The following is a 71,137-nucleotide window of genomic DNA, read 5'->3' as shown; positions in this document are numbered from 1 at the left end:
TCTCTCTAAATTAACTAACAAAATACCTAATTCGGACGTTGATTTGAGCCTAATTTTCAACTAATCTTTGACGTGAGATGTTATGTCATGTATCACACATCCTATGATATGCACTATTGTGATATGACATGACCAATGTTTGAATTAATTTATTTTATTTCATCATTTTCAGTTCTTAACAGCCTCATCTAACTTTTAACATATTCTTATGACAAATCAAAATCAAAAGATTGCGAGTGTTATCATTACCAATCTTTTATTTATTTTTCCTTTTTGTTTTGGCCAACCAATAGCGACATTCATATCGTCTTTATATAAATTTTATAAGATCCATGCTTTTCGACCCCAAATAAATACCTAATAATCACACAACATTTCATTTGAAAAACGCAAACCTTCAAATCTTAAGGTTCAAATTAATGCAACTGGATGCCATCAGCTTAAGTCTAATGTTCTCTTTGTGCTTTCTTCTTCCTTTTATGTATGAATTTTCTAATTGTTTTTTTTAAACTTACTCCCAAACTGGGAGGATCCTTCCCCTTCAGCGTGACTCGAACCTAGGACCTAACGGTCGTGGATGAATGTGTTTTTACCAATTGAGCAAATAAAATCTAATTGTTGATAACTGCAAATAATACCAACACCTCTCTAGGTTTCGAAAAATCATTTAGTATTTACCGGAAAAATCGGATAACGTTAGATTTTGTGTGTTGTTCTAAGGATATGCGATACAATTCGATATAAATCGTGTAGAGAAATAGAGATACGTATATTCTTGACTATGAGAAGGCAAATAGTGGGCAATAAGAATGAATGAGATAAAATAAAGCAAACACAAAGGGATATCTTTCAATCTGAGAAGTGATTTTTTTTTGTCTCTACCCTTTAGCTTACAAGGATTCCCCATTTTATAGAAAAGGGTCATTAAAAAAATAATAAAATAAAACATATAGTGGAAGGCCCATGATGACTTGTCTCCTCCTTGATTCCCGCCAAGATTCTCTCTCTTGGTGCGGTCGCAACGGCTCTTGTCTGTGAGCTCGATAATGGCTCGAGCTCGTTACTGGGTCGGGCCTTTCGGTCTTGGCTCGAGTCCGACCTTCGAGATGGGAGACACACATTTCCGACCTCGAAGCAGTGCCTTGCGAATCGATTTGGCCACGGGCTCGATAGGGTTATCGAGCTAACTCCTCGATCGACCTTCAGGCTCGAGGCTCGTTAGTACCGACTTCGGAGCTCAATCCCAAAAATCTCATTCCGACTTTTTAACACTCGAACTTGATCGAACGTAGGAAGGCCGAAATCTATTTCGACCGTATACATTTAGCAACCTCATTTTCAAGTTGAGGGCCTGGTGTAGGGTCGAAGGTACATCTCTCATGTTGTGGATCCATGGCCTTCCGAAAAGGGCGTTGTATCTCATATCGCCTTCGATTACGTGAAACTTTGTTTCCTGGATGGTTCCGGCCACGTTTATTGATTGGATTATCTCGCCTTTATTATGGGTACGATCTAATCCTGTAGGCCGAGCTGCTCTACTACCTTCAATCGGATGATGTTGGCCGAGCTACCTGGATCGCTTAACACACGCTTAATTTTAGTTTTATTCATGAGTACGGATATTACCAGTGCGTCGTTATGAGGTTGGATGACCCCTGCTGCATCTTCATCATCGAAGGACAAAGTTCCCATGGGTGCGTAATCTTGAATCCGATATCACTTTTCCCTCACAATCGATGTTTTAGTGCATTTAAGCACTGGTCCCTGAGGGGTATCGATGCCTCTAATGATCATGTGAATGACGTGTTGCGGTTCTTCTTGCTCGTTTTGCTTGCTGAAATCCCTGTTTTTAAAATGGTTCTTCGCCCTATCACTCAGAAAATCCCGAAGGTGCCTTTTGTTAAATGAGTGGGCTACTTCCTCTCTTAGTTGCTTGCAATGTTCCGTTCTGTGGCCATGGGTACCATGATATTTGTACGTTTGATTAGGATTTCTCTGGGCAGGATCGATATGCATGGGTTGAGGCCATTTAGTGTCTTTGATGTGTCCGATGGCCGACATGATAGCGGATGCACCAACGCTGAAGTTATATTATGATAATCGAGGTGCTTCTATAGGATTGGCATATTTGTCGAAGCCGCTCTTACTCATAAGTCCCCGAGAATTTTGCCCTCGAGCCTTCGATTGTTTCGAATTGTATTGTGTGCTGAACCGTTGTTCACCGGATCTGCGACGTACGGTCGATATCAGTCTCTGTTTGACCTTTGTTCTCTGTCGATCTGCTTTTGGTTTTTAGTAGCTGTCCTATTCTGATGCACGGGTCCCTACGGAGCTCCCAACTTATCATCCTCGAACCTAATTTTCGATTGGTATCGGTTATGTACATCTGCCCAAGTTATCGCAGGATACTCAATCAAATTTTGTTTCAGCCAATGTGATGTTGTTGAACTTATCTCGTTCAACCCTTGGGTGAAAGCTTGTACGACCCAATCGTCTGTGACCGGTGGTAATTCCATGCGTTCCATTTGAAATCGGGATACGAATTCCCTCATTATTTCATTCTCCCTTTGCTTTACTCTGAATAGGTCTGATTTCCTTGTTGCAACCTTTATGGCACCAGCATGTGCCTTTACGAACGAATCTGCTAACATGGCAAAAGAATCGATGGAATATGGTGGTAAATTGTGATACCAGATTATCGCTCCCTTCGAGAGGGTCTCCCCGAACTTTTTCAACAATACGGATTCGATCTCATCGTCCTCCAAATCGCTACCTTTGATTGCACATGTGTAAGAGGTGACATGTTCGTAAGGATCAGTCGTACCATTATATTTGGGAATTTCGGGCATACAGAATTTTTTAGGGATTGGTTTTGGTGCCGCACGAAAGGCTTTTTGTATGAATTTTTTCGAATCAAGCCCTTTTATCATTACTGGAGCCCCCGAAATTTGATCGACCCTGGCATTGTATGTTTTCACTCTCTTGTCGTTGGCTTTGACTCATTTTGTGAGTTCCTCGAGCAATTTAGTAATTTCGAGAGTAGTCCCCGATTCTTGCTCGTTTGATTTCACTATGTCGGGCTCTATTCTGGGGGGTGACTTCTCGAAGTGGATTGGAATTCGTCCTGCTTTGTGCGCGAGTTTGGCTCTGTAACTGAGCTATCGCTACTTGTTGGGCTTGTAGCATCTCAAAGATCATACGTAAGCTGGCCCCGATTTCCCCCGCGTTTTGGGTGTCTCGGGCTACGGTTCGAGTACCGCCCTGAATGCTTCTTTCCGGTTCGGAACGCTGATTCGTCTCCAAAGCTATTTATGAATTGACATCCAATGGTATTTCGACTCGAATTTCGGGTACTTCGATTCCAACCTCAGTGCCATCGTTAATTGGCCTTTCGGCCCCGGGTGCCAAGTTGTTGGTTTCATCTTGAAGGTCGGTTTCGTGGTTGATAAATAAAGCCATTACTTATTTGAAGTTGTAAGTTGGCGTGTAATTTAGATTTGTATCAAACGATCACTGTTACCCTTAGCCCCACGGTGGGCGCCAAACTATTTATCAAAAAAATTGGATAACGTTAGATTTTGTATGTGGTTATAAGGATATGCGATACAATTCGATATAAATCGTGTAGAGAAATAGAGATACGTATATTCTTGACTATGAGAATGCAAATAGTGGGCAATAAGAATGAATGAGATAAAGTAAAGCAAACACAAAGGGATATCTTTCAATATGAGAAGTGATTTTTTTTTTTGTCTCTACCCTTTAGCTTACAAGGATTCTCCCTTTTATAGAAGAGGGTCATTACAAAAAATAATAAAATAAAATATATAGTGGAAGGCCCATGGTGACTTGTCTCTTTCTTGATTCCCACCAAGATTATCTCTCTTGGTACGGTCGCAACGGCTCTTGTCTGTGAGCTCGATACTGGCTCGAGCTCGTTACTGGGTCAGGCATTTCGATCTTGGCTCGAGTATGACCTTCGAGATGGGCGTCGCGCATTTCCGACCTCGAAGCAATGCCTTGCGAATCGATTCGGCCACGAGCTCGATAGGGTTATCGAGCCGACTCCTCGATTGACCTTCGGGCTCGAGGCTCGTTAGTACCGACTTCGAAGCTCACTCCCAAAAATCTCATTCCGACTTTTTAACACTCGAACTCGATCGAACATAGGAAGGCCGAAATCTATTTCGACCGTATAAAGATAGTCCCCTCATTTCTCACGAATGATGCGATGAGAATCAATGTGATTTTTGGTGGTTCGATCGGGTCATAACCCAACGTTTTCACAGGGGTTGATTATGACGTATGTGATAGCTGTCCTATCATTTCAACCCTTCAAGGTATTTAATGCTTGTCAGATGACGGTCGGTCACCTGTGATATTGAACCGTCACGATGCGAGCATATAAATAGCTCTTCTTCCTATCATTTACTTCTTTCATGCGTTCACTCTCCCAAATTTTCTCATCTTTTCTTCTTTTCTTGTTGCTACCAGAGTTTTGGTGTCGTCAATTTTTCACTTTCCTTTGTCTTTCTTCCTCCCATATAAATGGCCAAGACTTCAAAAACTGTGCCTCGGAAGGAGAAAGCTTCTTCTTCACGGCCGTCCGGCGACAAGGCGCTGGTGGAGTCGTCCACCTATGACTATATTCTCGGCTCGTGTACTCTAAAGATTGATTTTAAGGTTGAGAATCCTTCATCCATCGCGGGTTGATGCGAGCACGTGTCGATGTATTTGTGCTCTATAATGGAGGGTCAACTCGAGGCCATTAGAAAAGACTGTAACTGGGGTTCCGAGGTTGTGTTGCAAATTTCATCCCCCGAAGAGAGTGTCGTCACCCATGTGGAGGGTTTTCTAAGTGTTTACACTTATCGCTTCACATTGGGTCCGGTCGACCCGGTGATCATCGATTTTTGCAAGAGATATCAGGTCACCCTTGGTCATATTCATGCCTCTGTGTGGCGTATAGTAATCCTACTAAGCTTCTTCTCCACCAAAGCCGGAGGGCTAGATTTTACCCTAAATCACCTCATACGGTTGTATCGGCCTCAAATCTTTCGAGGATTAATCAGACTTTATCGTCGGGCATCGAAGGCTTTGATGTCGAGCATCGACGAAGATAAGGATCGGGGTTGGATGGGGCGTTATATTCGGGTGAGGACCCGTGACCTTATTCCGGAAGAGAATATGTCATTCCCCGAGGAATGGAATTTCGATTGTAAGTTGTTCTCATATTTTTTTATTTTTTTTATGTTTCTTCCCGATATACAGCTGTCCCTTGGATGCCGCAAGCGGTGCCCGACCTCGAGGATTGGGTTCGGAAGTTAGCCTCAACTTCTTCTTATGCCGAATACGCTTGGCGTGATTTGGCTTAAGGCAGATGGGAAGCCAAGAACCATGGTAAGGTTTTACTTCTCGTTTCCTTCGGACCGCTCTTTGTGCTCCATTCGTTACCGATTTTCTTTCTTGCAAGCGTAACCAAGGATGCCGTTTGAGGCCTTCGAGCGGTGAATAAGGAACCAAGTCCCCGGTCCCGAAATCGGGGAAAGACAAGAAGCGCAAAGCGGCCTCTCGATCAGAGGGCCCCAAGCCCGAGACTTGAAGGGTGAGGAGGAAGGCAATTGCCCTTTCGATTGACTCGGTCCAACAACTGAAAGAAGAAGAAGAAGAAGAAGAAGAAGAAGAAGAAGAAGAAGAAGAAGAAAAAGAAGAAGAAGAGGAAGAAGGAGGTGCCTCGGCCTTGGTGTCCCAATCTTCCAGAGCTATCGAGGTCACCGAAGCTCCTGAACTGATGGTAGCTGTACCTGTCGGGGTTGACTCGGAGATCTCGAGTCTTGATCGGAACGCCCCGAGTGATTCACTTGGGACTATGACAGTGGGTTATTCGCCTTCTTTTCCCACCTTTTCTGAGGAGGCGATAAAGGAAGCTCGAGAATTGAAGACCCCCAATATGGGCGGAGGCTCTAGTGCAGCTGTGCAGGGGATCCCTTTTGGGATTGCTTTACCGGAGTCGGTGATGCTTCCGATATCGGAGACGCTTCTCTTCTACTGGAAGAGGCCCAACATTTCATTACTCGAGTAATGATTTTATTATACTTGGTTTCTTTGTTATTTTTCGAATTTGACTCATGTTCTTTCCCTACTATGCAGGCCATTAGTAGATTTCAGGTCGACCTTAGCCAGTGTGAGGTTGAGCTTCAGAAGGTCTCGGGGGAGAGAGACACCTTGCGGTTCTTTGTAGCCAAAAGGACGAAGCTATAAAGGACCTCCAAGAGGATTTGGCTAAGGCTCATGAAAAAGAGGCCGAACTTGACAAGCAGGTGAGCCTCGTTCTGTTAAAGTTTGGGTTTGACTCGACTGTGGAAGTTAATCCTTCGTTGTCTCAACTGCAGCAAAAGGTTGAAATAATCGGGTTACTTCGGGAAGAAGTCGATCAAATCAAAGTCGAATGTAATCGGTGGAAGGAGACTATCGATCGCCTGGCTGCAGAAAAAGAGACCATTTTGACCAACTTATTATCGGCCGATGTCCAGCTTCGAAACGTTAAGCAAAGGAGTTCGGCTCAAGGAGCTTGAAGCCCAGCTTGCTGAGGCCAAGGCCGAGGTTGAGTCATCGAAACTCTTGGCAGATAAGTCCATAGCCGTGTATCGGGCTGATGCCGAGGCTGCTTAGATTGAGGCACGAGAGGCGGCGGATACTGCCGACACCCGAGCACACTGGATTGCCGAACTTGCCAAATGTAGGTCTCGGAAAGAGACCCTCGAGGAGATACATGTTCGGGGTTTCGACCTTACTGAATAAATAAAAAAAGGCTAAAGAGCTCGAAGCTGGAGCTGAAGCCTTAGCTTTTGATGGCGATGATGATGACGATGATGGTAGCAAGAGCGGATCCGAGGGTGATCAGGAAGATTAGTCCATATTTATGTTTGTAATCATGTAGAAATTTTTGTATATAGACAACTTTGGCCGATTTGTGCAGACTTTATGCGTGCCTTTACAAATGTTTTCACAAGGATCTTAACAATTCAATCAAATTTGGACTTTATAGTCTATATTATTGATTTGTTCGAAGTGACGTAGCCCTTTGGGCTTACTAGTTGATTTAGTGATTCGATCTTGAAGAAATATAATCCGTAGGCGTAATAGTTGAGTGAGTGCTTTGCTTGAACTTGAAGTGAAAGTAGCCCGTAGGCTTTAATCGTCGAGTGAATGATTTGAACTCGAAGTAATGTAGCCCGTGGGCGCGATGGTCGAGAGAGTAATTGCTCGAACTCGAAATAAAAGTAGCCCGTAGGCTTTAGTCGTCGAGTGAATGATTCGAACTCGAGGTAATGTAGCCCGTGGGCATGATGGTCGAGAGAGTGATTGCTCGAACTCGAAATAAAAGTAGCCCATAGGCTTTAGTTGTCGAGTGAATGATTCGAACTCGAGGTAATGTAGCCCGTGGGCGTGATGGTCGAGTGAGTGATTGCTTGAACTCGAAATAAAAGTAGCCCGTAAGCTTTAGTCGTCAAGTGAATGATTCGAACTCGAGGTAATGTAGCCCGTGGGCATGATGGTCGAGTGAGTGATTGCTCGAACTCGAAATAAAAGTAGCCCGTAGGCTTTAGTCGTCGAGTGAATGATTCGAACTCGAGGTAAAAAGTAGCATGTAGGCTTAGCAGTCGAAGTGAATGATTCGATCTCGATGCAATGTAGCCTGTTGGAATAATTGGTCGGATTTAACTTGATTCTGTTTGCATAATAAATCTCAAAATAGAGGAATTTTCCTTGGATATAAGATGCCGATAAAGAAGAGAAATTTCTTCGCTCGTTATTACACGTGTTCATGTTCCGCGCCTGGGTTCGGGCCAATCTACATGAGCATAGTTCGTTTTGACCATTTGGCTCTTACAATTTTTCCTATTGGAACCCTGTTGTTATGAAATAACTCTCTTGCATCTGAACTCGATGTGTTTGAAGGCCTAATGCCCCCTTAGTTTTTCGAGGTCGATTGTAAAGAGGCCTCGGATATTGTTGTAAATGCAGCACGATAAATGGTTGCCTCATTAAAAACCTTGTCGAAAAACCCATTTGGGATAATACCGGTCTAAGGGAAAAAGAGTGCAACGCATACTTTCAAGCGAAAGATCCATCTTAGCCCTTGTTCAGACTTCTGTAGGGGTTAGTTTTGAAATATAAACAAATATGAAAAGGTCGTACCTTAGCAGTAGTACCATTTTAGATGTGATACATTCCAGCTGCTTGATAGCTGCTTGCCATTTATAATGCCGAGCCTATACGATCCCTTTCTGATGTTCTCGAGTACCTGATATGGTCCTTCCCAATTCGGTCCTAGTTTTCCTTCGTTCGGATTTCAGGTATTGATGGTAACTTTTCTTAACACTAAGTCCACGAGCTTGAAATGGCGGAGCTTGGTTCTTCGATTATAATATCTTTCGATTCACTGCTTTTGGGCAGCCAATTGGACGAGAGCAACTTCTCGTCTTTCGTCTGATAGTTCGAGGTTGGTATTCATAGCCTCGTTATTTGATTCTTCCATCGTGAATCGAAATCTGGCACTGGGTTCACCAACTTCAACTGGTATCAATGCTTCAGACCCATATACTAAGGAGAATGGGGTCGCCCCCGTACTGGATTTTGACGTCGTCTGATATGCCAAAGGACTTCGGGGAGGATTTCTCTACATTTTCCTTTAGCGTCGTTCAACCTCTTCTTTAAGTTTTGAATGACAGTTTTGTTTGTTGATTCGGCCTGTCCATTCCCACTGGGTGGTATTGCGTCGATAGTATCCTTCTTATTTTATGGTCTTCGAGGAATCTTGTTACTTTGCTGCCAACGAATTATTTTCCATTGTCACACACTATTTCTGCGGGTATCCCAAATCGGCATATGATATGATCCCAAATAAAGTCTATAACTTCTTTCTCTCTTATTTTCTCGAACGCCTGTAATTCAAACCATTTAGAAAAATAGTCATTCATAAATAAAATGAATTTGGCTTTACTTGGGGTCGATGGCAGAGGGCCGATGATATCCATTCCCCATTTCATGAACGGCCATAGGGATAGGACTGAGTGGAGTTGCTCTCCGGGTTCATGGATCATTGGTGCAAACCTTTGACATTTGTCACATTCACGAACAAATTCCTTTGCATCTTTGCCCATATCGATCCAATAATACCCTGCTCTGATTATTTTTCGAACTAATATATCGGCTCCAGAGTGATTCCCGCAAGTACCCTCGTGCACTTCCCGTAGGATATAATCGGTATCTCCCAGACCCAAGCATACTACCAACGGTTCATCGAATGTTCTTTGGTACAGCGTTCCGTCCGAAGCCAACGTGAATCTAGCAGCTTTAGCCCATATGGTCCTAGAATCTTTAGGGTCCGATGGGAGTTTTCCGCTCTTTAAGTATTCAATATACTTGTTTCTCCAATCCCAAGTTAAGCTTATAGAATTTATCTCAGCGTGACCTTCTTCGATTACCGATCTCGAAACTTGAACAACATTCCCCGAGCCCAAGTCATCTACCTCGACCGACGATCCCAAATTCGCAAGCGCATCAGCCTCATTATTTTGTTCTCGTGGAACTTGCCATAAAGTCCATTGTTTGAAATTGTGCAAAGTGACAAGCAGTTTATCTAAATACCTTTGCATTCTAACTTCTCGAATTTCGAAGGTTTTGTTTACTTGGCTCACCACCAACAAAGATTCGCAATTGGCTTCAATGACTTCTGCTCCCAAGTTTCTATGTAGCTCGAGACCTGCAATCATGGCTTCATACTCGACCTCGTTGTTAGTCAACCTGATAGTTTTAATAGATTGCCTAATAGTGTTACCCGTAGGTGGTTTCAAAACTATGCCCAGCCCGGACCCTTTCACGTTCGAAGCCCCATCCGTAAAAAGGATCCATACCCCAGATGAGGTACCTGATTTCAACATGAGTTATTTTTCGACTTCGGGTACGAGGGTTGGCATGAAATTGGCCACGAAGTCTGCTAAAATTTGATACTTGATGGCCGTACGAGGTTGATATTCGATATCGTACCCACTGAGTTCGACGGCCCATTTGGCCAGTCGGCCTGATAACTCGGTTTGTGCAAAATATTACGAAGCGGGTAAGTGGTTAACATGCATATGGGATGACATTGAAAGTACAACCATAACTTTCTAGAGGCGCTTATCAGTGCAAGTGCCAATTTTTCTAGGAGCGGATATCTAGTTTCCGCTTCTCCTAAGGTTCGACTCATATAATAAACGGGGAATTGCGTACCTTGATCTTCTCGAACTAGGACACCGCTTACGGCGACTTCCGATACTACCAAGTACAAACAAAATTTTTCATTTGTTTTTGGAGTGTGAAGTAGTGGTGGGCTTGATAGATATCGCTTTAGTTCCTCTAATGCTTGTTGGCACTCCGGGGTCCAAGCAAAATCGTTCTTCTTTTTGAGTAGAGAGAAAAATTTGCGACTTCAATCTGATGATCTTGAAATGAACCGGCCTAAGACTGCAATCCAACCCGTTAGCCTTTGTACGACCTTCACGCTATCCACAACCACGATGTCTTCGATGGCCTTGATTTTATCGGGGTTACTCTCTATTCCTTGATGTGACACCATGAAGCCGAGGAACTTGCCCGAACCGACCCCGAAAGCACATTTTTCGGGGTTGAGCTTCATGTTGTATTTCCTTAAAATTTCGAACGTTTCCTGCAAATGGGTCAAATGGTCCTCTGCGCGCAGGGATTTAACTAGCATGTCATCAATATAAACTTCCATTGATTTTCCTATTTGTTCTTCGAACATTTTATTTACTAGGCGTTGGTAAGTAGCCCCTGCATTCTTTCGCCCGAATGGCATCACATTATAACAATACGTTCCATATTTGGTGACAAATGAAGTCTTTTTCTGGTCCTCCGGGTTCATCTGAATTTGATTATACCCGGAATAAGCATCGAGAAAAGTGAGGATCTCGTGGCCGGCCATGGCATCGATCATGCGATCGATGTTGGGCAGCGAAAAGGAATTTTTGGGGCATGCTTTGTTCAAATCCTTATAGTCCACACACATTCTAAGTGTGTTCCCTTTTTTAGGCACTACAACTACGTTGGCTAACCATTCGGGATATTTCACCTCCCGAATGGACCCTACTTTGAGAAGATTGGTTACCTCGTCCTTTATGAATGCGTACTTTCCCTCGGACTAGGGTCTTCTCTTTTGCTTCACTGGTCTGAACCTGGGGTCCAAACTTAGCTTATATATCGTTATGTCTGGCGGGATCCCTGTTATATCTAAATGGGACTATGCAAAACAATTGATGTTATCGATAAGAAATTGAACGAGTTTCTTCCTGAGTTCGGGGCTCAGCCCCGTTCCCAAGTATACCTTTTGCTCGGGCCAGTGCTCGATTAATGTGATTTGCTTTAGTTCCTCGATTGTTGATTTGGTGGCGTCGGAGTCATCGGGAATCACGAAAGATCGAGGGACCCTTTGATCACCATCCTCTTCGATTTTCTTGTTATCTGTCTGGGTCGAAGCCGATGTCTGTGATTGCTATTTGGTGTCACGCTCTCCTTCCGAGCCCTATCCTTTTATCGGTGAACGTGAGGATATTGGTTTAGCTTCCTCGACGGCGAATATTTCCTTTGTGGCTGGTTGTTCTCCGTACACCGTTTTGACACCTCTCGATGTCAGGAATTTGAGGGCCTGGTGTAGGGTCGAAGGTACATCTCTCATGTTGTGGATCCATGGCATTTCAAAAAGGGCATTGTATCTCATATCGCCTTCGATCACGTGAAACTTTGTTTCCTGGATGGTTCCGGCCACTTTTATTGGTAGGATTATCTCGCCTTTGGTGGTTTCACATGCCATATTGAACCCGTTTAAAACCAGAGTTGTGGGTACGATCTGATCCTGTAGGCCGAGCTGCTCTACTACCTTCAATCGGATGATGTTGGCTGAGCTACTTGGATCGATTAACACACGCTTAATTTTAGTTTTATTCATGAGTACGGATATTACCAGTGCGTCATGATGAGGTTGGATGACCCCTTCTGCATCTTCATCATCGAAGGACAAAGTCCCCATGGGTGCGTAATCTTGAGTCCGAGATCGCTTTTTCCTCACAATCGATGTTTTAGTGCGTTTAGGCATTGGTCCCTGAGGGGTATCGATGCCGCCTATGATCATGTGAATGACGTGCTGCGGTTCTTCTTGCTCATTTTGCTTGCTGAAATCCCTATTTTTAAAATGGTTCTTCGCCCTATCACTCAGAAAATCCCGAAGGTGCCCTTTGTTGAATAAGAGAGCTACTTCCTCTCTTAGTTGCTTGCAATCTTCCGTTCTGTGGCCATGGGTACCATGATATTCGCACGTTTGATTGGGATTTCTTTGGGCAGGATCGGTCTGCATGGGTCGGGGCCATTTAGTATCTTCGATGTGTCTGATGGCCGACATGATAGCGGATGTACCAAGGTTGAAGTTATATTATGATAATCGAGGTGCTTCTATAGGATCAACATATTTGTCGAAGTCGCTCTTATTCATAAGTCCCCGAGAATTTTGCCCTCGATCAATCCTTCGATTGTTCCGAATTGTATTGTTTGCTGAACCGTTGTTCACCCGATCTGCGACGTACGATCGATAACGGTCTCTGTTTGACCTTTGTTCTCTGCCGATCTCCTTTTGCTTTTTAGTAGCTGTCCTGTTCTAATGCACGGGTCCCTACAGAGCTCTCAACTGATCATCCTCGAACCTAATTTTCAATTCCCAAGTTATCGCTGGATACTCTATCAAATTTTGTTTCAGCCGATATGATGCTGTCGAACTTAGCTCGTTCAACCCTTGGGTGAAAGCTTGTACGGCCCAATCGTCTGTGACCGGTGGTAATTCCATGCGTTCCATTTGAAATCGGGATACGAATTCCCTCATTATTTCATTCTCCCTTTGCTTTACTTTGAAGAGGTCTGATTTCCTTGTTGCAACCTTTATGGCACCAGCATGTGCCTTTACGAACGAATCTGCTAACATGGCAAAAGAATCGATGGAATATGGTGGTAAATTGTGATACCAGATTATCGCTCCCTTCGAGAGGGTCTCCCCGAACTTTTTCAACAACACGGATTCGATCTCATCGTCCTCCAAATCGTTACCTTTGATGGCACATGTGTAAGAGGTGACATATTCGTAAGGATCAGTCGTACCATTATATTTGGGAATTTCGGGCATACAGAATTTTTTAGGGATTGGTTTCGGTGCCGCACGAAAGGCTTTTTGTATGAATTTTTTCGAATCAAGCCCTTTTATCATTACTGGAGCCCCCGGAATTTGATCGACCCTGGCATTGTATGTTTCCACTCTCTTGTCGTTGGCTTCTACTCGTTTTGTGAGTTCCTCGAGCAATTTAGTAATTCCGGGAGTAGTCCCCGATTCTTGTTCATTTGATTTCACTATGGCGGGCTCTGTTCTGGGGGTGACTTCTCGAAGTGGATTGGAATCCGGCCTGCTTTGTGCGCAAGTTTGGATCTGTAACTGAGCTATCACTACTTGTTGGGCTTGTAGCATTTCGAAGATCATACGTAAGCTGGCCCCGATTTTCCCCGCGTTTTGGGTGTCTCGGGCTACGGATCGAGTACCGTCCTGAATGCTTTTTTCCGGTTCGAAACGCTGATTCGCCTCCAAAGATATTTGTGAATTGACATCCAATGGTATTTCGGTTCGAATTTCGGGTACTTCGATTCGAGCCTCGGTGCCATCGTTAATTGGCCTTCCGGCCCCGGGTGCCAAGATGTTGGTTTCATCTTGAAGGCCGGTTTCGTGGTCGATAAGTAAAGCCATTGCTGATTTGAAGTTGTAAGCTGGCGTGTACTTTAGATTTGTATCAAACGATCACTGTTACTCTTAGCTCCACGGTGGGCGCCAAACTATTTACCGAAAAATCGGATAACGTTAGATTTTGTGTGTGGTTATAAGGATATGCGATACAATTTGATATAAATCGTGTAGAGAAATAGAGATACGTATATTCTTGACTATGAGAATGCAAATAGTGGGCAATAAGAATGAATGAGATAAAGTAAAGCAAACACAAAGGGATATCTTTCAATATGAGAAGTGATTTTTTTTTTGTCTCTGCCCTTTAGCTTACAAGGATTCCCCCTTTTATAGAAGAGAGTTATTACAAAAAATAATAAAATAAAATATATAGTGGAAGGCCCATGGTGACTTGTCTCTTTCTTGATTCCCGCCAAGATTATCTCTCTTGGTACGGTCGCAACGGCTCTTGTCTGTGAGCTCGATACTGGCTCGAGCTCGTTACTGGGTCAGGCCTTTCGGTCTTGGCTCGAGTATGACCTTCGAGATGGGCGTCGCGCATTTCCGACCTCGAAGCAGTGCCTTGCGAATCGATTCGGCCACGGGCTCGATGGGGTTATCGAGCCGACTCCTCGATCGACCTTCGGGCTCGAGGCTCATTAGTACCGAATTCGGAGCTCACTCCCAAAAATCTCATTCCGACTTTTTAACACTCGAACTCGATTGAACGTAGGAAGGCCGAAATCTATTTCGAACATATACATTTAGCGACCTCATTTTCAACTTTGGTTTTAGCACTACTTACATATAGAAAGAGTGTGGCTGTTTGGTCATGAATTCACTTGTAAATGGGTGAATTTTTTTAGCGGAAATTTAGCTATCAATATTTACAAATATAAACATCAATATCTGAAAATATTGTACTAGTAACTTTTTTGCCAAATAAATATGTCAAAACACAACTAGTCCAACACAGTCCAGATGGAGGGTATAATGTCATTGAAACCACTAGAATATAGGCTTTTAATTTAAAGCATCTCCGACAAAATGCCAGGAGAAAGAAAAGATGAGAGGCTCAGAGGCTAAGGTGTACCTTTGTCAAAAACCAAAACAACAAAAAGCAAAAATCTCATGCTACTCCGACTACATTCCTACCCCCATACCTTTCTCTGCCACTACCAATTAGCTTACCTTTCAACTCACCCCACCCTTACTATCCCACCCCTATCCACGTATATACCCCTCAGACTTGGGTAAAATGAAATGAAAACAAAAATACGATTTTTCATATTTATAATTTAGTCAAATATTATGCTATGGTCCTTTTTTTTTGGTTAGTAAGGAAGTTAATATTAATAGTTAACGAAAGTCCATAATGCATTTGTCCAATCGAGTTAAAGTAGTACAAGTACTATAAAAAACAAGATCATATTATGCTATGGTCTTATTTGTCATTCATTTCTTTTTCTAAGCTGGACACGAAAACCAACAATACTTTCTTTAGATATCGTTTTTGGAATATTCAGCTAGAGTTTTGATGAGCTTATGATTTTTTTATTTTTTTTATTTTTGTGAATGTTCAGCGTTAAACGAATAAACTGTCAATTGATTATTTGAAATAACAGTACTTGAAATGTGTTATAATGAAATTGAGATGATGTATGTCAAGAATATTTATATTTTGTTGCGTGTTTATGGGTACATGAATTTATTTAATTTTATAACAACTTTATACTAAAGAAAAAAAATATAAATATCATAAAATAACATGGCCATGGATTAACAGGTGAGAAATTACTCGATCACTCATATAAATTATTTTATTGAAGATTAAAGAATATGAATTTGTATAAAAATATCAAGTTAAATTGTAGTGAATATTGATATTTTTCAACCTACTAGAGTTTTATTTCTCTCCTTGTTTGTTAATCGAATCTTTCACCTATTGAATTCATTAGTTTAGTTGCTCATTATTCATATAATTAGCCGTTATTTTTATCAGTAACTAGTCCATATTTTTTAAATTATGAACGTTCAGCTATTTTTAATCTGGAATTGATATTAAATCGGTGTTCAATTATTATATTTGTATGCATTACTAGTTGAGTACCGAGCTCTTTTAACGTAGATCTGTTATTGACTCTTATTCTCATTTTGGACTAATATTGTTAGTCACAACTCACAACTCGTTAAGAATGTCTTGATTAGAAAATTGCGAAAAACGATAAAAACATTAAAAATTGATAAAGTTAAAAGCTCTCCAACTAGCTTTAAGTGCTGATTCAACAAGGGTAGCTTTATTGAACTCCTCCCCTTTGGTTGAAAACTTAAGAAAGGGATATAAAAGGGAGGGATTACTGTTTTAAATTTGAACATCCCTGATAAAATTTAAAAATATAAATATTACACCATTTTTCCTAGCCCCAGTTTCATATGATATCTCACACTAAAATGCGGTCAACCACCAAAAAAGAAAGGACAAAAGTTAAATCTCATTTCCTTTTCCCTCCAACAAATTACAAGATTGATATTGGGGTTGGGGATGGGGGCGGGGGGTCGGTGGGGGGAGCAAGATATATATGGTAGTAGTATTAGTTAATCCACGAGAGATTATGATAAAGTGATAAGCATTTTAATTTTTAATTAAAGGTTTTAGATTTGAGTCATAAATTTAAAATTTTCTTTATAAAGAGTGATTTATTTCTAAAGTAAAATTTTCCTACACTAATTCGAATTAAAACTTCAAAGATAATATCAAGAACAAGTGAGAAATTTTAAAAAATAATTTAGGATAGGACTAGTACTGTACAGGCAACTGCCCGACATTAACGGCGCAGAGACTTGAGATTGACCAGATAAATTTAAAGGAAAGAGAAAGAAAAATGGAGCAAACACAAAAAATAAAAAATAAAAAGGTAAAAAAGTGAGAGAAGGAGAAAGAAAAGGACAGACAGTAGGGGGCACCAATAGTCATAACCATCATACATAAAAAAGTAAACATTAAACATTTTGATAGTTTACAGAGAGAAAAAAAGAAAGGAAAAAAAAGAGAGAGAAAGAAGAAGAAGAAGAAGAAGAAGAAGAGAGTTGGGTTCACGTTTGTGGGTTCTCCTGTGTGTTGGTTTGAAGAGATCTCTTTCAGATCAGAAGCTCAAAGGGTCACAAAAAGACAACCTCGTAAGGATTTGTTTTCTTTTCGATCTGCATGTTTTGTGTTTATGAATTCTTTACCACATTCTTTTTCTTTTTGTTCTTTCTTTGGTGGGGTTGTTTCAGCGTAGCTTCTCAGGCAACAAGACTTTACCTTTGGTAATTATTTGCTAGTTTGCTGTTTTCCTCTTTCTTTGTTTCTGTTTGTGTTGGCCCTGTGCATCTCTTATGTGGGCGTTTTGAGTTTTTGTGGTACAAAATGAATTTTTTTTGCTCAAAATGTTGGAAAATGGAAGTGGGGATTCGAAATGAGGGCTTTTAGGGTGATTGTCTTGCTTTGAGCTACTTTTTGTTTGTGGGTTTGGGAATTTGGTTCTTTTTCTTTTCTGGGTGCTTGAGCTGTGAGAATTTGGCCTTTATGTGACTATACTTTTTTTTTTGCGCAGAAAAGTTTGAAGTTTATCTTTTTGTTATGGGGTTTGAGCATTTTGGGGCATATGTTGGAGGCATTGTGGGTACTGGATTTGGCTTGATTCATTTTCTTTTATTTTTCTTTCATTTTTAATTGGTTTTCAACGGTGGGATGTGTTTGTCTATGTGTAATAAAGGGATTGTTGAAGTTATGTTTTTTGTTGGTTAGAAGATTACTTCTTTTTTCCCCAATTTTTCAAATTTGTGATGGATTTGAGCTTTTGTTTCTCCAAATTTAGATTGCCATTTACACATTATTTCTTCTATTTCTCTTTCTTTCCTCCACCCCGAGCTCGTGATTTCTTGGTATATTTTCCTTATGCAAGATTGTCAGATTCAAATATTAGTAGTTGAAGGATTGAAATACCCCAACAATAATTTAGGCACAAGCAGAAAATTCAATAAAGGCTATATAGAAGAAATTTATTAAACTAGTGAGAGAACGTAGTAGGAGGCTTTTTCACAACTCATAAACTCTTGAATCTCTCTATATCATAGCTACCTCTCCACAATAAAAAATATATAGTAGCACCCCTATTTATAATACTACAAACCAAATTTGACTAGAATCTAAAAAACCTATTCATACATGATTTTGGTTGTGAATCCTAATTAGACATAAATTAAATAAACTAGTAAATATCAAATCCTATTAATTAATCTTGGTTTACTTTCCAACAGTAGTTTTTTTGAATTCTAAGGTGGTTAAGATATTCTCCTGATCTCTCTCTCTCTCTCTTGCAAGTTCTTTCCCTTTTAATTCTGTAAATTTTCCAGTTGTAAGATATTTTGGGGGATATCCAACCTTCTATTTTACTGCCTTTTGCTCTACCTCAAACACTTTGTTTGACAGGCCCTGTCATTTTCATAGGGGGGTTATATTCTTTCGAATGTAAAGTTGGTAACTGCATAACTTAGTAGTTCCTGATTTGAGGAGAAAAGGACTTTCTTGACTTATTAACACTATCTTTCCTTTTAGAAATGTAATCTTACTTTGTCTAAGTAGATACTAATTTTGGGAGTGGTTTACTTAGAGGAACGATTGAGATAAAAAAGCCGGTTGCTGGAGACTCCTGTTGTTTTGTTATTTCTTGGCAGCACCTTACCTTCATGTTTTTTACTGTCCTAACTGTGATTACTATATAGAAGAAATATTTTGATCAATCAGCTGAACACTGCCTGTGCTCGGAAAGCTCAATATGTTTTTCTCTGGAATAAGACCTGCGCTTGTGATAGTATCAATAGGTTTGTTGAATGGGATGATCTCCTCACCTAAAAGCTTAAGCTATTAGATAGAGGATGCATTTAATGTGCCAAATGTCGAACTCTGGGACATCATTCTGGGAAATGTTGGAATAAATACTTGTATGACTTGCGTGATACCGCTGCACTTCATAGCTTTTAGATTTTCCACCAGACCTCGATTCTTCTTTTCTTTTGGGGTTTGCAATGTATGATTTAGGTTTTTATTTAGTAATTTATCTTTTTGGTTTGTGATCAAACAATTAGAAATGTTAAGTGGCCTTATTTCTGCTTGTCATGCAAACCTTTCATCATGAGTCATTTGAAGCACTAAATGTACCAGTTATAAGAACATGCTACCGTTGAGGAACTGCCTTTTGAATCTTTTATTCTGTTTATTTATCCTTTTGCAGGTAAATGGGGAGGGACGTTACAGGTTTACGTAGTGCTGACAGGAGACCTAATGTTAAGCCAAATGGTGTCACAGTTCATGTTGCCCCCAGAATTGCTAAGGAAAGTGTTGAAGCAAAGGACTATGAGGCAGAGGATCACACTGCAAAAGGCACACACGTGGAGGAATCCCATGAGAAGCAGGATGTACTATCCGTGAAGAGCACCAACTGTGAACCTGATACGACCGAGGGAAAAATTACAAAGACGGAGGCTGTGAAGTCCAGTGACAAGAAGTTGGGCTCACCATTGAAGCCTGACTCTGATTCTTCTGCGGTGACTGAAAGTCTAGCCCCACCAGTCATGAATTCATCAGGAAATGAATCTGAAAATCATGAAAATGGCACTCAGACTGTTGATGCTGGTTCTAACTGTTCATCCAAGTCCAACGATTTGCACTCTTCTATGACTTCAAAAAAATTTCATGTAAGATTTTATTTGTTTTCGTTTTAACACTTAACAATCATGAAGATGCTGCAAACCTTATAACCCGGAGCTCTTGGTTATTTACCACAGTATAAAGGATAGTATTTAGGATAGCATTTGAAAAGGTAAGTGGATTTTATTTGCAGCTCATAGATGTCAAGGAAACTGCTTGCTTGTTCCTGTTTTGATTAATGGAGAACTTCTCACCCTATAAATATGTTAAGATTTAAGTTTTGTGATGCTGATATCAGAATAGAATTAAATGGGAACCTTCAGCAGATTGTGACTCGGCTTTTGCCGAAAAGTAGATGGAATTTTGGTTTGCAACTTAGATGAGTTAGTCACTGAATGAAGAAGGAGAAGGAGAAGTTGGATGTGGGAAACAGAATGATAATTTGCTGCCATCAGAGACGAATGCATATTCAGTGTCTTGACTGAATTTTTTCAGGCTTCCATACTACACATATTTCAGTGTTTTATTGTCATTATTTTACACCCTTCATAATGCTTTATATAATACTTGTGTAGCCTCTGATGTCATTTAGTTCTTGTGCCCTGATTTCAGGCCACTGATTTTGAGAATTATTCATCTTGTTGCAGCAAAATTCTCCCATGATGTCAAGGAAACTGCGGATTCAGGATGAAGACGATAATTGGTCCTTGGCTTCATCGTATCCTCTTGTTGGCCTTCTAGTTCTTCTTTTTGTAGACATTATTATTAAAAATTTCTGCTTTCAATTTCTTGTTCTTCTGGGAAAATCTTCCTTATCTTTCATAGAACTGCAGCTTCTGTGCGGACAGTTAAGTCCAAGATTACTGTTCCTGTAGCTCCATCATTTAAATGTTCTGAACGCTCAGAGAGACGCAGAGAGGTATTTTCCTGAATGTTTGAATGCAATTTTTGTTTCAACCTCCTTACAAGGCCCCTCTCCCTCTTCCTTATTCATATTAACTTGTAGTGGTGCTTTTGTTTTCCGAACCATTGATGCTTTCTCATTCTTTCTCATTTTTTTCCTAGTATTACACAAAGTTAGAGGAAAAGCACAAAGCTCTGGAGGCAGAGAAACATGAATATGCAGCCAGAATGAAGGTATTGTAGTATGCATGTATCCTCAACCTTAACAATTGCTTAGGGGAGGGCGGAGAAAAAAATAAGACATGTTGTGAAGTAAGATACCTGACCCCTAACTTATTCTCTACAAATTCTAGGAAGAGGAAGAAGCAGCAATGAAGCAGCTTAGAAAGGCAATGGTCTACAGAGCAAATCCAGTTCCTAGTTTTTACCGTGAAGGGCCACCTCCAAAGCGTGAACTTAAAAAGGTACTCTTCACCTATATTTCCACTCTTTGTTTATCTTGAAAGTTGATTGCCTCTCGGCAATGTTTTTCTTTCTACCGTGTGTAAGAAACTTGTCCAATTAAGTTAGACTCTGGCCATATAATTTGAATAATCAATTTTTAATTTTAATGCCATGTTATAAATCACACTTCACCTAAAAAAGGAATTATATAGATAACAACCCAAGATGCGAGTTACTGATATCATCTTTAGAATGCATGTGTGCTATTTATTTGCATGTCTGTTCTATGCTCGAAAGTGTTGATGTCTGGCATAACTGAGACAACTTTGGCTCTGCAAATGAAACATTTTTTTCGTACTTTTTTTTATACGTAATTTAAAACCTATATGTGTTTTCTATTCCCAAGTATCAAGCTATCATGCAACAACCTTGACTTCTCTCTGGGCTTTTTCATGGTCTACATAGAGCTTTTATCTTTGTAAGTAAACAAAAATTTTACTGCTTTGCATGCAGCTGCCAGTGACTCGTGCCAAATCACCAAATCTGACCCGTAGAAAGAGCTGTAGCGATGCAGTCACACCATCTCCCGAAGAAAAGAAACCTTGTGCAAAGGTTCGTCACAGCATTGGTGTTTACAAACAAGGCAGTACTACCCCAACTACTCCCAAGAGTAAAGATCGTGTGAGTGCTCGGAATAGTAATGGAACTCCCAAAGCCAAAGAACCTACCAAATTGGTGAAAGCGAAAAAAGGATCCCCTTTAAAGGAGATGAAGGAAACTCCAATTAAGGAGATAAAGGAAACTCCAATTGCAGAGTCAAATGTAACTCCAATGAATGAGACAGAGGAAGCTCCAGTTAAGGTGACAAACGAAGCTTCTGTTAAGGAGATAAAGGAAATTCCCGCCTCAGAGATGAAGGAAACTTCTCATACAATGACAGAGCAACTGAGTGCGGATACTGCTGCTGAATCATGAACAATTAGTCTTCTTCTTTTTCATTTCCTTTTTCTTTTTCTTTGTAGTTTTTATCATCGAATCGAGATGTTCCAGGCAAGGTCAAATTGGCCCTCCTCTTTTCTTCTCGGCAATGACTTGTTGAAGTGATGCTTTTAATCCGTGTTGTATATTATCTGTAATTTCGATTGGTACATATGTTACATAGAAAGAGTGTTGGAGAACCTTTTGTTTATAAACATAATTTTAAGATAGTTTGACTGTGTTGTGTTATTGGTTCCTTGCCCATCTTTTGAGTGACTGCTACTCTTATATATTTGCCAAAAGATGGGTGGACAGTTTGTGCTCGAGGGCACTCGGTAAGTGAATTGCTGTTTCTAGTCTCTCTCTTTTGTTCAAAGGAAAAACTGTTATTTTGTATTAGACAGATGAATGCAATGTTTGTATTAAATGAATGAATGCATGACATATGTTTTTAATTAAACTTTTATCACTTCATCATATTCATGGTTAATTATGTATTTTGATCTTAACACTTAATCAAGATAAATGATACACTATGGTTTGGTTTCTAATAACAATAAGCAAGCAGTTACTTTATTCTACAACACTTATCAAAATATATGCTTTTGCCTATTTGGTATTTAAAATAAAAAATAGGCAACTGAAAATCATCATTTCAATCATGAAGACCGTTGCACTTGATGTTTTGTAGGGTACTTTTACGGCACAAATTGCTCTGTTGAAATGATTCTTGTTTTGACATGCTGTTACCATTTACTCCATTAAAATATAGTAAGAGCAAGCTTTTAATATCAGAAAGTATACTTGTATCTTGGATATAAAGTAAAAGAGTATTGTGAAGAAGCAACAAGAATTCGGTGGTGGGCGCCAATTAGCTTTTCAGCAAAAGCTATGGAATGAAGGGGCAACATAATTAGTGATAACTCATATAGTTGATTTTACTGGCTTAAAACTTGGATGTATTATTGTTGTAAGATAAGCTCTTAACCACTTTTTTTCTTTTTGGAATATATGCTTAATAAGTTTGAAACTAGTGTTAATACTTGGTAAAATCAACCATTTTATTTGCTTAAAACAAGTTAATCTATTTCTACAACATTTGATCAATTTGACTGATTTTCAAATTATGTATTCCTCTAATTTGCTTTAAAAACATTTAATTAAAGGATGTCCAAATTAATCTAGTAAAACAAGATGATGTACAAATTACAATGCACGAGGTACAACTCTCACAAAGCATAATCTCATTGTCCTGCATAAATTCCCCAATCGGCCCTTCCCTACTGTCCTTCCCCCAGTACCGTAGAAGCCAAATCTCGCCGCTGCGATCTGCAAAACCAGCGCATAACTCTCATTTGAGTGGCAAAGTTTTCCACTTTCAATGGACTCCCTATGGCTATTTCTATGAGAAATCTCGAAAAAGCTGCAATCTTTAAACCTTCTCCACACTTAATTCCACAGCTCAACTTCAATGGCCAACTCCTCAACAGCGCCGCCACCCAGTTGGATGATCAACAAGCCACAAGGCTACGAAGAAGATTTGGAGAACAACAGCAAGTGTTCCTTCTTGCTGGTAGCTCTCTGCCCTTGTCTCGTTTGTTTCATTATCATACTAATTGCAGTATTCATCTTTCTCGTTGTCAAGTTTCATCTTTTTTGCCACACCCCACTTCACTCTCTACTTTTCAGGAAAAGTTGTCATTGATTAATCCCAGAAAATGTTGGCCTCTTTTGCCAAAAGGGTGTTCTTATATTACCAATATTCATCCAAATTTGAAGTGTTCGAAGTTGAACTGTAGGCAGTTGAGTACATCTGTTTTGCCACGCTCCACTTCATTCTATGCTTTTCAACAAAAGCTGTCATTTTGTAATCCCAAAAAGATTTGGCCTTTTTGGTCAAGAGGGTGTTTTAATTTAACTGGTAGTCATCCAAATGTGAACCTTTTGAAGTTGAGTTGTAGGGGAATCTGTAGTTATGTAGATAATGATGGTGAATTAGAAAGTGATAATGATGTTGAGAGTGAGAGTGATGAGAGGGTGGAGTCGAAGGCGGATCCTAAAGAGGTGGATAGGGTGTGTAAGGTTATTGATGAGTTGTTTTCGTTGGATCGGAATATGGAGGCTGTTTTGGATGAATGTGGGATCAACTTGAGCCATGATTTGGTAGTGGATGTGTTGGAGAGGTTCAAGCATGCTAGAAAACCAGCATTCAGATTCTTTTGTTGGGCGGCTCAAAGGCCAGGGTATGCTCATGATTCAAGAACTTATAATGCAATGATGGCAATACTTGGAAAGACGAGGCAGTTTGAGACCATGGTCTCGGTTCTTGAAGAAATGGGGGAAAAGGGTTTGCTTACGATGGAGACATTTTTGATCTCCCTGAAAGCATTTGCTGCAGCAAAAGAGCGTAAGAAAGCTATTGGGATTTTTGAGTTGATGAAGAAATACAAGTTTAAAGTTGGGGTGGAGACTATCAATTGTTTACTTGATGCCCTGGGAAGGGCAAAGCTTGGAAAAGAAGCACAGTTATTGTTTGAGAAATTGGAGCATAGATTTACACCAAATATACAAACATATACAGTTTTGCTCAATGGTTGGTGTAGGGTAAAGAATCTGATGGATGCTGGTAAAGTATGGAATGAGATGATTGATAAGGGATTTAAGCCTGATATTGTCGCCCATAACACAATGCTGGAGGGTCTGTTTAAGTGTAAAAAGAGGTCTGATGCGATCAAGCTGTTTGAGGTTATGAAAGCCAAGGGTCCATCACCCAATGCAAGAAGTTATACAATCTTGATACGAGACTTGTGTAAGCAGGGGAAGATGGATGAAGCCATTGACTACTTTGAGGAAATGCTTAGTTCCGGAAGTGAGGCGGATGCTGCAATTTTTACCTGTTTGGTAACAGGCTTTGGAAATCAAAGGAAGATGGATAAAGTCTTTGCATTGCTGAAGGAGATGAAGGAAAAAGGATGCCCACCTGATGCGCGACTGTATAATGCGCTGATCAAATTAATGATAAATCGACGAATGCCAGATGATGCAGTTAGTTTATATAAAAAGATGATCCGGAATGGAATTCAACCAACTATTCACACTTACAATATGTTGATGAAATCATTCTTCATGACAAAGAACTATGACATGGGTCATGCAACTTGGGAGGAGATGAGTCTGAGGGGTTGCTGTCCTGATGAAAATTCTTACACTGTTTTCATTGGAGGGCTTATAGGGCAAGGGCGATCTATGGAGGCTTGTAAATACTTGGAGGAAATGATAGACAAAGGCATGAAAGCACCTCAACTTGACTACAATAAATTCGCGGCTGATTTTTCTCGGGCTGGTAGGCCTGATATAATGGATGAGTTGGCTAAGAGGATGAAGTTCTCTGGGAAGTTTGAGGTCTCAAGTCTCTTTGCTAGGTGGGCTGAGATGATGAAGAGTAGAGTAAAGCGTAGGGATCCCAGCTGATAGTCAATGCGAATAAATTATCTATTTCATGTTCTCTATAATGCAGATGAGAGGATCACTAACCAATCAGTAGCACCTTTGACTATCAATGACAAAGGAGTGTTATGTAAGGTCTGAATTATGAAAACTCATAATTATTCCAGCTGTAAATCCCTTCTTGTCATAGAACATCTTGTATTTTTTTTGGTTCTTTTAGCAATCATTAGGCTTCTTGCTAATTTAAGCATCTTTTCGCTCCTCTCATGTACTCTTTCCTCTCATTGGTGATTTTCTTTTTCCTTTACAAGAACTGCATACAATTTTGATGCGCTTCCCCTGTGCGCCCTTTAGCAGCCTGCATAATTGCATTTGTACCTGCTTTCCCTTACTTCACCTCTTCGATCGCCTGCCTGAGAAGCTATATATCCTGGCTGTAGTATGTTTTCTGTACCTTCTGGAACAATAAAGCACTGAAATGATACCTATCTTTACAAGCTGCACTATGATTAAAAAAAAAAACGACACAAAGCTATACTTCCGGAAGTTGTTCTTTCAGGATCTCACATTTAATAAATTATAACAACCAAAACAAAACAAAAAACTGAGATTGTGGATGGAAGATTAGCACATTGTAAGTAGATTGTGTAGTTGCTTTAGCAAGTCCTTTCTAGGTATTTACAAATTTAACAGTTTTGGGGCGTGATTGCTTTAAATATTCTGTCTAAAGAGAAGGCGAAGGAGAGGAGAACTAGAACAAGGAAAGCCCAGTTCGAGTTAGAAAGGCATTGATGACTCAAGGTTTATATTAGGGAAGGAGAATGAGAGGATGAAGTGTCGGTTTTGGCCTAATCATCCAGTTTGCTCCAGTATCTCCAAATAGGTAGGGTTTTATAGTCAAAGTAACTTCGTCACTTTCATGTACACATTGGATGGCAGCTCTTCCTCAACCAAGTACATTGTCCCGAGGAGATACAAATTGCCACGCCATTTTCTTTCATCTTCTTCTGCCCATATTAAATGAAATAGAAAGAAAATCTTAAAAATTCCCTTTCCTTTGCCATCTATTCTTTGTTTCCAAACAGAGGATTTGGTAGTTTCTACGCATTTTCCTATATAAGCTGCCGACTCTTTCAGCTAGGAACATTCTTAAGGATTTTGTAACAATATTTAAGTTGAATGTGAAGTGGCTATGATCAGGGAGTAGTCGTAGCTGTGTCTCTACTTGGATACTATCTTATCCCATGGAAACTTCAGTTTATCCTCTGAAGCAAAGTTGTATAGAGTTCCAAAGCTGATCAGAACTTGTATTTAAGTTGAATCTGCAGTAGCCAGATTCTGTTGCACCATATATGGTTCATAAACAAACATCAATCTACTATGCGATCAGAGGTTGCACAAGCGGCAGTCAATAATGTGTTATGCTTGATTATACTAATCACTTAAGCACATGCTCACATATAGCAATGGAGCTGAGATCAAGAGAAAACCTTGAGCTGAGATCACATTAATATTTCTTTGGTGCTTTGGTTTGTTGTTTTACTTTTCTTTAATTTAGTTCATTGAAGTAGTAGTGGTGGCTTCCTTTGTGAGATCTACAAGAAAGGAAATTGATTCTATCTTATCTGTAAATGAATACATCCAATCTGCAATAGATTGGATCTGTGATCTTGTAGATATATGGCAGAAGATCTTAGATCTGAACAAAAACTTGCATTGTTGTAAGAGCATATGCCCGTTGCTCTAAAAAAGAACGTGTAAGGTTGCTTTTAACTCTTTTGATTTTACACCTCTATATTCAGGTATTGGCCTGATGCATTGGATTATGTGGGAAAGATTTGCTTGACTTTAGAGAAATTGGGCAAATGCAAATAAAGGTTTTTAAGAAAGAAATAAAAGACACAGGCAACTCCGTTTTCTCTCAATTCTATATTTGTTGTCTATGTCAATTTTATTGATATAACTTCCTTTTTTCGGCTACGAAGTAAATATTAGTAGTACATATCTGGACCTGTTAACTACACATGACACCCTGACAGTCATTAACAAAAGAAGATTATTACATAAGTTGGCGAAGAATCATATATCATTAATCTGTGATTTGTGAAAACTGTTACATACTACATTTTTATCCTAGAAATAGAGAATATATTAGTACTACTAAATGTAGCTAGATCGTCACTGTCTTCCCTTCTATAAGCACATGAAAGTTAGAATATTAAATTGAAAGATCATCAATTGAATGAAATACTTCCAGAGAAGATTATGTTTGTCTTTAAACATGGACGTTCTTCAATATTTGATTGATCCTACGCAAATAGGAAAAAGGAAACATTTGACGGGTTGTTTAGTTAATCTTATTACTGGAAATAATTTAATTTACTCCGACCATAAGCTTGTATTAAGTGACATTTTTTTTTTTGTTTTAATAATCCACAACCTTAATTTGTCTCTTAAAATTAAATTACTTTTAGTTAGCCGGGTGCCTGACCTATACCTGTTAATCGGGTCGGGCTGACCCGTTTACAGCCCGGTCCTGTAGCGTGGGGCGGGCTGGGACGGGTTGGGCGGGGAGCGGGTTTCAGACGAACAGTTTTTTGATATCGGTGCATCGGAACCCACTAAGCCCGTAAACCCGTTAACGGGTTATTAACGAGCTACAGTCCGGTTCAGCCCGTTTATTAACGTTTTTTTTTTTTTAAAAAAAATTAAATGGACCAACTGAAACTCCTGATATTGACACTGGTATTTCTGATATACACAAACATTTAGAAACATTATATAATTATTATGCTAATATTGTTGATGCTTTTTCTGCTGTAGATTCAAATATTCCTTCAAGTTCAATTTCAACATGTGGGACCAGTGCTTTGGATGATAATGATGGTGTTGAAGATTATTTGATTTGGTCTACAGTAGGGGAGCATCAACAAACGAGTAGCAGGAATATTGATGAATTTCAATTCTACTTGCAAAAGTCAGCAGAGCCCCACACAAAGGAATTTCTACCACTGAGTTGGTGGAGGAGTAACTCAAATAAATTTCATGTTCTTTCGGCCATGGCTCGAGACGTGCTAAATGTGCCGATTTCAACAGTCGCATCAGAGAGCGCATTTAGCCAAGCAAGACAGCAACTAGGAGATACCCGTCATTCATTGGGTAGCAACGCTTTGAAAATTCTAGTGTGCTTCAGAGATTGGATAAGATCATAACGACGAAATCAAGGGCGTGACGAGGTAGATGAAGCAGAGGACTAAGAAATTGGAGATATAATGGTTTATGGTGCTGATTTAACCAATGCCGGAAACCAAGAACCTCATGTTGACATGGATGAACTTACAAAAATGATGCAAAGCATGTGATGTACTATTTTTTATTTTATTTTTTATAATTGTTGTAAACTTTTAATTTGCAAGTTAAAAATTAAACAAAATCAAAAAAGAACTTGCAACTTAATTTGAAGTATTATATATTATTCAATAAAAATATCAAATGAAAGTCTTCGGAGCTTGATCCTTACATATTGCCTATTGGTCTTATTAAATAATTTTTTGTAGCCACTTACTTTCAAATTTCAATTTTAAAATTATAAAATTCAAATTTCAAATTTAAAACTTTAAACTTCAAAGTTTAATTCTAAGCCTTAAAAGTTTTCAAACACTTAAGTATCAATAACATTTAATAAGAAAAATAAAATTTACTTAAAAAAAAAAATTCACGGCCCGCTAACAGCCCGCTAAGCCCGAACTCGGACGGACAAAAAAAAAACTCGAAAAAGTATAGCCCGCTAACTCAGTCCGCTAACAACCCGCGGGCTATTTTTTTTTGTGTGCAGGCCGTCCCAACCCGCCCGTTAAACGCCCATCGCCTGACCTACCGCTGATTGAAGGAAAAAAAAAAGATTTTTATTTACGTACTAGTAAAAGTTTTCCTTTCTTACATGGAGTATTTCTTATCTCTTTTTAAATTCCTTTCTTACATATTACTAAAGGAATTTTTTGATTTTACTAATTATTATTTCCCCTTTCCTATGTCCATATTTTCTTGCTTTTGGAGAAACTTGAGAAGCGAGAGAGAGGAAGAGATGGCGGCAAGGAGTATCACATACATCACCGGCTCTCAGCTTCTCTCTCTTAAACGCCGTCCTAACATCGCCATCGTCGACGTCAGGTCACTCACATATTCTTCCAGATCTCTATTCTATCTATATTTCTGCAAAAACCTCCCCATATATCTGATTGCTTTTGTTTTGGCCTCAAATTATTTGCAGGGATGATGAGAGGAGCTACGATGGCCACATAGCTGGCTCACTTCACTTTGCTAGTGATACTTTCCGTGATAAAATTCCCAGCCTTATTCAAGCTGCTAATGGAAAAGATACCCTTGTTTTTCACTGTGCTCTTAGCCAGGTATTATCTGGTTTCCTTACCCACTTTCTCATATTTGGTAAATATCTTTTTCTTTTTCTTGTGTTGGGGTTTTTTCAGTATTTGGTTAAAGATTCTTTGTGGTTGTATTTTTGTTCTATCTTGATCACTCTACAGTATTTGCATCATATTGGCATGGGATGATTTAAATGGAGTAACTTGGTCAGCGAAGATTCATATAGTCCGCCTCTAACTTATTTGGGATTGAGGCATAGTTGTTGTTGCTTGATCAGTCTACAGTTCTCTTTTGGGTTTTGGCTTATCCGCTGTTGATACATTTCTTTATGAAACTGCTAATGGCATCTTGAACTTATCCCGGACTAATCTCAGTTTCTAAGCCATATTGTGGTTATTTGTCAACTCCTTTGGCATTTCTTTTGCCAGATTCAGTTTTTGGTTAAAGAGTGTTTCTTCACATCTCCTTATTGGGTTTCAGTTGATTGGGTTTTTAGGGGTTATTGGCTTGAATTTTGAATTGGCCAAAATTATGGAAAGCAGGTGTTATAGGATTTCAACTACTACTAGTGAGATAAATAACTTATAGAGTTATTGCTGTTGTTGGAACTAGAGATATCAAGATCAGTGAAGATACACAATGAAGCGGGGAAAGACTAATTAGAGAGTCTCACCTTGGTTTTCTTCCATAACTTAACATTTCCCTTAGTATCATTTATAATATAATTCCACAGTCAACCTATAGTAGTCATACAATTTTTACAATTTGAGTTTTACCTTAATTTTTCCTTTCCTTTTACTTGTTATGATGAGCCGTACAGAGCAATTATAGCCTCTTGATTTCCTTAGTTGCTTCTGCAAATCTTTTTTCTTTTGTTCCACATATGGATGCTTTTCTTTGAGCTACTGTTTGAATAGGCAATCCGGTAGCTTATACATATACTTCATGGCCAAAAATCTTTCTATGGTGTATTAGGTGTTCTATGGCTAAGATAACCACAGGGATAAGCGCTTAGGCAAACACACAACTTACATTCATGGTCTAGTTTAGATGCAAATCTTCCTTGAATTGCATCCATGGTAAAGGAAAGATTACACATATTGAAACGTCCAAGGCCAAATCAACATGTCATGGAAGTTCTTAAGAGTGTTGTATGGTAAATATTAGACTAAAAGTAATCATGCCACTGTTATCTTTGTCTCTTTGCTGAAAAGCACATTATGCCTCAGTATAAACCTTCAAAACTTGGTTTTGTTTCTGGAATTGCTCCAAAGTAACAATCCTTGTATTCTCACAAATAGTCCAATTCTCTTTTTGTTTTCTTGGATAACGGTGGTATTTGGGTCAGCTCATCCGTTATGATCAGTCCAAGACTTAGGCAGATGTGGATAATTCACCTGGTGTCAGCTTTGCTGGACTCCGAAATTTGGTTTCGAAATTTATTATTCCAACTCTTTGACTGCTAAGCCCATCCCTTTAAGAATAGTCCATGCTTTTAGTGGTTGTTCAGATTGTTACTCTGCACTATTAATCGACTTACAATTTTGGCATAGATTTGCAGTTTACTGTCAATGAGTTTTACCTACCACCAAAAGCTTTCACTCTTTGGTTAATAACAAATGAAGGACCTATTATTGTCCAACTTCAGCTGTTCACTAGACAGTCATTATATAATACATAGTTCTTCATGCTGTTGCTATTGCAGCATTCTCTCCTTGTATAAGCTTCAGATATGCTTCTGCTGCAGAATTTTTTAAGTTCATTTGGTGGGTACAAGTGTACGACTCTATTTTGCACCATTTAACCAATAACTTAAACGTGTGGGTGAGTTCCTTTCTTCTTCCAATAACATTCTGTATTCCTCAATCCAATCTTGAGTACTATTTGAAATTCAGAAGAACTGTGGAGGATATTGTCAGTGTCAATATGTGAAGCTATTATAATATTTGACTAAAATTTGTCTAGTGGTCTCTTTGGACTGTATATCCATTTCGATAAAAGAAAAGGAGAAAATGAAGCATCTCCTGACTCATTGTGCTGGCACTACAGGTGGATATGCCATCTGTATCATAGTTTTGCTTTACATGTCAAGCTCGTGGATGAAGCAACGACTAGAAGTTTAATGAGTGAAGTAAATGGAAAGATGAGGGTAGACTATAGAGAGGAGAAAGTCAAAGAAATAGGCTAGGTTGTGAATTGTGATTTTGTAGAAGACGTTGTAATTTGCGGAGTTGCTCCTCTAGAGTAAACCTGGAAAAGAGACAACTAATAGCTGATGGTCACTTGTGATTACTTACAAATAAGTTTAGAAGTAGGAGGAACCAGTTCAAAAATAAGGCTTGCTTTTTTCAAAAATGTGAAATTAGCACTAAAGTTGAAAGCGTAAAGGGTCATGTTATGCTAATTCTTGCTTCTGATCTTTGAAATTGCGCATGTGGCTTTATTCTAAGAGAAGTGCGCAAGATCAGAGAGTACTCATATGCTACATTAAAGGTATAATACTGTACATTGCCAGTTTTAGCAATACATTACTGCTTAAAGGAGACTTTTTGTAACAATTAAACAAGCAAAAATGGGCATATTATTTTCTAGAGTTATGAAATGGTTGTGTTATAACTCATATTCTAGGCTTTATAGTAGAGTTCTGAGTATTCTCATCTGCTTGCTGATCTCTCGCAGTGCAAGCAGTGACACCATCTTCCTGCTTCACTTTAAATTACGCTTGTCCTCTTCTACATAACAACTTTTCTTTATAAAAAGTTCTTTCATTATGCAAGAGGATAATAAAGTGTTTCATGTGGTATTTTAATGGAATTGGACGCCCACACTGATTATTACATCTTCAATAACTATTCATTTACGTGTTGAAATATGTTGTAGCCTCTCGGCATGTTCTACTAGTGATTGCAAGTCTTGGAGATCAGGAGAAATGGATAATATACATCCTATCTGTATCTCTTGTTTTCATATATCGATCAGCATATTGAGTTGTCAATGACAATTTTCTAGGTCCGGGGACCAAAGTGTGCAAGGAGGCTTGCAGAATATCTAGCTGAATCGAAAGATGATGTGGGAATAAGAAATATTATGGTATTGGAGCGTGGTTTTAATGGATGGGAGGCATCTGGTAGGCCAGTTTGTCGTTGCACTGAGGTCTTCTGCAAGGGTCACACTGAACAGCCACAGCAATAAAGTACATAAACGATGCCAAAGAAAAGGGATATGTTGCATCCTGATATATAATCTTTTGACTGCATGTTTCAACTATAAAAAATGAAGTTGTGACCTGGGAACATAAGTGACTATTTGGCTGCTGATACATGTATTTGCTCAACCTTCGATATATAAATGAAGATATTATTTTGATGTAATGCTGTCGTCAATTACGTTCTTGAAGTTTTTCCTTATCAAACAAACTGCAGGAGAAGAAGCAAAACAACATTTGTTTTGGGTGAACATATGTTTGATTGTTACCATAAAAAATATGGAATACCTTAAATCTTCTACACTAAGAAATTTTATGTAAAATATAAACCGTGCAGCTGCTTTACAGTTCAAAAAATTGTCTTTTTCTTTTCAGTTTTCGTCCACGACATGTCCAAAAGTCTATTAACAAACCCAATTTTGTTATAAAATAAAGTCTATAAAGTAAAGACTGTTATAAAATAAAGGCTATAAAGTAAAGACAAGTATAAGGAGAAAATGATATATTATTCAAACTTCAAAGTTATGTACATAATGAACTGAAAACTCCTCTATTTATAGAAGAAAGGAAGCAGTTGCGAGGCTTTTCAGGAAACAGCTGTAAGGCTTTTCTTTAGCTGCTTGTAAGTTGTCTGCATGAGCTGTTTGCAACCTGCCTGTTTAATAAGAAGTTGCTGCAAATCATTTCATTTAGCTGCTTGCAACTTTGCCTGCATCAGCTGCTTGTAGATAAACTTCAACAGAGTACTAAATGGATAATCTTCTTCGGGAAGATTATCTATAGCGGAGTAATAAATGGACATCCACAATAATTATTTTCATAACACTCCCCCTTGGATGTTCATTAAAAGGTATTGTGCCTCGTTAAAACCTTACTAGAAAAAACCCAGTGGAAAAAATCCTAATGAAGGAAAAAGAGTACACATATTTAGTAATACACATTTCTAGCTGCCTCATTAAAAACCTTATAAGGAAAACCCTGTGGGAAAAAACCTTAGTAAGGAAAAAAGAGTACATCGAGTATTTTACTTCCCCTGATGAAAACCTTGTTTCAAATATTTGAGTCTTCGCATTCCAATCTTGTATACCATCTTCTCAAAAGTTGAAGTTGACAAAGATTTAGTGAATAAATCTGTCGGATTGTCACTTGAACGGATTTGTTGCACATCAATGTCACCATTTTTCTGAAGATCGTGTGTGTAGAATAATTTTTGGTGAAATGTGCTTCGTTCTATCTCATTTTATAAATTCTCCCTTCAATTGGGTTATGCATGCAACATTGTCTTCGTATAAAATTGTGGGTCTTTTCTCACATTCTAAACCATATTTTTCTCGAATAAAATGAATTATTGATCTCAACCATACGCATTCCCTACTTGCTTCATGAATAACTATTATTTCAGCATGATTTGAAGAAGTAGCAACAGTAGATTGCTTTGTGGAGCGCCATCATATGATAGTACCTCCACATGTAAACACGTACCCGATTTGAGATCTAGTTTTATGGGGATCAGATAAATAACCTGCATCTGCATAACCAACAAGATCTGCAATATCTTTGTTAGCATAAAACAAACCCATATCAAGAGTTCCCTTTAAATATCGCAATATATGCTTAATACCGTTCCAATGTCTCCATGTAGGAAAAGAACTATATCTTGCTAGTAAATTAACAGAAAATGCTATGCTAGGCCTTGTAGTATTAGCAAGATACATTAGTGCACCAATTGCACTGAGATAGGGTACTTCGGGACCAAGGAGTTCCCCATCCTCTTCTGGAGGTCGGAACAAATCTTTATTCACTTCAAGTGATCGAACAACCATTGGTGTACTCAATGGGTGCGCTTTGTCCATGTAAAAGCGTTTTAAGACCCTTTCTGTATAGGCAGATTGATGGATAAAGATCCCGTCTGCTAAATGTTCAATCTGCAGACCAAGACAAAGTTTTGTCTTTCCAAGATCTTTCATCTCAAATTCTTTTTTAAGATATTCAATTGCCTTTTGGAGCTCTTCTGGAGTTCCAACAAGATTATGTCATCAACATAAACAACAAGTATAATAAATTCTTAAGCCATTTTCTTTATAAAAATATATGGACAAATAACATCATTTATGTAACCTCTTTTCAGCATATATTCACTGAGGCGATTATACCACATGCGCTCAGATTGCTTTAAACCGTACAAACATCTTTGTAATCTGATTGAGTACATTTTTCGAGATTTTGAATATGTTTTAGGCATTTTAAATCCTTCAGGGATTTTCATGTAAATTTCATTATCAAGTGACCCGTATAAATAAGTTGTAACCACATCCATTAGATGTATTTCAAGCCTTTCACGTAAGGCTACACTAATGAGATATCGAAATGTTATGGCATCCATAACGGGTGAATATATTTCTTTATAATCGACTCCGGGTCGTTGTGAGAATCCTTGTGCAACAAGGCGAGCCTTGTATCTTTCAACTTCATTTTTATCATTCTTTTTTCGCACAAAAACCCATTTATGACCAACTGACTTTATACCAGCAAGTGTTTGGACTACTAGTCCAAACACCTCTCTTTTAGCAAGTGACTTCAATTCCGATTGAATTGACTCTTGCCATTTTGGCTAATCAGATCTTTGTCGACATTCTTCGACAGATCGGGGTTCAAGATTCTCACTATCTTGCATAATGCTAAGTGCAACATTATATGCAAAAATATTATCCACCATTATTTCAGATCGATTTAAATTAATCCCATCACTAGTAGAACTTATTAAAAGCTCCTTACTCACTTGAGTCTCGGGTTCATTGATTTCTTCAGGAATCTCAGAACTAATCAGATCTTGGGTCTCTTCAGGAGATCCCTTCATAATATCATTTTGATCATTTGTCGATATTTTTTTTCTAGGATTTCGATCCTTAGAACCCAAAGGCCTACCACGCTTCAGACGTGCTGTAGGTTCACTAGCTCTCATGCTAGTAGATGGTCCTGCTGGGACATCAATCCGGATAGGCACATTTTCTATAGGGATATGTGACTCAGTTATCCTTTTCAAATCAATAAATGCGTCTGACATTTTATTTACTATATTCTGTAAATGGATGATCTTATGGACCCCCTGATTACATATAGGGGTACGTGGATCAAAATGAGATAATGATAAAACTTTCCACACAATTTCTCTTTTGATTTCCTTTTTCTCTCTCCCTAATTATGAAAAATTTATTTCATCAAATCGACAATCTGCAAATCGAGAAGCAAATAAATCTCCTGTCAATGGTTCAAGATAGTGAATAATAGAGGGTGATTCAAACCCAACATATATTCCTAACCTTCTCAACGGGCCCATCTTACTGCGCTGTGATGGTGCTACCGGCACATATACAATACATCCAAAAATCCGTAGATGGGCAATATTTGATTCATGACCAAAAACTAATTATGACGGAGAATATTTATTATAATGTGTCGGTCTGAGACGGATAAGCGATGCTGTATGTAAGATAGCATGACCCCAAACAGTAGTGGGCAGTTTATTTTCATAAGTAGTGGTCTTGTTATCAACTGCAGGTGTTTAATAAATGACTCTGCAAGGCTATTTTGAGTATGAACATAAGCTACAAGATGTTCAACTTTTATCCCAACTGATAGACAGTAATCATCAAAAGCTTGAGATGAGAATTCTCAAACATTATCAAGGCGAATAGCCTTTATAGGATAATCTGGGAATTGTGTCCTTAATCGAATTATTTGGGCTAATAACTTTGCAAACGCCAGGTTGCGAGATGATAGTAGGCACACATGAGATCATCTTGAAGACGCATCTATTAGGACCATAAAATATTTAAACATCCCACTTGATGGGTGAATAAGTCCACATATATCCCCATGTATACATTCTAAAAAGGCAGGGGATTCAATGCCAACCTTCATTTGTGATGGTCTAGTAATCATTTTGCCTTGATAACAAGCATCATAAGAAAATTCATTATTTGTAAGAATCTTTAGGTTCTTTAATGGATGCTCACTCAAATTTTCAGTAATTCGTCTCATCATTATTGATCCAGGATGGCCCAAACGGCCATGCCAAAGCACAAAAGTATTTGAATCCGCAAACTTCTGGTTTACGATATAGTGTGCTTCAACTGTACTAATTTTTGAATAGTATAAGCCAAAAGATAAAGTTGGTAACTTTTCTACAATGCATTTCTGGCCAGAAATATTCTTTGTAATACAAAGATATTCCACGTTCATTTCATCTATTGTCTAAGCATGATACCTATTTTGGCGGATATCTATAAAACTCAACAAGTTTCTTCGGGACTTGGAGGAGAACAATGCATTGTCGATAATAAGTTTTGTTCCCTTAGACAGAAATATAATGGCTCTTCTGGAGCCTTCAATCAAATTTATATTACCAGAAATTGTTGAAACATTTGCTTTTTCCTTATGCAAATAAGAAAAGTATTTCTGATCTTTGAATATGGCATGAGTTGTTCCACTATCAATTACACAAATATCTTCATGATTGGTCTTTGATCCAAACATAATTTGAGGATTATCCATATTCTTCAAAATGACATAAACAAAATAAATATGATAGTAAACATTATTATCAAAGCATAACTTTTATTTATGTACAACAATTACATAACCATACTATCTACTACAAACAACAAAAATTAAAATATTTACATTTCTACAGATTCACTACCGATCACATGACTTGTTTCTCCTTCTGGGAGTGCAAAGTAATCAACTACATTTAAATGCGTGAAGTCTAAATTATCTTCAGAAATAAAATTTGCTTCAGCATTTTTCTCTGCTTCTTTAGGGAGGCTTGATACAGCTCAACCAGGTGCTTTGACGTACGACATGTACGTGACCAGTGTCCTTTTCCTCCACATCTATAGCATGCATTTTCTGGCTTTGCTGCTTGCACCGCTTCATGCTTTTGTTCCTTCCTTTTCCACTGCTGGTGGTGAGAAGTGTTCTTTGGTGCATTATTATTACCACGATTAGAGTTTTCTCCCCGACCACGACCATGACCACGACCGGGGCCACATCCTCTTTCACGCTTAGCTTGGTGGAAGTTCGTCTCATTCACTTCAGGGAATGGACAAGAACCAGTAGGTCGGCTCATTAATAGCCCATTATGTTTTTCGGTTACAAGAAGATGTGAGATAAGTTCAAAATACTTTTTGAATCCCATCTCTCTATATTGTTGCTGCAGGAGCATATTTGAGGCATGAAAAGTGGTGAAATTTTTTTGCAACATATCATGATCAGTAATATTATCACCACATAGTTTCAATTGGAAAATAATTCTAAACATAGCAGAATTATACTCACTGATAGATTTAAAATCTTGTAACCTTAGATGAGTCCAATCATAACGTACCTGTGGAAGAACGACCATCTTCAGGTGATCATATCTATCTTTCATATTATTCCACAGTATGACTGGATCTTTAACAGTAAGATATTCTATATTCAGGCCCTCATCTAGGTGATGGCGTAGAAATATCATTGCTTTGGCACGATCTTGGTTTGATGCCTGATTTTTATCTTTGATGGTGTCTGCCAGACCCATCACATCAAGATGAATTTCGGCATCAAGCACCCAAGACATGTAGCTTTTGCCCGATATATCCAGGACTACAAACTCAAGTTTATAAAGATTTGATATTATTTAGAAAAAGAAAGTTCGTACCTCTGATACTTTCAAAGTATTTTCTCGAGATGGCAGAGTCTCGTGCTGATAACGTGTTAAAAAATAAAGACTATAAAGTAAAGACTGTTATAAAATAAAAACTATAAAGTAAAAACAAGTATATGGAGAAACTGATATATTATTTAAACTTCAAAGTTATGTACATAATGAACTGAAAACTCCTCTATTTATAGAAGAAAGGAAGCAACTGCGAGGCTTTTCAGGAAGCAGCTGCAAGGCTTTTCTTTAGCTGCTTGTAAGCTGTCTGCATGAGCTGCTTGCAACCTGCTTGTTTAATAAGAAGTTGTTGCAAATTATTTCATTGAGCTGCTTGCAACCTACCTGTTTAATAGCTGATTGTAGATAAACTTCAACAGAGTACTAAATGGATAATTTTCTTCAGAAAAATTATCTACAGCTAAGTAATAAATTGACTTCTACAATAATTATTTTCATAACAAATTTGAGTCTTTTTACTAATATGTTTTTTTGGGCCACAATCCGTCGTACAAGCATTATAAAAAATTGTCTGCTATAGACTCAAAGGTAAAAAATGATCTCTCGTCTTTCAATTTATTCTTCTTCTTGCCGCGTGTCTCTTCGTCAATATCGTTAGTGCTACTCAACAGGCCTTTCTTTATCATCAAAATAAACTGGATTTCTCTATGGTTGAGAGAGTGAGTAACTTCAATTTTGCAAACAGAGTTAGGTATGATCTGAGAAGCTGCTCCACTTACAATGTTTAAGGCAAGGGAAATAGCCTTCTCATTATGGCAAATGTGACTAGGGATTAAGGGGGTGTAGATTGCTCGAATTGGACTGATTAAGAGAGCATACGCAAAAATAACCACATTACTTCCGGTCAAAGTATTTTTAAAGTGTGCACTTAAGGATGTGGCTTAGCATCAATTAAGTAAATGAAAATCATGAAAGATCTGCCTACGAGGTAGCAGTAAATTCTCGAACCTCTTCTTGACATAGATTAAACAAGATATAATTTACAAAGCCAGGATTTATCTCCATGCCTTCGCTTAATAAATGCTCAAATCATCATTGAGAGAAGAGCACCTTTAGCAAATAAACTACGAATCTAAGTGCAGTAGATAAAAAAAAGGTTCTTCTGTTTTGCCGCTATAGTATTTTCAAAGCAGTTTGCAGCTCAAACTAATAAAGTTTGTCCTAAAATTTGACCTTTTATCACCTAGAATTGGTGCACGAGAGTTAAAGAGGTCAACTTTTTAGGACTAAAAAGTCAAAATAAGAAACTTACGGACTAAAATACCATTTTAATCTATTAGTTACTCATCATAGATAAATAGGAGTAATAACATTAGCATTATCCTACGTATGTTGTCTTGTCTGATATCTGAGCCCTTCGTTTGTTCCCTCCAATGACCAGCGCTTGCAGCAACAACCCCCTCATCTCCTCTTCCTTCCTTCTCCATTCTCTCAAATCTCCAAATGTATCCATTTTCTTCCCCAAATTCTCCAACCCAATTTCATCAATTCCCTACATTCAAATGAACTCCAACAACAAATCACCTATAGGAAATTCCAAGAATCCCACACAAAGAAGAAGTAAAAGTCCAGGAAAATACAAACCCAGATATGGAACTTCAAGGAAATCAACTCTGAAGAAAAGTTTGAGTCAAGAACAAGTTAATTTCACTAAACCAATTCCTGAAGATCCTGTGGTTGGTATTATTGGAGGTGGCATGTCTGGCCTTGCCTGTGCTCTTTACTTGGAGAAAAGGGGCATTCGCTCCACTGTTTTTGACACGGTTCGTTATGCCCTTTCCCCTTTTTACTATTTTTCTATTTGGGTTAGAATAAGAAGCTGTTCTGTTAAAATAACTAATTTATTCTCTTGAAAGGACGCTTTCATATAGTACTAACTCTATCTCGGTTTAGTTTTTCCATTTCGTTTTAACACGACCATGAAGGTAATAGTTGAAGTTTTTAGCTGTATTGAAATGAAATTGAATCCAAAACTAGCATAAAGTTGTCTTCTTTAAGTAATTTGAAAAGAAAAAAAAAGATTACTTTATAAGTACTTTTAAATAGGAAATTGCCAAAAAAAAGACAAATGTAGTGAGAAGTGTACTTAATTGAATTGAATCCGAAGATTTGGTTGTCCACTACCTAATGTTTTTATGCACTTGAATTTTGAACATTAAGACAAACTACAGCTGGCAAGCATTTGTTTTCAACAGTTTTTCATCAAAAATTTACTATCTTAGCCATTTCTTTTTCTCTAAATGTGTATGGCAAAATTTTACTTGTTACTCTGTCCAACATGGCATAATCCTCAAGCAGAAGATTTTAGCGGTTGCTATTGGGAAATTGTTTCTTATCGGTGAAGTCTAAATTTAGTGCCGTCCAGTTGATTATCTTTATCTTTGACAGTTTTTGTTAGAGTTATATAATGAGGCACAATAGAAGAATGCATCTGGTGTATCTTATTATGTTCGGTTGCTTTAGGGAATACATGGGTTGGGAGGAAGAATGGGAACGAGAATGATTGATCATCAGCCTTTGATATTTGACCATGCAGCTCAGTTCTTCACGGTGACCAACCCGAAATTTGTCGAGCTAGTTGATGACTGGTTGAAGAGGGGTTTGGTTCGGGAATGGCAGGGTACAATTGGCGAGCTTGAACTTGGTGGGCATTTTGTTCCATTTCCTTCTTCGCCTCCCAAATATATAGGGGTCAATGGAATGCGCCCACTTGCGGATTCATTACTATCTCAGGTGCACAACCTTTTGTGTTATACTAAATATTTTTCTTCACATAATGCATCCATTCAACTAAGCCAAACATTCCCTTCAGTTCTGTTTGTTGAGAATGCATGCTTTGTATGAATAATGGACAGAGAAAAAATGTATTCATTCTTTTGGGTGCTATTTCCTCTCAATGTTATAAAAGTTTGATGTGTTTGGGCAGACTTCTTTGGTCAATGTGGTACGCCCTTGTTGGGTAAGTACACTTGAACCATTTAACGGGACGTGGCACTTGAGTGAGAAGGAAAAGCCTTGTGGGCAGTTTGATGCAATTGTCATTGCACATAATGGTAATTATTTTCAATTTTCTAGTAGTTTTGCCTTTTTGATAGTCTTTTCTTTTGCAAGAATTAGCAAATTTCTAATATGCTAAATCAAACCCTCATTTAGTTTATCTCTTTCATTTCTTCTGTCTAAGAGCACAAAAGTGAGGTGGTGGTGAAAGACAAAATGCTCCTATTTCCTGCCCTATATTTCATAGCCTTCCCTCCTCATTGCTATGGTTAGGAGTTGTTGAAGTAAACCAATTTGTTCTCGTCCACAATAAAATTATTTTACTTCTTAACACTATATTATGTGTGTTTTCGGGTTTTCAACTTATATGTAATAGAAAACCAGAAAACTGTCTCCCTTTTTTTTTTTTTTTTTGGTGATCAAGTAAATTAATCTTCCCGTTTCATTGAAAATAAATGATATGAGGTTTTACTCATATTGTGTCAGAGGAATACATATGTCATCATGATGTCGTAATCAATGAGGAGTGGAGGCATTCTTAGATTGTTTCCATTATACAATAAAAAGTAGAAGTATAGATATCTTAAAAGGTCTGTGTGTAAGTTCTAGGTGTTTAACTTGAGAAAAAAGGTGACCGGCCGGTTTTCAATCCGGGTCGGTTACCGGTTTTTTCAAACCGGGCTTAACGGGTCCGGGTTCATCTAGGTAAAAATGAACCGGAAGGGTTACGGGTCCAAGGGACACTTGAGTGAGAAGGAAAAGCCTTGTGGGCAGTTTGATGCAATTGTCATTGCACATAATGGTAATTATTTTCAATTTTCTAGTAGTTTTGCCTTTTTGATAGTCTTTTCTTTTGCAAGAATTAGCAAATTTTTAATATGCTAAATCAAACCCTTATTTAGTTTATCTCTTTCATTTCTTCTGTCTAAGAGCACAATAGTGAGGTGGTGGTGAAAGACAAAATGCTCCTATTTCCTGCCCTATATTTCATAGCCTTCCCCTCCTCATTGCTATGGTTAGGAGTTGTTGAAGTAAACCAATTTGTTCTCGTCCACAATAAAATTATTTTACTTCTTATCACTATATTATGTGTGTTTTCGGGTTTTCAACTTATATGTAATAGAAAAACCTTCGTTTCCCATAAAACTGTCTCCCTGTTTTTTTTTTTTTTTTTTTTTTGGTGATCAAGTAAATTAATCTTCCTGTTTCATTGAAAATAAATGATATGAGGTTTTACTCATATTGTGTCAGAGGAATACATATGTCATCATGATGTTGTAATCAATGAGGAGTGGAGGCATTCTTAGATTGTTTCCATTATACAATAAAAAGTAGAAGTATAGATATTTTAAAAGGTCTGTGTGTAAGTTCTAGGTGTTTAACGGATGGGCCGGGCCGGTCCGGGTTGAGAAAAAAGGTGACCGGCCGGTTTCCAATCCAGGTCGGTTACCGGTTTTTTCAAACCGGGCTTAACGGGTCCGGGTTCATCTAGGTAAAAAATGAACCGGAAGGGTTACGGGTCCAAGGGGCACTTGAGTGAGAAGGAAAAGCCTTGTGGGCAGTTTGATGCAATTGTCATTGCACATAATGGTAATTATTTTCAATTTTCTAGTAGTTTTGCCTTTTTGATAGTCTTTTCTTTTGCAAGAATTAGCAAATTTCTAATATGCTAAATCAAACCCTCATTTAGTTTATCTCTTTCATTTCTTCTGTCTAAGAGCACAAAAGTGAGGTGGTGGTGAAAGACGCTCCTATTTCCTGCCCTATATTTCATAGCCTTCCCTCCTCATTGCTATGGTTAGGAGTTGTTGAAGTAAACCAATTTGTTCTCGTCCACAATAAAATTATTTTACTTCTTATCACTATATTATGTGTGTTTTCGGGTTTTTAACTTATATGTAATAGAAAACCAGAAAACTGTCTCCCTGTTTTTTTTTTTTTTTTTGGTGATCAAGTAAATTAATCTTCCTGTTTCATTGAAAATAAATGATATGAGGTTTTACTCATATTGTGTCAGAGGAATACATATGTCATCATGATGTCGTAATCAATGAGGAGTGGAGGCATTCTTAGATTGTTTCCATTATACAATAAAAAGTAGAAGTATAGATATCTTAAAAGGTCTGTGTGTAAGTTCTAGGTGTTTAACTTGAGAAAAAAGGTGACCGGCCGGTTTTCAATCCGGGTCGGTTACCGGTTTTTTCAAACCGGGCTTAACGGGTCCGGGTTCATCTAGGTAAAAATGAACCGGAAGGGTTACGGGTCCAAGGGGCACTTGAGTGAGAAGGAAAAGCCTTGTGGGCAGTTTGATGCAATTGTCATTGCCCATAATGGTAATTATTTTCAATTTTCTAGTAGTTTTGCCTTTTTGATAGTCTTTTCTTTTGCAAGAATTAGCAAATTTTTAATATGCTAAATCAAACCCTCATTTAGTTTATCTCTTTCATTTCTTCTGTCTAAGAGCACAATAGTGAGGTGGTGGTGAAAGACAAAATGCTCCTATTTCCTGCCCTATATTTCATAGCCTTCCCTCCTCATTGCTATGGTTAGGAGTTGTTGAAGTAAACCAATTTGTTCTCGTCCACAATAAAATTATTTTACTTCTTATCACTATATTATGTGTGTTTTCGGGTTTTCAACTTATATGTAATAGAAAATCAGAAAACTGTCTCCCTGTTTTTTTTTTTTTTTTTTGGTGATCAAGTAAATTAATCTTCCTGTTTCATTGAAAATAAATGATATGAGGTTTTACTCATATTGTGTCAGAGGAATACATATGTCATCATGATGTCGTAATCAATGAGGAGTGGAGGCATTCTTAGATTGTTTCCATTATACAATAAAAAGTAGAAGTATAGATATCTTAAAAGGTTTGTGTGTAAGTTCTAGGTGTTTAACTTGAGAAAAAAGGTGACCGGCCGGTTTCCAATCCGGGTCGGTTACCGATTTTTTCAAACCGGGCTTAACGGGTCCGGGTTCATCTAGGTAAACAATGAACCGGAAGGGTTACGGGTCCAAGGGGCACTTGAGTGAGAAGGAAAAGCCTTGTGGGCAGTTTGATGCAATTGTCATTGCACATAATGGTAATTATTTTCAATTTTCTAGTAGTTTTGCCTTTTTGATAGTCTTTTCTTTTGCAAGAATTAGCAAATTTTTAATATGCTAAATCAAACCCTCATTTAGTTTATCTCTTTCATTTCTTCTGTCTAAGGGCACAATAGTGAGGTGGTGGTGAAAGACAAAATGCTCCTATTTCCTGTCCTATATTTCATAGCCTTCCCTCCTCATTGCTATGGTCAGGAGTTGTTGAAGTAAACCAATTTGTTCTCGTCCACAATAAAATTATTTTACTTCTTATCACTATATTATGTGTGTTTTCGGGTTTTCAACTTATATGTAATAGAAAAACCTTTGTTTCCCATAAAACTGTCTCCCTGTTTTTTTTTTTTTTTTTGGTGATCAAGTAAATTAATCTTCCTGTTTCATTGAAAATAAATGATATGAGGTTTTACTCATATTGTGTCAGAGGAATACATATGTCATCATGATGTCGTAATCAATGAGGAGTGGAGGCATTCTTAGATTGTTTCCATTATACAATAAAAAGTAGAAGTATAGATATCTTAAAAGGTCTGTGTGTAAGTTCTAGGTGTTTAACGGGTGGGCTGGGCCGGTCCGGGTTGGGCACCCATAGCCTGCCCTGCATCCTCAATGCACCATCATCTCCAATAGTGACCTCCTTAGCATCACCGTGCTGAAACGTGTCCTTAAGGACAAGTAGATGGGGGTCATCATACTGACGCTCCCTGATACGATCATAAAGAGAAGATCGAGAGACCACACAAGCCAATATTCGACTCGGCTCAGAAATATCCAATCTAACAAACTGGCTGGCTAAGGCCTGAACATCCAACGCCAATGGCCTCTCTGCTGCTGGTAGATATGCTAAGCTCCCTAAACTCTCCGCCCTGCGACTCAAAGCATCGGCTACCACATTGGCCTTCCCGGGATGGTACAAAATGGTGATATCATAATCCTTAAGCAGCTCCAACCACCTCCGCTGACGCAAGTTAAGATCCTTCTGTTTGAACAGATGCTGCAAACTCCAGTGATCGGTGTAGATCTCACAAGAGACACCGTACAAATAGTGCCGCCACATCTTCAAGGCATGAACAATAGCTGCTAACTCGAGGTCGTGGATAGGATAGTTCTTTTCATGCACCTTCAGTTGTCTGGAGCGCGTAGGCAATCACCCTACCGTCCTACATCAACACCGCGCCGAGACCAATCCGCAACGCATCACAATATACAGTATAAGATCCTGAACCTGTAGACAATACCAATACTGAGGCTGTAGTCAAAGCTGTCTTGAGCTTTTGAAAGCTCTCCTCACACTCCTCTGTCCACATAAAGGGAGCACCTTCTGGGTCAGCCTGGTCATGTGCTGCAATAGATGAGAAACCCTCTACAAATCGACGGTAATACCCCGCCAAACCAAGAAAACTCCGGATCTTCATAGCTGAGGACGGTCTGGGCCAACTCTGCACTGCTTCAACCTTTTTCGGATCCACCTTGATCCCATCACTCGATACTACATGACCAAAAAATGCCACTGAGTCTAGCTAAAACTCACACATATAACCTCTTTTCTCTCAAGGCTTGAAGCACAGTCATCAGGTGCTGCTCATGATCCTCCCGAGTCCGGGAGTACACCAGAATGTCGTCAATAAACACAACGACGAATCAGTCAAGATAGGATCGGAACACACTGTGGCACTGTGCATCAAGTGCATAAATGCTGCTGGGGCGTTGGTCAGCCCAAATGACATCACAAGGAACTCGTAGTGACCATACCGAGTCCTAAAAGAAGTCTTCGGGGTATCTGGCTCCCGAATCTTCAACTGATGATAGCCTGAACGTAAGTCAATCTTGGAAAACACTCTGGCACTCTGTAGCTGATCAAATAAGTCATCAATACGAGGCAATGGATACCTGTTCTTCACTGTAACTTTGTTCAGCTGGCGATAATCAATGCACATATGCATAGAACCATCCTTTTTCTTCACAAACAAGACAAGAGCACCCCAAGGTGACACACTGGGCCGAATGAAGCCCTTATCAAGCAACTCCTGTAGCTGCTCCTTCAACTCCTTCAACTTAGGAGGAGCCATACGATATGGAGGAATAGAGATGGGCTGAGTGCCCGGCAACAAATCAATGCCAAAATCAATATCTCTGTCGGGCGGCATGCCCGAAAGATCAGCTGGAAAAACATCCGGAAAGTCCCTCACTACTGGAACTGACTCAACTGTAGGGGTATCACTACTGACGTCTCTCACATAAGCTAGATACGCGTCACACCCCTTCTCAACCATTCGTTGAGCTTTAAGAAATGAAATAACTCTGCTGGGAGTATACTCTAAGGTACCTCTCCACTTTAATCGCGGTAATCCTGGCATAGCCAGCGTCACGGTTTTGGCGTGACAATCAAGAATAGCATAATGGGGCGACAACCAGTCCATGCCCAAAATAATATCAAAGTCTATCATGCTGAGCAATAATAAATCGGCTCTGGTCTCAAAACCACTAAGAACAACCAAACACGACCGATACACACGGTCCACAACAAGAGAATCTCCCACAGGTGTAGACACATAAACAGGAGAGCTCAAAGAATCACGAGATACGCCCAAATACGGGAAAAAATAAGAGGACACATAGGAATAAGTGGAGCCTGGGACAAATAAAACTGACGCATCTCTATGGCAAACCGGAACAATACCTGTAATGACAGAGTCGGAAGCAACTGCCTCTGTACGAGCAAGAAGAGCATAATATCTGGCCTGGCCTCTCCCTCTAGGGCGACCTCGACCTCCCCGACCTCCACCTCGAGCTGACGGAGCAGGTGGGGCGGTAGCTGGTGTTGTAATCATAGCCTGAGGATCCGGTGGAGCGCGCGGTAGCTGAGAAGTCTGTGGAGGTGCACCCCTCCTAAGTCTGGGGCAATCCCTCACCATATGGCGAGTGTCGCCACACTCAAAACAAGCTCTCGGAGGGCGTGGCTGCTGTGACTGGCTCGGGCCATGTTTGCTGGACTGACCGCTAAAAGCACCCTGTGCAGGAGGCGCACTAGATACTAGCGGTGCATAATAAGGCTCCTGGGGCCTAGAAGGGACCGGAATACCACTGGCTGCTGGAAGAGCTGAATGAACGGGACGACTTCCATAGCCCCTACCATGGCGAACTGCAGCTGGGGCACGAGTACCACTATAAGTGCCAAACTCTCGAGACCTCTTGGCCTCCCTCTCCCGAGCAAGCATACCCTCCAATCTCCTGGCAATACTCACAACCTGCTGGTAAGAAATATCCATCTCCAACTCCCGGACCATGCTAAGCCTGATACCGGGGCGGAGTCCCTCAATAAATCGACGAACCCTCTCTCGAACTGTGGCAACCAAGGCTGGTGCATGTCGGGCCAAATTACTGAAGCAAACTGCATACTCTGACACAGTCATAGAACCCTGGCGCAATTGCTCAAATTCCGCCCGCCATGCGTCCCTGAGACTCTGGGGAACATACTCCCTCAAGAACATGTCCGAGAACTGAGTCCATGTAAGTGAAGTTGCCTCAACCGGACTACCCAACTCATAAGCACGCCACCACTGATAGGCTGCTCCTCTAAGCTGGAATGTAGTAAAAGAAACCCCACTCGACTCCGCTACGCCCATAGTACGGAGAATACGGTGACACTCCTCCAGAAAACCCTGAGCATCCTCTGAAGGTAGAGTGGTGGTACTTCTTGTACCTCTCAAGTCTGAGCTGCTCTGCCTCAGAAACTGCTGCCCTAACCTCGGACTGAGCTGGAGCTACCGGCTGCATCGGTATAATCTCTGGAACCTGGTCGACCTGAGCCCGCTGCTCTGGAGTACCGGCGACAAGAGTTTGTGCTCCTCTCCCGGCCTGAGATGTGGCAGGAGCAAGTGGAATCAATCCAGCCTGAGCTAAGGTGCTGAACATGCTCATAAACTGGGCTAGAGTCTCCTGGAGGGTTGGTGTAGCAACATGTATCTCAGGTGTCTGCCCTCCAGCTGGAGCTACTGGGGGCTCCTCTGTGGCAGCTCGTGCGGGTGCTCTGGCTGCACCGCGTGGACGTCCTCGACCTCTACCCGGCCCCGGCCTCTCGCGGCTCTAGCAAGGGGCGCGGGTGCTTGGTCATCAGATCCGCCTGTACGTGTCCTCACCATCTGTGAGAGAATAGAATACAGAAGTTTAGAATTTTTGAAGTCAACAATTTTCGCACGATAAGGAATCAAAGTAATGGAATTTTTTCCTAACAGTTCCATAGCCTCCCAAAGATAAGTACATGCGTCTCCGTACCGATCCGTGAAACTCTAATAAACCGGCTTGTGACTCACGACACCTATGAACCTAGAGCTCTGATACCAACTTGTCACGACCCAATTCTCCCTCCGTAAGACGTCGTGACGGCACCTAGTCTCTACGACTAGGTAAGCCTAACAAAAGCGGAAATAACAAAAATGGAAGCAAAACTTAACAACTAACTGCAACAGATAATTAAATAACTGGTAACAATGCCGCTCGACATTTACAATAACCAACACTTTAGTAATACACAATATTCCCAAAACCCGGAACATCATAAGTCACAAGCTACAGAAGGAAACTAGTATCTCTATACACCAGAGTCTAATAAAAGAAGCACGGAAGGTAAATGACATAGGAGAGAATAGAGTGGGACTCCGAGATTTGCGGACGCGACAGATGTACCATGAAGTCTCGGTACAACAGCAAGCACTCTCAGCTAGTAGCGGGGCTGATAAGAAGCACCTGGATCTGCACACAAAATATGTGCAGAAGAGTAGCATGAGTACACCACAACGGTACTCATTAAATGCCAAGCCTAACCTCGGTAGAGTAGTGACGAGATCAGGTCAGGGACCATTGGTATATAACAAATAAAGCAGGAGAATGTAGCAATATAATAAGAGACTGGAATTTAACAAAAAGGAAAACACAGCAAAATAGCAGCGCAACACACAGGAATAAACAACAGAGGATCTCCCGAGTTACCGCCTCGTAGTCTCAAAAGTAAATGTGCACGGAGAACTCCCGAGGTACTGCCTCGTAGTCTCAAAAGTAAATATGCAAGGAGAACTCTCAAGGTACCGCCTCGTAGTCTCAAAAGTAAATATGCAGGGAGAACTCCCGAGGTACCGCTTCGTAGTCTCAAAAGTAAACACACAGCTCAAACCGATAAATACAACAGTTAACATCAAGAATTCTACAGTTAAGACTGATAAAGGTCAAGGAGAAACAGGAAATCAACTAGGCATGCTGCACAGAGTTCAAATAAGCAGTTAAAGCACGTAGACATGCGATATTGGCTAAACAGGATAACTACACTTGCTAGTATAACTCAATTAAGTTTAAAAAACAGGTTACTACTCAGTAAAAATCGGATTTTACAACAAATGGCCCGTGTACGCACTCGTCACCTTACGTACATGACGCTCACATATCACAACAGTACCAAATCCTAAGGGGATTTCCCCCACACAAGGTTAGGCAAGCCACTTACCTCGAACCAAGCTCAATCAATTAGTAAGAATGCCCTTTCCTCGATTATCCGACTCCGAATGGCCCAAATCTAGCCAAAAACAATTACATACCATAAATACAACTATAATAGACTAATCTAATTAATGAAATCAAGACTTTAACAAAAATTTCGAAAATCGTTTTGTCTAGCCTTTCCGGGTCCACGTCTCGGAATCAGGTAAAAGTCACAAAATATGAACGCCCATTCGCTCACGAGTCTAACCATATCAAATTTGCTAAAATCCGACACCAAATGACCCTTCAAATCCCCAAAATTCACTTTTCAAATCCGTAACCTCAAACTCCCAAATTTCACCTAAAAAACATACCAACTAGGCGGGAAATCAGTGGGGAAATATCATTATTGAAGAAAAATGAATACAAGAAGCTTACCTCAGTAATCTCTTCAAAAACCTCCAAAGTCCGAGCTCAAAATGATGAAAATTGCCAAAAATCTCGAAGTCTCGCTTAAGTAGGTTCTGCCCGGGCATTTCCGCACCTGCGGAGCCTGGGCTCGCACCTGCGCGTCCACTTGTGTGAAAAAATGAGCGCTTCTGCGCAAACCACTTACTCCTATCTGCCCCCGCACCTGCGACCTATGATCCGCATCCGCGCTATCGCAGGTGCGGGAAAAATATCGCACCTGCGGACTCTGCTGATCCTCCTCACTTCCGCACCTGCGCTCCTCCTTCCGCACATGCGGATCCGCACCTGCGGACACCTCACCGCAGGTGCGATTACACCAGAAGCTTGAAAGCTTCGGCAACTCACACAAGTCCAATTTCGATCCGTTAAGCATCTGAAACTCACCCGAGGCCCCCGGACCTCAACCAAATATACCAACCAGTCCTAAAACATCACACGAACTTAGTCGAGCCCTTAAATCACATCAAACAACGCTAAAAACACGAATTGCACATCGATTCAAGCTTAATGAACTTCAAAGTTTCAAACTTCTACATCCGACGCCGAAACCTATCAAATCAAGTCCGATTGACCTCAAATTTTGCACACAAGTCATAATTGACATTACGGACCTACTCCAACTTCCGGAATCGGAATCCGACCCCGATATCAAAAAGTCCACTTCCGGTCAAACTTCCCAAAAATTCAATTTTCGCCATTTCAAGCTTAATTTAGCTACAGACCTCCACAACACAATCCGAACACGCTCTAAGTCCAAAATCACCCAACAGAGCTAACAGGACCGACGAAACTCCATTCCGGAGTCGTCTTCTGACAGTTCCAACTACGGTCAAAATCCTAAAGACTTAAACTTCCGTTTTAGGGACTAAGTGTCCCAAAACACTCCAAAACCACGAACAAAACCTCCCGGCAAGTCACATAAGCAGAAAAAGATACGGGGGAAGCAGTAAACAGGGGATCGGGGCTATTACTCTCAAAACGACCGGCCGGGTCGTTACAAGAAGTTGGCCCTCATGGAATTTGTGAAAATGTTATTTACTATAAAATAATTATTAGGATTTGAAGAATAAATTTTTAATGATAAAAAGTTGAACTGAGCCCATCAGCATTTAATTGGAACATAAGAAGAAAAAGCCTCGAAAGAACAAAGCTTTACTGAATTCCTAGATTCAACTTGATTCCAATATTCATGTACAAAAACATGTATAGCGCTCTCCCAAAAGATAAGACAAATATTGACATGGAAAAAAACGAGGATCATGGACCATTAAGCAGTTTCAAGACTAGACCAAGACGAAAATGATATATCAATTAAATGATGACTAATCTAGAACCTCCAAAATTAGACCCTAAGGCAAAATTAAGAACACCACCTATCCACTTCCGTTTCCTTTTACATTTTCCTTATTTTATATAAGCAAATACGAGATGGGTTTTGATGTTTAATTCGCCTTGGGGGCAGGCCAATTCTAAGTCCATTGAAAGGAAATAAAAAAGCCTTGGAGAAAATATATCTAGTACTAATTCCATGGAATTAGTCGAGATGCGTGCAATCTGGTCCGAATACCATGGTTATAAAAAAAAAAATCTAGTAGACTATATATGGAGGTGGAGGGGGCGTGACCTCTGCCAACGCATCCTGCTATTGATCTGGTCCTGCATCTTTTGATGATTTCGTCGTCTTTATTTGTAAGTTCTGTTGTTTCTTGGAATTTTATTTTTATGCATCCAGTCCACTAGAGAAAGCACAGTTGCTTGTACCTTCTGCATAATTGTGATTTCTCTTTGGCTACAAATGTATTTTGTTTTACATGTCACCAGGAAAATGTGCAAATAGATTGCTCGCATCATCAGGCTTACCTCTCATTGCAAGACAAATGAAGGTATTGGCAAATATTAGCTGGGCTTCTCAAATCAATGCATATGTAACTTGATTCTCTTCTTCTTTCCTATTTTATTATTTCAATTAATGATTTTGTTTTTGATAATATCTCTCAGAGACTTGAACTCAGTCCTATATGGGCTCTTCTTGCTGCATTTGAGGATCCTCTGCCTACTGCACTAAATGCAGAGTCCCTTCCCTTTGAAGGGGCTTTTGTAAAAGGAGTTGAATCTGTCTCATGGATGGCAAACAACACTAAGAAACTCTTAGGCAGAGATAGTGGTCCACAATGTTGGACATTTTTCAGCACTGCAGCATTTGGAAAGCAGAACAAAGTTCCCCAGGTCTCTTCTGTGACAATATTTTGAGCTCAAACTATAAATATCTCTAACGGCTTTGTTGTCTTGACCTTTCACTTTAGCCATAAAGTAATGGTAAATAGGGTTAGTTTATATAGTTGGAAAAATTGGATTTAATGAGTTATTCATTGATTGAAAGGGACCAGGTAACAGAGTGAAGGTTTTGCATATGCATGGAAAAACTGGCAAATGAGTGTGTTTTCATATCTCTGTCCACCATGCTTAGATCAAAGTTCAAACTGTCAACAAATAGTGCTAATTTAGAGGACCATGGGTTAAGAATTAATCATGTTTGAGAATAATATCAAAAACCATTCCATTTGACACACTTTGAAATTGACCAGGATAGGCTAGGTTTGTCTAGCAGTTAACTGTTACGGAACTGCTATTAACAATCCCTGTTTCTGAAGAAACAAACTGTGTAACATGTCAGTGTGGAACTCTATTAATCTAGGTCAGCAAGATATCATATCCTTGTCATAGCAAAACTTCAGCAATCATTCCCATGGTTATGGATGTTACCTGGATTTGGCCAAAGTCCAAAAGAATTCCAACATTAAATTTTATGTAGATATCAATAATGAGCCGGGGCAGGGGTAAGGTTTGCGTACACACTACCCTCCCCAAACCCCTCTTGTGGGATTTTACTGGGTCGTCGTCATTGTTGTTGTTGTATATCAATAATGAATCTAGTTCATCTTTTTCTTTTTTGATCTATCCTGAAAGCACAAGTATAGGTCCTAATTGTGCAAGGTAACCTATAAAATCTGTTAGTTTTTCCTCATCATTTACTTAATCCATTTTACACTCAAAAGAAATCAAAAGTGTGCAATTGGATTTGATCTCAAAGAGTATTCTCTTCAGCACTAAACCTCCATATTCACCTCATAAGTACCAACTCTAGTTCACTATTTGGTATGCTCTTCTTTCCTTAAGGAATTTCCTCCCTAGATCGACTGGTGTGATGGCTGGTCAATGGTCAATTCAGTTGGATTGGCCTGCCTTTCAGTCATGCTTATTATATTTGACCCTTGACAGCTGTATTAGTTTGAAGCTTTGAAGTGTTTCCGATCTTTAAGTTTGTTATGGATTCTTGGTTCTGAGCCAATTTTTAAGAGATGGTTAATTTTTTGTGATTTGTCGTAAATTGCTATATCAGCAGCCACATAAGAATTACCTGGACAGTGGTTGCTGAGGGAACTCTCAGGTGAAGAATGTATAGATTACTTATGGGGGGGGGGGGGGGGTTGTGCACGTACGCATGTCACATGTGTAGTGGCGCCATTGGACATACTCATGAATAATAAAATTTTGTTTAGCAGGAAAGTATTCCAGCTGCGACGGCAGAGAGAGTGAAGGAAGCTATGCTTGAGGGTGTTGAGAAGGCTCTAGGACTGTCAAAAAATTCACTCCAAAGGCCATTTTATACCAGATTACAACTATGGTATGAAGAAATGTTGAATAATCTAGTCAGAATGTATGCATATTGTCTCAAATGCTTAGTGCATAATGGAAAACTGAAATGAGGCCTATCACATTAGTGTCTGTTACTATGGCATAAAAATACTGCACCACTAGCAATTCAAATTTATCCTTATTCAGGACACATTTAGCACTTCTCAGTTTCTTCTATCTGGATCAATGGAATTGAATTTTCTGTATGACATGCACCAACACTTCAATTATATTACCTTCTCTGAAATGGAATTTTTTTATCTCCTCCTACATATTGTCTATAATTTTTGAGGGTGATACTTGATAGAGACTTCTCTTCATTGTTATTGATCATAAATTTCCAAATATAATTTCAATGAGGTTATTGATCTGTCAAATTCATATATTTTCCATTTCAATCTAAGCGTCTAAGCAACAGTTGGTGAACATTTAAGTGTAAGTTGGGAGTGGAGTGTGATTAGTAGGTGTCTCTCTTCTGAAGCTGCTAAAGTTTGTAGCAATGAGTGTATTTCTTATCACGGATGCATTATAGTTCCTGAAGAATGTTGGATATTTTATAGTTGAAACTGTTCTCAAAAAGAAAATACAAGCTCTGGGCAGTACTGAGGGCGTTTATTCATAAATGTCGTGCAAACTAGCTGTTCCTATGTTAGAATGAAAATTGGATTCGAACAATTGAATTTGGAGATTTGACTATGTATTCTAAGATCTGTGTGTGTTGCTTTACTTTAGAAATTGAATGAGCCAATCCCGTCAATGCCACTATTCCCTTTTCCTTTTCAGGGTTTTTCCACTTAGCTTTTTACCAAATCTATTGCAGAAGAAATTCTTTCCTGATATCCATCTGTAGTCATATTAGACTGGTTTATTTTACTTTTTTTGCAGGGGTGCAGCTCTTCCAACCAACACTCCTGGAATTCCATGCATCTTTGATCCTCAAGGAAGAGCTGGTATATGTGGTGACTGGCTGCTTGGCTCAAGTTTAGAAGCTGCAGCTATAAGTGGCATAGCTCTTGCTGATCATGTAATCCCTCTGAACTTCCTTGTTCTTACCGTCTCTTTCTGCTTATTGGCTTACTCTTATTATGATAAAATAGAGATCAGACTAATGTTTGCTTCTTTCACGGGGTACTCGTCCCATTGATGACCGGGGAATTTACTGTGATGTTTAAAGCAGAAAGGTTAATCCCAAACTTGTTATATGTTTTAAATGCTGACTGTCGTCGGGCCTTCCCTACAGATTGCAGATTACTTCGAACAAGGTGGACCGTGCTCAGATGAGTTTGCTGTTGGTTTGCACGATGAATATAAGCCACTTGGAGGACATGACATAGGGCAGTTCCCAGGACTGGAATCTGTTGATCAGACCACAAAGGCCCCGGCTTTAACACTCACTACATGAATTATCCTGAACCAGTTTTTTTTTTTTTGTAAGTTCTTAAGCAATTGTTGTTGGTAATTCAGGTTAGTTTTTTCTTTTCAATGTAGATATTTTCTTCTTTCTGCACACATTTTAATGCTCATTCTTATTTCCTACGAAGGACGATTAGTTGGTCAAAGCGAGTGAACAAAATAAGACTCACTATCAGAACAAGCAATCTGCTATGCTGATTATAGACATACTTGATCTTATATCACTTTTGCTTAGCAGCTCATGGAAAGGTACCAAATCTTCCGCATACTGGTAGTGCCTTCAGAATGATAACTATAGGATTTCAAGTTGGATATAACCTTGTTCTGCTTTCAGGTTCCTACTTGATGCCATATAATCGAAGCCGAATGGGATTTCCTGCACCTTCGTTCTTAGGTTGAAAAGAAAACTACTCAGAAGTCAAACCCTAATGTCATTTGAATCTCAGCTGGTGAGCAAGTTTACTAAATGTTGATTCAGAAAGAAATTTTTGTAGCTTGAATATGCAGTGCGGTGTAGATGCACGGCTACTATGAGTACATATGGATGATTTGGTAGGTATCCTAGAAAAATATTATTAGTAGGTAGGTAGTTTTTCCCAAGGAAATTATTCTTGACAATTCTGTGTTCTGGTCATAAAAGGACTGCCATTGCTATGAAGTTTGTGAATGAAAATAGTGTTATACTCGAGTCAGTAGCTGAAAGAACCATTTCTTGCTAAAGGAATACTCTTAAATAATACGAGAAAACCAGAATTATATCAAGCAAAGAACACTTTTTGCATTGTTGGTTAGACCTTACAGCAATGAACATCAAACTAACAAGATCTGCTTTAATGAAAGAGATTGTTATCATGGTCTTTTAACAATGAAAAACCTTACTGCGATACAAATTCAATTAACTGTGCATCAACTTGAAATAAGTTTGTCTTTCAAAATAATCTTCAGTGTAAGCAGACATTGGTTGGATTTCATTGCATAACGATGACCTACTATGCACGAACACAACTTGGAGGGGACTGCCACATTAGTTGTCTTATCAATTTAAATCGATAATGGCCAGAAGGAATGAGTGTCGAACTACACCATTTTCTCACACAGCCGTTACCTCAGATGGCATGACACAAGTACAGAGGACTGCCCTAGGTAGTGCTTACAAGTATAAGAATAGCAATTACATCTCGGTCTTAAACTCGGTCTTAAACAAGTTGTGGTCGATTATATGAATCATCACTTCTTTATTTAAGCTAAACTCATGGCGCTTAGAAGAACCATCAGGTTGGTCCTTTCACAAACAAGTAGCACCATTGTTGAGTTTCTTCCTAACAACCATTTGCGAAAATAGCATATCGTAGAGCAACGCAAAAAGCATATAGGAAGATCCTACCGAATACGTCCGGGACTACACCACGGGTCTAAAGACCAATTTCTATTCTATTCTCTAAAATTCTTATTTCTCTTTCCATTTACTAAGCCTCTTTTGCCCCTCAACTCCATCCAAATGTCGTTTAAGTATTTGACACACAAACCATTTAATAGTGGAGTATCAATTATAATAATATTGTACTTTACCTCTCTTTCGAATAATTAATGCCTTTTTATTTTCCAAAATGGAAAAAGGCAAAGCTAGCAGTTACGGCGGCCAAGACTGCAACTTTTAGTCATTTGTATGAGGAACTCGAGAGCCGAGGTGGGGATAAGAGGTTGTTCAGGTTAGTCAAGGCGCGTGACTTGGACCAAGTGAAGTGCATCAAGGACGAAGAAGGTAGAGTTTTGTTGGATGAGGGGCTTATCCGTCGGAGATGGCAGACATACTTCCATAGTCTCTTGAACGAGGAGGGGGATAAGAGCATTATACTGGGTGATTCGGAACTCTCCGGGAGTCGTTGTGACTTTGGGTATTGTAGGCGGATTAGAGTTGATGAAGTTGAGGGGGCTATGCGTAAGATGAGCAAGGGCAAAGCGACCGGGCCGGATGAAATCTCGATGAAGTTTTAGAAGAGAGCAGGCAAAACAGGCTTGGAATGGCTCACTAAATTATTTAATATCATTTTTAGAGCGAATAAGATTCCCGAAGAGTGGAGGCGGAGCACGATGGTTCCTGTATACAAGAACAAGGGTGATATTCAAAATTGCAATAACTATCGGGGTATCAAGCTGCTTAGCCATACTATGAAAGTCTGGGAGAGAGTGGTAGAGCTAAGGGTGAGGAAGAGTGTGCCTATTTTCGAGAACCAGTTCGGATTTATGCCGGGGCGTTCGACTGCCGAATCCATCCACCTTGTTAGGAGATTGATGGAGCAGTATAGGGAGAGAAAGAAGGACTTGCATATGGTGTTCATCGACTTAGAAAAGACGTACGATAAAGTTCCGAGGGAAGTTTTGTGGAGATGTTTGGAGGCTAAAGGTGTACCGGTTGCCTACGTTAGGTTGATTAAGGACATGTATGATGGAGTAAAGACTCGAGTGAGGACAGTGGGTGGGGACTCGGACCATTTTTCGGTTATGATGGGGTTGCATCAAGGGTCAGCACTCAACCTTTTTTTGTTTGCTCTGGTGATGGACGTACTGACGCGCCACATCCAATGGGAGGTGCCGTGGTGTATGTTATTTGCAGATGATATTGTATTATCGATTGACGAGATGCAAGACAGTGTGAACGCGCAATTAGAGGTATGGAGGCAGACCCTGGAATCTAAAGATTTCAAGTTGAGCAGGACCAAGACAGAATACTTGGAGTATAAGTTCAGTGGCGAGACTCAAGGAGGGGAAGGGGAGATGAGGCTGGACTCGCAAGTCATCCCTAGGAGAGAGAGTTTTAAGTACCTTGAGTCTATTATTCAGGGAGATGGGGAGATTGATGAAGATGTCACCCATCGTATTGGGGCGGGATGGATGATATGGAGAATCGTTTCCGGTGTTTTGTGTGACAAGAAGGTGCCACCAAAATTTAAGGGTAAGTTCTACAGAGTGGTGGTCAGACCAACGATGTTGTATGTGGCTGAGTGTTGGCCAGTCAAGATCATTCATGTACAGAAGATGAAGGTAGCAGATATGAGGATGTTGAGATGGATGTGCGGGCACACCAGGTTAGATAGAATCAGAAATGAGGTTATTCACGATAAGGTGGGTGTGGCCCCTATTGAGGACAAGATGCGGGAAGCGCGACTTAGATAGTTTGGCAGGGGCGACTCAATAAATATGGAGGCCTAAAGCAAAACTTTAATGAGGGGCATTTTTTTTTTTATAATATATAAAAGAAAAAATTCATATATAATTTCATTTAAATTATGTATTTCTAATTTTTCATATGCAAAGTTATTAATAATTTTATCTAATCCATTTAATTTCTCTTGAGATATACACGTTGTGGGACAGTATTAAGGTTTGAACCTTTTTTGAGTTATGAATTAATAATCAAATCTTTTCTCAATTTATGGTCTAGAGAGTGATTCCCAAAAAGATATTTTTCTCAATTTATGATCAACAATTTAATCCTACTTTTTTACTATAAAAATTTATACTTTCTCACTTAAAATATTAAATATTCTTCTAAAAATAAATTAATATATAACCTATTAGAAAAATTTGGGCCCCCAAAAATTATGAGGCCCAAAGCAGCTGCTTTAGCAGCCTTACCCTTGGGCCGACAATATGGTTTGGTCATGTGAAGAGGAGGAACACATACGCCCCGGTGAGAAGGTGTGAGAGGTTAACATTAGAGGGCCTACGAAGAGGTAGAGGTAGGCCAAAGAAGAGGTGGGGAGAGGTGATTAGGCAAGACATGGCGCAACTTCTGTTGACCGAGGACATGACCATTGATAGAAAGGTATGGAGGTCGTGGATTAGGGTAGTAGAGTAGGTAGTCTAGAGTGTTCATAACAGTAGTATTGGCACGCAGTCTCGCTTTCTGTTGGTAGTACGTTTTTATGACTAACCGTTATTTTCTTTCATCGCTGATCACCTTACTGTCTTGTTGTTTTTATTCTGCTTTTATATGTCTTTTTGGTACTGTCCCTTTTTGTCTATATTTTCATTAATGTGGTGCTTATGCTTTCCTGAGCCGAGGGTCTATTGGAAACATCCTCTTTATCCTCACAAGGTAAGGGTAAGGTCTACGTACATACTACCCTCCCCAGACCTCACGGTGTGGGATAATACTGAGTATGTTGTTATAAACAAAAAAAGACCAAATATACCTTTGTACTGTAAGAAAAAGTTTAAATATATCCCTCATTATACTTTGGGTCCAAATATACCCATGTTGTTACGCTATTTGTTCAAATATATCCTTCTTCCGTTAAATTTGTCCAAGATGTACATCTAATCCTACGTGGCACCGACATCTGATGAGGTAGATGCCACGTGGCATGCCACCTCAGCGCCCCTTACCCATTTTACCCTTCCCCTATATTTTCTTCCACCACTAAAATTCCTTCCCCTCCACCCCCATTGCCACCATTACCATCATCATGAACAATATTGAATTTTCAGCTAGTCAACTCAGGTCAAAGCAGAGTATCTGAACAATATGAGTATGGTGAAAATTCAATATTGTTCATGGTAGGGTTATGATGGTAATAGTGGCGGAGGGGAAGAAAATTTTAGTGGTGAAAAAATAAATAGAGTGGAGGAATAAAATGGATTAGGGGCGCTGAGGTGAGGTATATTTAAACTCAAAGTATAAGGAGAGATATATTTAATCCTTTTCTTATATTACAAGGTATATTTGGACTTTTTGATTTCCTAAAAGGTTTACCCAAATTAATTTGACTTAAACAACACTTATTTTGGATGAAAAGAAATAGTAAAAAAAGTAGAGAGAAAAAAAAGAGACCAATGACCATAGTCGACGACTGCTGTAATTTACACCAACACAAGAAAATTGTAAACCCAAATCCCAATATAACCTCTCCTTCTTGTGACATCCCCTCACCCCTCTCCTCTCCTCTCCCTCCCTCTCCTTACTTCCCCTGTTTCTCCATCTTCTACAGTTCTTCACAAACTCCTCAAAATTTCCACAATCCATTTTCACTTTCTTGATCCAAATTTCAAGAAATGAGGATCAGAAAATCCACACCCAATTCATCTTCTTCACCTTCTTCCTCATCCCTTTCTTCATCATCTTCATCTTCTTCATACAGCTTTTCCTCATTAACCAACAATTCTTTAGCTTCATCTACAGATTCATCTTCCTCAACACCTTCAACAACTTCAACTTCAACTTGTACTACTACCAGATGTCAAGGCCTCGATCTGCTTGTCAAAGCCATTCATTTAGTCACTGCTGGTTCTGTTGTGGGTGTCCCTTACATTCAGAAAAGAGTCATTACTAGGAGGAGAAGAAGAATTATCAGCTTTGACAGTCTTTTTATAGCTGGGATCAACTTTAAAGGCAGTGAATTGCCTAAAAGGCAACAAAGGAAGCAGAGATTGAAAAGTGTTCCTACTAAGTATCAAGATTCTGTGCTGATTCAGTCATCTAAACCTAAACCCAAAAGCAAAAGACTTCAGAGATCTGCTAAAAAGACTTGTGAGCAATTGGGGTCTTGAAAAAACTTTTTTTTTTAATTATCTTCTTATTTCAAGATCTTAGATGATCTTTTCTTTAGAGGTATTAATTTGCTAAAGTATATCTTTTTGATATTTTCTGGGGTTGAGTAATTTTTTGTGTTTCTGGAATTTTGAATATGTTATTAAGTGTATTGAATTTTGGATCAATGAATAGATGGAGAAAAATGAAAATTTTTGGGTATCAGATTCTGATCTGACTTGTGGATCCTTTGGATTTCTTGGTAGCTAATGAAATTTTATCTTGTACTAGATTTTGGATTCTTAAAATTGATTTAGTGTTTCAAAGCTGAAAGATTTTCTTGATTGTTGTTCTATGATTTTGTAAATGCTGAAGTATTAACTAACTTCATTGCTTGCACTTCAACTGAACAAGTTAACAATTGACTTGGTGTGTTCTGTGTAGGGGAGAATGGAGAATGGAGATATTGATCTTATTAGTAGTGAGCAAGTTCATATTTGTGAGCTCATTTCTATATGGTATAATTCTTGATTTTCTATTCTTGATTCTCACAAAATTGTAGTAATTTGATCCTTTATTCTGATTCATTTGGATGGATTTAGGGTGATGCAGCTTGTCACTCTTTGCTTATTTATGGCTTGCTTAGTTTAATTTTTCGCCTTCATTGATCTTGGATAATGAAGATTTATAATGGCAGATTTTGTTTCTAATAGGTAAACTAAGTGAATTAGTTTAGCATTATGGTTAATTGGTTATATATCTTTACAAATTTGATTCACGTATGATTTGGGGAAGTCCAAGCTGAGGTTCAATTCTTAGTAGACTCTGGTATTTGCATTTCTAAAGCTTTACATTCTGAGTTTCTGGCAATGGAACATTTGTTTTTTGCTCAATGTAAAGAGTGTCATTTCTGTTCATACATTATTGGTTGCATTTTCCTGCTTGTTGTTGATATTTACCTGTTTTTATTCTTGCTCTTGAGTCGAGGGTCTTTCGGAAACAACCTCTTTATCCCCAGGGTAGGGGTAAGGTCTGCATACATATTATCCTCCTCTGACCCCACTTATGGATTCCACTAAGTTATTGTTGTTGTAAAGAGTGTCATTTCTATGCTTTCAAATATATTGAAGGAACTTGAGATGGAATAGGTTTGAGGAGTGAGTCATGAGCTGCACCAGCTGCTCCGGGAAAATTAATCACCCCTCTACCACTAAGCACTTGTCTTTATTATATCGATGGTGTCTGGGGAGCTTGCATGCGATTCGACTATTTCACCGCCTACTATCTCCTACTAACCAAGGTACCAGGTAACTCGTATGCATCAATATTTATAATTTTTTTTTTGTATTTGCTCTGAATTGAGCTCTGGTCTCCATGATTTTTATCCCACCTCATTTACCGCTGGGTCGGACTTTGGGTGCCCTCAATTGCAAGAACTTGCCTTCTTTTTTTTCTTTCTTTTTTCTTGGCAACCACTTGTTAAAAATCATTTCTAATCATTGCAAGAACTTGCCATTCTTTGTTATATAAGCTGGTGCATGATCCAGCCAGATGGATTGGCATACAACAAATGGAATGCGAGTCAATTGAGTAATGCCGATACTTATACTGGTGGAGGTAGCATGCACCGATGAATAACTAAATCTAGGTACGAACAAGCTGACACATGCACCACCGCAACTAAAAGAATGACTTAATTGAGTTAATGGCTAGCCAAGAAGAATTGTTTTTTAGTATACATCCCATCCTTGATGTTAGAGATCAAACCAAAATTGAAAATTTGTATAATGGGCAACAACATATAAACGCTTGAATGAGTTTGCATTGCACCTTTGATTATTTTTTGGGTTCGTTAAACCTCCTTATTAAAACCTAAAATTACTATGCCATTACTCTCAGGAATGATGATGCTGGCAAGAACTTCCATATTTTGCACAATATTGAGCCATCTAGTTCACAACATCCTCAATTGTAGCATATGTAAGGGGTCGTTTGGTATAAGGGACAAGGATAATAATCCCGGGATAAAATTTGGGATTAACTTTATCCTATGTTTGATTTGGCGTATTAGCTAATCCGGAGATAACTTTTACACTAAAATGGTGAGATTAGTGTTATCCCATATAGAAGGTGGGATAACTAATCCCATGGATATCCCACCATTGTACCAAACAACACCTAACTGTAAGCAGCTGTGCTTTGGGCCTTTGCCATGTCAAAGCATCTTACTTTGGACCCCATATTAAGGGAAGGGCTTGAAATTGTCCAAGTGTTCAATGGTGCAACTTTTCAGGAATCTTTACACAAATAGTCAACTATATTTACTGTTTACTTCTTTTAGTCATATACATTTATTAAACACGATTATACACATATAATACATGAATTATGTATATATTATACCTCCACCAGCTATTTTTAGCTTAAGCGGTTGGGGGTGCGGTGATTTGAGTTAATTGGTTAGTCCATATTAAGGTTCAAAACGGCTTTCAAAATTTCTCTATAGCTTCACGAGCAAAATACATAATTTCCAGTGATAGTTCGGCTTTGATTTTTATAACAAAGACTCCCTGGAAAAATAACATTTTGTAAGTTCCCGAAAGAAAGACAATGCAAATAGTTATCGTGTTTCTTTTTGTCATGACTGATTTTTTCATTTCTTATATTGACCCCACAATGATTGATTTAATTTCCATCCTTTTATTTTTATAGCTTATACTACTTGTAATTGGTGTTTGACTAATGTATAAAAGAAATCAGCGTTTTTTCCCCCAACTATAACATGTTAGTTTAATGGAACTGACTAATCTTAAGCACCTTTTTAACAATTACTACTTACAGAGTTGTTAAAATCGACCTATTTACTTCAAATAGTGCTGATCTAAGTTTGTTTTGATGATTGACAAAGGAACGCACGCATGAATCAGTTCCATACACAATGTACACAGACACGGATAGATTCAAGCACAAGACATGCACGTGAAGGAGATAAGCTTAAGCGGTTATATCTAATATCTCATGAACGAAAATGTTGCATAATTGATAAGGTGTAGGACTCCTTACTCGAAGAGAATTCTATCATAGATAAAGGGGAAGTTAGAAGTTGAAAATAACTAGAACTCTTCCACCAAGAGTATATCATTAGAACGCTATATATCCATTTGTTCTCTTTTACACGCACAAATGCTGAAGTTAAGCAAGAATTGAGAGCAAAATAGCAAGGCATTTTGCAAGCAATTCCTGTGTGATTCAAGTGTGCGAACCTGAAGCTACATGAACGAGATAGAAGAACTAGTTCCAGGTGTCTATCTTTTATTCTAGTTTCACTATAGTAGGGCTTTTGAGTTGTACCTTTCAGCTTTTTCTAGAAGCATTTGTTCTAGGTACTCTAAGTGTATTGTTCAAGTTAGAGTTAACTTGAAATTGTCGCAACAACCTGAGGCTGGTTGCCACAAAGGGTTAGAGGTAATTCTTAGGTTTACAAGAGTTTTGTAAACACTGTTTTTGGTTCAGTGATTTAGTGAAGTGTTGAAAAAAAATCCTACTGGGTAGTAGGTCGTGTTTTTTTCACCTTTTGAGCCAGGTGTTTTCCACGTAAAAATACTTGTGTTCTTTACTTTCTGTATTTATTATTCTGCAACTGTGGTATAAGGAACACATAGAAGAACAGGGTCCTTCTATAATCCGTGTACGCGAAAAGTTGAACACCACACAAATCACCCTCCTGCATCTTGTGTGGTATTGAAGTACAAAACATCAATTGGTATCAGAGCGGATTATCCTTGAAGAGGCTAACAAGAAGATCAAAATGAGTGCATCACCTGGAAATTGGGAAGGACAATCCACTGCTAGGCTACCACTCTTTAATGGCCAGTGCTACTCTTGGTGGAAGTCAAGAATGAGAGATCACATACAGGGAGAAGACTATGAGCTATGGGACATTGTCATTGATGGTCCACTGCTACTTTGAAGAAAAATGCTAAAGGAGTAGATGTGCCAAAGACAAAAGCTGATTGCAATGCTGAAGATCTGAAGAAATGGGAAAAGAATGTCAAAGCCAAGAAGTGGCTTATTTGTGGACTTGGTCCAAATGAGTACAATAGAATCCAAGGTTGTTCTACTGCTAAGCAAATTTGGGACATCCTACAAGTGGCCTATGAAGGAATAACTTAGGTGAAGAGATCTAAAGGAACTCTACTGTACTCTCAGTATGAGAACTTTGCTACGAAGTATGGAGAAACCATTCGGGAGATATACACAAGGTTTACTTCATTGACAAATGAACTAAAATCTCTTGGAAGGATTATCCCTGAAGAAGAAAGAGTTGAGAAAATACTCACTAGGGTCTTGCCAATTACTTGAGAAAGTAATATCATTGCCATCCAGGAATCAAAGAATATTTCCACTCTCACTGCCTATGAACTTAGGAGACAAACCATGAAAATGGATGTATCTAAGAAGGAAAGGAGTTTGGCACTCAGAATTACTGAAGGTTTTGATTTATAAGATGATGAAATGGCAATAATCACCAAAGACTTCAAGAAGTACCTAAGAAGAGGAAAGGGTTTGTTAAGAAGTGAAAGCTATATCAAGGCAAGAGCTCCGGAGAAGCAAACCAATGATGGTTTCTACAAGTGTGGAAAGACTGATTACATGATCAGAAATTGTCCTTTGTGGGAAATTGAATGGAAGAAAAAAAGAGTTGAACGAAGAAACAGGAAGAAGGAACATGTTCAACCCAAGAAAGGCAACAACAAAGGATCAACCAAGGCTATGGTCGCTGCTTGAGGAGAAAGTTCAAATGAAAGCTCAGATGATGATGATGATGATGAACGAGTACTAATGGCTATTGGAGAATTTCATGAAGAAACTGAGGTAAGTGTCCTTCATCTCAAAGACAAGATTAAATTTTTGTCTAAAGAAAGATTATCTGAGTTATTACTAGAACTAATTGATGAATCCGAGGATGTGAATAATAAAAAGGAACAACTGTTAAAAGAATGTGTGATTTTGAAAGCTAAGTGCAAAAACCTGGAACTTAGGGCTTGTGAAACTGAAACTGAAAATACTGTGTTGAATAACCAGGTTCATGCACTTGATACAATTGTCCTAGAACTTAGATCTGAAAATCTAAAATTGAAATTAGGAACATGCAAAAAGATAGTTGATCACACATAACTCACTTTAGAAGAAAATGTAGGAAAAATGAAAGATGAGTTGTATAAGAGGAATGAACTGGTAAGAGTCTTAAAGGAGGATATGAACAAGGTCAAGCATGAGCTAGACATAACTTGAAAAATAGAACAGGTCCTCTTATGCACTTTCATGGCTCGAAGAACATCATAGTAGCAATAGAAGAAGACTTGGCTTTGGAAACTCTGCACCTAAGTGGGATCCTAAAAGCAAGTACCTCACACTCCTTGAGAACAAGATTTGCACACAGTGTGGTAACACTGGTCACTATAAGAGTGAATGCACTGCAAAAGAGAAAGTAAGTCAAAAGAACAAAAATTTTGTTCTAGGGAAAAATAGGTTGCCAAGTTGGGCTAAAAAGAATTTGATTTATTTTTTTGCCTATAGAAAGGGACCCAAACTAGTTTGGTTCATAAGACTAACCCCTGATTTTCTTTTGTAGGTACAAGTGAAGGGGAGCAGCCAAATATGGTACATGAATAGTAGATATTAAAAGCACATGACAGGAAGCAAGAACGAGTTCCTTTCACTTGAGGACCTTAAAGGAGGTAATATCTCATTTGGAAATGAAAAAAGTGAAATCATTGGAGTTGGAAAGGTAGGTAAGTATGATTCTCACTCTATTGAGAATGTCTACTTGATAGATGGACTGAAGTACAGTCTAGTAATTGTATCACAATTGTTTGATAGAGGTAACATGATAGCCTTCACCTCTACAAAATGCTTTATGATAAATCTTGCCACTAACAAGATAATTTTGCAGGAAAAAGGAGTGAATAACATATATGTGGTAGATCTGTCTACACTTTCAGATAATGAACTCACTTTCTTAAGTGTGTTGGATAATGATCGCCTCCCTAGGTACAAGAGACTTGGACATGCCAGTCTAAACCAACTCAACAAACTAGTCTCCAAGGACTTGGTGACAGGGCTACCTAACATTAAGTTCAAGAAAGATAAATTTTGTGAGGCTTGTGCAAGGGGGAAGAAGGTAAGATCCCCTTTCAAAAGCTAGAAAATGGTAAGTACTACCAGGACGATGGAACTGGTCCATATGGATCTTTGTGGACCAATGGAAACATTGAGCAGATGTGGTAAGAGATATATTATGGTGCTTGTTGATGATTACTCTAGGTTTACTTGGACACTATTTTTAACATCTAAAGATGAAGCATTTGACATGTTCACTTCATTTGTTAGAAAAACTCCGAAACAACTAGGTAATCAACTTGCATCATTAGGTCTGATCATGGTACTGAATTTGAAAATGCTAAATTTGCTGAATTTTGTGATGATCATGGCATAGATCATAACTTTTTTGATCCTAGGACTCCACAAAAATGGAGTAGTTGAAAGAAAGAATAGAACATTGGAGGAAATGGCTAGGACTATGCTACTTGCTAGTAAATTACCCCATAGTTTCTGGGCAAAAGCTGTACACACTGTATACTATATCATAAATAGGTGAATGACTAGATATCTTATTAAGAAGACTCCCTATGAGTTACTTAAAGGGAGAAAACCAAATATATCCCATCTTAGGGCATTTGGATGCAAGTGCTTTGTGCACAATAATGGAAAAGACTCCCTAGGTAGGTTTGATCCTAGAATTGATGAGGGAGTATTCTTGGGATATTCTTCACATAGTAAAGCTTATAAGATTTATAACAAAAGAACTATATGTGTAGAAGAAAGTGTACATGTGGGTTTTGATGAAACTAACATTCTTTCTGAGAGGCATGAGTGGGATGATGAAGCAATTGGGCTCGTAAGTAACTCAAATGAAACCACAACCTAGACTGAAGATGCACTAGAGGAAGGAACAGGTAATGGAACAAGTCCTTCCACCCAGGGCAACATGACAGGGGGAACTGAACAGAGAGGAACTAATCCTCAAACCTCGAGGGAACCTGTCCATGAACCTGTTCCTCAACAACAAAACATTGAAGGAACATCTAATGGAAACCAGCTGGTTGTGAAACCTTACAAGTATCAAAGTTCTCATCCCATTGGGAACATAATCACCGATCCAAACTCTAGAATCAAAACCAGATCTTCTTTGAAGAACCTTTGTGCTTTTGATGCTTTTTTAATCTCTTATTGAACCTAAAAATGTTATTGAGGCTTTGCAGGATGCAAACTGGGTGAATGAAATGCAAGATGAACTTAACAAATTTGAGAGAAGTCAAGTTTGGCATCTGGTACCAAGACCCAAGGATAGATCAGTAATTGGCACAAAATGGGTCTTCAGAAACAAACTTGATGAAGATGGAACAGTTACAAGGAACAAGGTAAGGTTGATGGTTCAAGGATACAGTCAAGAGGGGGGCATAGACAATGATAAGACTTTTGCTCCAGTTGCAAGATTGGAAGCAATTAGACTCCTTATAGCCTTTGTTGCTTACATAGAATTCACTGTCCATCAGATGGATGTCAAACGTGCCTTCCTAAATGGCTATCTAAAGAAAGATGTGTTTGTCAAGCAACATCCTGGCTTTGAAAGCAAGGAATGCCCTGATCATGTGTACAAGTTTGACAAGGCACTTTATAGGCTCAAGTAGGCTCCAAGAGCATGGTATGAAAGATTGTATAAATTCTTGCTTGAGCATGGCTACAAGAGAGGTAAAATTGACAATACTTTGTTCTTGAAAGAAAAAAGGTAAAGATCTCTTGGTATTTCAAATATATGTTAATGGTATAATCTTTGGAGCAACTACAGATAAGTTAAGTAAAGAATTTGCAGAGCTAATGGGGAGTGAATTTGAAATGAGTATGATGGATGAGCTTAATTTCTTTTTGAGCTTACAAATCAAACAAAATTCACGTGGAACTATGATCCATCGGCAGAAGTATGTGAAAGAGTTGCTTAAAAGGTTTAAAATAGAAGACTCCAAAGAAATTGACTCTCCTATAGCAACAACTACAAAATTGAAAAAATTTGAAAAACCCTCATGGATAGATTTGAGGATTTGAGGGTTGAATTGTTATTGGAATTTAGTCATTTTGGTATGGTTAGACTCGCGATTGAATGAGTGTTCATATTTTGTAATTTTTGCTGGATTCCGAGACGTGGGCCCCCTGGGCCATTTTTGAGTTAATTTCGAATTTATATTGAAAAATATAGTATTTTCTTATAGAATTAATACTATAATTTTTGTTGACTGTATCGAATTATTTATGACTAGATACGAGTCGACCGAAATTGGAAAATCGAGGAAAAAACATACTATTTAGTTAAATTGGAGCAAGTCGAGGTAAGTGACTTGTCTAACCTTGTGTGGAGGAAATTCCTCTAGGATTGGTATTAATTGTAATGTGAAGTCGTGTACACGAGGTGACAAGTGTGTACATAGACTAAATGTCAAGGATTATGTGTTCAAATTATGAAGATCATTGTTGCACATTAATTAAATTATTAAATCTTGTTATATTTTCCATCATTGATTCGATTTGTATACTTTAAATTTGCTTGACCTTTTCCTGCTAATTGTTTTACCTGTTTAGTTAAAACTTGGTTCCTTTTATTCTGTGCATTATTTGAAATTGATTTTCTTAAATTTAAATATTATTAATATGAAATATTTGATATTTTAAATTTAGTATTGAAGCAACGTATTAAAGATTTTGAAATATTATTTTGCTGAATATTTGTAGGCGTTTTGTACTCATTGTGATGGAGCTGTGAGCTCTTTATTGTGGAAAAATATTATTGATGACTTATTTTGGCATGAGCCGTGAGCTCTTTATTTTGGAAAACATTGTTGTTGAATTATGTTGGCACGTTAAATTATTTTAGCACTTGAGGTGCAAATTGTGATATATTGTGATATTGATACGCATGCGGTAGTATAAAGTTTGGGTATTGAAATGCATGCGGTGAGATAAGGGTGGCTTGATACGCGTGGCTAGTAGGGGGATCTACTAGAAGTCATACGGTGTGATAAGGATGGCTAAAATGCGGGATGCTATTTTTGGAAAAACGTTTTCTTTAAAATAAATTATGAAGGCTCCCGCGGTGAGATAAGGAAATGAGATATTGTGAATTAAATTATGATTTGGGACTACGAGGCGGTACCTCGGTAGTGCCCTTGTTGATATTGATTTATGGCCATAGTTGCCTTTGATTTTTATTGTGATTTTTCTTAAAGTTGAAAGTAAATTCTGTTTTATTTCCACAAGGTATTTATTTGCCATTATTTGGGGTAATTACATGTGACATACTACTTGATTCATTTTCATTATCATTTTATCTTATTAAATTGTTTAAATATTTTTCCATGTCATTATCTATTCTCCAGTAGGGCCTGACCTGACCTCGTCACTACTCTACCGAGGTTAGGCTTGGCACTTACTGGATACTGCTGTGGTGTACTCATACTACGCTTCTGTACATCTTTTTTGTGCAGATCCGGGTACATCTTACCAGTCTAGACGTCAGTGAGTTACCTGCGCACGCAGACTCCGGAGTCCCCTTCTATCATTTTTATGTTGCTTCCTTATTTTTTCTTAGACCTTGATACATAGAGACATTAAGAATAATTTTTTTAGAAGCTTGTGACCTATTTCTATCAGGTTTTGGGAGTTGTAATTATTTGAATTGTAGTTTATTTATTTAAGATATTTATGATTATTCTGTATTGATAGGCTTACCTAGTCTTAGAGACTAGGTGCCATCA

General features: G+C 38.9%; 4 protein-coding genes and 2 long non-coding RNA genes across 8 annotated transcripts; all 6 read left to right on the top strand.

The window, feature by feature from the left end:
• Positions 1–16,705: 16,705 nt before the first annotated feature.
• LOC104107772 (protein WVD2-like 1) lies at positions 16,706–22,063 on the top strand. The gene is made up of 7 exons (XM_009616657.3): positions 16,706–16,993; positions 19,093–19,555; positions 20,156–20,226; positions 20,334–20,427; positions 20,574–20,645; positions 20,765–20,875; positions 21,369–22,063. The coding sequence occupies exons 2-7, from the start codon at positions 19,097–19,099 to the stop codon at positions 21,828–21,830; spliced, it is 1,269 nt and encodes a 422-aa protein (XP_009614952.1). The 5' UTR covers positions 16,706–16,993; positions 19,093–19,096; the 3' UTR covers positions 21,831–22,063.
• A 1,049-nt stretch (positions 22,064–23,112) lies between these two features.
• On the top strand, positions 23,113–25,633 carry LOC104107771 (pentatricopeptide repeat-containing protein At3g62470, mitochondrial-like). The gene is made up of 2 exons (XM_033659060.2): positions 23,113–23,406; positions 23,523–25,633. The coding sequence occupies exons 1-2, from the start codon at positions 23,305–23,307 to the stop codon at positions 25,302–25,304; spliced, it is 1,884 nt and encodes a 627-aa protein (XP_033514951.1). The 5' UTR covers positions 23,113–23,304; the 3' UTR covers positions 25,305–25,633.
• A 3,652-nt stretch (positions 25,634–29,285) lies between these two features.
• On the top strand, positions 29,286–33,034 carry LOC104107770 (dual specificity phosphatase Cdc25). Its single transcript, XM_009616655.4, has 3 exons — positions 29,286–29,450; positions 29,551–29,689; positions 32,673–33,034. The coding sequence occupies exons 1-3, from the start codon at positions 29,311–29,313 to the stop codon at positions 32,853–32,855; spliced, it is 462 nt and encodes a 153-aa protein (XP_009614950.1). The 5' UTR covers positions 29,286–29,310; the 3' UTR covers positions 32,856–33,034.
• Positions 29,696–30,122, top strand: LOC138896482 (uncharacterized). The gene is made up of 2 exons (XR_011409674.1): positions 29,696–29,823; positions 29,948–30,122. It is a non-coding gene; the product is annotated as an uncharacterized lncRNA (long non-coding RNA).
• Positions 33,035–39,906: 6,872 nt separating the features above from the next.
• LOC104107700 (uncharacterized) lies at positions 39,907–56,426 on the top strand. Of its 3 annotated transcripts, none has more exons than XM_070181496.1 (10): positions 39,907–40,350; positions 41,051–41,320; positions 41,514–41,640; positions 52,451–52,512; positions 52,628–52,855; positions 54,193–54,314; positions 55,211–55,349; positions 55,566–55,755; positions 55,867–55,987; positions 56,073–56,426. In XM_070181496.1, the coding sequence occupies exons 1-8, from the start codon at positions 39,961–39,963 to the stop codon at positions 55,725–55,727; spliced, it is 1,500 nt and encodes a 499-aa protein (XP_070037597.1). In that variant the 5' UTR covers positions 39,907–39,960; the 3' UTR covers positions 55,728–55,755; positions 55,867–55,987; positions 56,073–56,426. The 3 variants fall into 3 exon arrangements, with proteins under 3 accessions (XP_070037597.1, XP_070037599.1, XP_070037600.1); XM_070181498.1 differs by having other exon boundaries at positions 55,566–55,789; XM_070181499.1 differs by having other exon boundaries at positions 39,908–40,350; positions 41,124–41,320.
• A 4,158-nt stretch (positions 56,427–60,584) lies between these two features.
• LOC138896479 (uncharacterized) lies at positions 60,585–63,545 on the top strand. Its single transcript, XR_011409658.1, has 2 exons — positions 60,585–62,916; positions 63,168–63,545. It is a non-coding gene; the product is annotated as an uncharacterized lncRNA (long non-coding RNA).
• Positions 63,546–71,137: the final 7,592 nt, after the last annotated feature.

The sequence above is a fragment of the Nicotiana tomentosiformis genome, chromosome 1 (assembly GCF_000390325.3).
Source record: "Nicotiana tomentosiformis chromosome 1, ASM39032v3, whole genome shotgun sequence".
In the NCBI taxonomy this organism is placed as follows: Eukaryota; Viridiplantae; Streptophyta; class Magnoliopsida; order Solanales; family Solanaceae; genus Nicotiana; species Nicotiana tomentosiformis.
The sequence above is the reverse complement of the archived record's forward strand: the minus strand, read 5'-3'. Positions and strand labels throughout refer to the sequence as shown.

What these genes read in the sequence shown, in the direction of transcription:
- LOC104107772 (XM_009616657.3), top strand. Translation starts at nt 19,097, where the DNA reads ATGGGGAGGGACGTTACAGGTTTACGTAGTGCTGACAGGAGACCTAAT. An exon ending in AATTGGTCCTTGGCTTCATC is followed by an intron (nt 20,227 to 20,333) that starts GTATCCTCTTGT and finishes TATCTTTCATAG; the next exon opens with AACTGCAGCTTCTGTGCGGA. An exon ending in AATATGCAGCCAGAATGAAG is followed by an intron (nt 20,646 to 20,764) that starts GTATTGTAGTAT and finishes TACAAATTCTAG; the next exon opens with GAAGAGGAAGAAGCAGCAAT.
- LOC104107771 (XM_033659060.2), top strand. Translation starts at nt 23,305, where the DNA reads ATGGCCAACTCCTCAACAGCGCCGCCACCCAGTTGGATGATCAACAAG. An exon ending in GCAAGTGTTCCTTCTTGCTG is followed by an intron (nt 23,407 to 23,522) that starts GTAGCTCTCTGC and finishes TCTACTTTTCAG; the next exon opens with GAAAAGTTGTCATTGATTAA.
- LOC104107770 (XM_009616655.4), top strand. Translation starts at nt 29,311, where the DNA reads ATGTCCATATTTTCTTGCTTTTGGAGAAACTTGAGAAGCGAGAGAGAG. An exon ending in ATCGCCATCGTCGACGTCAG is followed by an intron (nt 29,451 to 29,550) that starts GTCACTCACATA and finishes AATTATTTGCAG; the next exon opens with GGATGATGAGAGGAGCTACG. An exon ending in TTCACTGTGCTCTTAGCCAG is followed by an intron (nt 29,690 to 32,672) that starts GTATTATCTGGT and finishes ACAATTTTCTAG; the next exon opens with GTCCGGGGACCAAAGTGTGC.
- LOC104107700 (XM_070181496.1), top strand. Translation starts at nt 39,961, where the DNA reads ATGACCAGCGCTTGCAGCAACAACCCCCTCATCTCCTCTTCCTTCCTT. An exon ending in CGGATTCATTACTATCTCAG is followed by an intron (nt 41,321 to 41,513) that starts GTGCACAACCTT and finishes GTGTTTGGGCAG; the next exon opens with ACTTCTTTGGTCAATGTGGT. An exon ending in AGCAGAACAAAGTTCCCCAG is followed by an intron (nt 52,856 to 54,192) that starts GTCTCTTCTGTG and finishes TTTGTTTAGCAG; the next exon opens with GAAAGTATTCCAGCTGCGAC.